This window comes from Triticum urartu, chromosome 5A, assembly GCF_056163025.1.
Source record: "Triticum urartu cultivar PI428250 chromosome 5A, HENAU_Tu73, whole genome shotgun sequence".
Taxonomy (NCBI): Eukaryota; Viridiplantae; Streptophyta; class Magnoliopsida; order Poales; family Poaceae; genus Triticum; species Triticum urartu.
Genome location: NC_141877.1, coordinates 147,112,932 through 147,185,020, shown reverse-complemented (window position 1 = coordinate 147,185,020; position 72,089 = coordinate 147,112,932). Strand labels below are relative to the sequence as shown.

At 47.1% G+C, this 72,089-nt stretch overlaps 2 protein-coding genes across 2 annotated transcripts; one reads left to right on the top strand and one right to left on the bottom strand.

The window, feature by feature from the left end:
* Window positions 1–22,081: 22,081 nt before the first annotated feature.
* LOC125508601 (uncharacterized) lies at window positions 22,082–23,823 on the top strand. The gene has a single exon (XM_048673356.2). The coding sequence runs from the start codon at window positions 22,122–22,124 to the stop codon at window positions 23,673–23,675; it is 1,554 nt and encodes a 517-aa protein (XP_048529313.1). The 5' UTR covers window positions 22,082–22,121; the 3' UTR covers window positions 23,676–23,823.
* Window positions 23,824–27,295: 3,472 nt separating this feature from the next.
* Window positions 27,296–28,074, bottom strand: LOC125555884 (histone H2AX). The gene is made up of 2 exons (XM_048718693.2): window positions 27,780–28,074; window positions 27,296–27,683 (listed from the first exon to the last, which is right to left on the bottom strand). Exons 1-2 carry the CDS (start codon window positions 27,969–27,971, stop codon window positions 27,462–27,464), a joined length of 414 nt encoding a protein of 137 aa, XP_048574650.1. The 5' UTR covers window positions 27,972–28,074; the 3' UTR covers window positions 27,296–27,461.
* Window positions 28,075–72,089: the final 44,015 nt, after the last annotated feature.

Sequence of the window (72,089 nt, the reverse complement as noted above, 5' to 3'; positions counted from 1 at the left end):
TTTTGGATTTTCCGGGTTTCGCTTGGACATTTTTATACATTAACTGAGTTTTTTAGGCATTTTATATGCATAATTCAAATTTGAACTACATGCACATGCTCCAGTGCAGAAAAATGGGTTGACATATGAAATGTGTGTCCTTGGGTGCATGCTTAGGTCCCATGCAAGAAATGGGAATGAATTTCAAACACCAGGGCACTGTTCATTGTCGGCAAAACATTGAGATACTTTGTTTTTAAATTCTAGTAAATCCAAAACTCGTCTGAATTCATGAAACTTGGCATGCTATCATGAAATGGCACCCGACATGTTGTGGTATTTTTCATTTCCATTTAGAGAGAAGGCGCACTCGAATAACAGCCAACAAAGGCATTTTGAAAAAAATAGCTGCCACTTTAATATCTCAAATGTTTGTATAATTTAAATCGTGTGTGTTATGTTAACCATTCATGTGACGCCATGTGTCTTGGTTTTAATGGCTATAGGAGGTGTCGTGTGGATAGCTGCTTGACTGAACGGGAGACGTGCGAGCGCAGTCCGGTGCACAAGCGGACCGAGAGGCGTGCAAGTTGTCCTCTAATGCGCAGGCTCATCGGGAAGCATGCGAGATGTACGCTACGCAGGCTCACTAGAAAGCGAGCCCTTTGACTTTCATGGCCGCCCGCCTTGCTCGCATCCTCTCCATTAATGGCGCCTGACCCGTTGTTTAATACGGTCGGTCTTACTGTTTGCCCCCCATTCCCCTGCCTCCCGCGGACCTCCACCAACGCCATGGTGCAAAAGGATCATCTACCACTAGTCTTCAAGTTTGGTGAAGTCGACTCGGAGCCGGAGAAGATAGAAAATAAGGAGGAATGGGGCCTCATGGACATAGCCCTGAATGAGCTGGCCGCGGCGGTTGTTGCCCCCGCGCCCGTCCCAGCTCCCATCCCCGTGCCCGTGCTAGCGACCATCCCCGTAGCATTGATGGGCTAGTCTCCGAGCACTATCGCAGAGCTGGAAGCCGCGGGCGTCAGCGAGGTCTTCGCGGACCGGCGCGAGCTCGTGTACATGCCAACGCCAACGCCCATGCCCGTGCGCGCCCCTCCACCCACCGCGGTGCTGGTCCCCGTGCGTTTGCCTGCACCCACCGTGTCCATGCCCGTGCGCGCGCCCCCCTCAGCGGCATGGGACGCTGTTGTCGACCACTATCTCGCAGCGCCGCCAGTTGCCGTCCTCCCGTGCCCCGCCCGTCGATCCCGCGACGACATGATGTTTGATTGCCAAGTGAAGAACATTCTATGCTGCCTTGAAGACTTCAACAATGGCGTCCCGGAGGACGACCACGACAACGCCGGCGCGGCACGCCGCCTCCACCGGCGCCGGAAATAGATTTGTTTTGGGGTTTAATATTGTATCTCGATCATATGAATATAAATTCATAGTCTGACTGAATGAAAGATATGGTTTGAACAAACTTGTGTTTTTCTCTCTTAATGTATAGACTTATCAAATAATTTTCTTTTGAAAAAATGTCAATGGTTTTTAAATATAAAACACTCGTCACAAACATTTTAGTTAGAAAACACGTATGCAAACTGACAGCTTCCCCAGGAAACCAAGGGAAAATGTGTCGAGCAGGATTTGTGCAGCTCTTGATCGCAAACATTTTAGATAGAACACCCGTATGCAAAGTGAGAGCTATGGTCTTCCCCCTTAAGTCAAGGGAAAATTTGCAGCGCGGGATTTGTGCATCTCTTTAAAGCAAACGGTTCAGATTTAATACGGTATGCAAAGCCAGACTTCGGCGCTAAGCCAAGAGAAAATGTGTCGAGCAGGATTTGTACATCCCTTCAACGCAAACGGTTATTTTGGATGACCTATGTGTAACCACCTATAGACAATTTGGTAAGATTTGGATCTGTCATATTGGGTATATTGCCATTTGTCAAACTAGAAAGATTGACATTTGTTGATCTAGTAACATTGCCATTTGTCAACCTTGTAACACTGCGATTTGTCTATGCAGCTAAAAATCACTAGCACTACCTAATTTTTGTAACTAAAATTCAGTAATGAAGCATAGATTTCATTCATTGATTAAGCGGTCATTCTTTATACAAATAGTTCAACTCGACAGCTGAACCGACCAAACTTTTCTCCAATTATTGCCAACCACATACTGAAATAGCTAGTTCAACTATATATATACTAGCTAATTTTAAGTACGTTGTACAGTTTCACCACATCCATAGTTAGATGAACTGAACAAAATAGCCCCTAAATACTACTACTACTACTACAGAGGGGCTTTGTACTACTTCTGGCAGCCTCTCCTCTACCAAGCATGCTCAGTAAGAGGCAGAGGAGGAGGAGCCTACCGATGAGCTGGACAACTGCAATACGGTGCCTGCCACCGCTGCACGTTCAGCGACGCTCACCTCGAACGCCCTCTGCCGCTCCAGACGACCCCTCTCGAAGTGGTGGTTCTCCTGGTAGATCTCCTGATTCCTCGCCTCTGCGGCGGCATGTGCTGCGGCCACGGCGGTGGTAAGGCTCTTTACATGCTCGACGAGGCGCTCCTCCTCCTCCCACAGGAACTCGGTGTAGCGCGCAAGGTCGCTGACGCATGTGCGGGCCTCCACCTCCGCCTCCCGCCTTCGGGCGGCGGTGATGGAGCGGGTGATGACCCCGGCGGTCAATGGTGGGCTGGCCGCCATGGTGGGCTGGCGGCCACGGTGGCCGGCGATGGGGTGGCGGCCACGACCACCACCTCCCGCCTTCGGGCCGAGGCGGCGAACCGGGTGATGACCATGGTGGCTGGCAGTGGGGTGGCGGCCACGACGGCCACCTCCCGCCTTCGGGTCGCGGCAGCGGAGCGGGCGATGGCCCTGGCTTTCGACGGTGGTGTTATGGCCACGGCGACAGATGGTGGGGTGGCGGCAACGGCAGCCGGCAACAGTTGCCGACAGGCAGGGGCGGTGGAGCGTGTGGTGGGTGTTCTGCGCACACCCAACAGGGACGCCACGCGCACTACACTACGCCGGGGACTGCACCGCCGCCGCGGTGTAGCCTCCCAACTGGAGATGTCCTCTGATAAGAGCGGAGTGGCTGAGCAACGACGACGGAATGATGCCATTGGTGATTGTGGGAGAAGCAGACGGGATAAGCTACAGGGAAGGAGGGAAAAATGCGACGCGGGACTTGCCGACCGTGAGGGTTTATATAGCAGGCCGGTAAGCATTGGGATTTTGGGGGATTTCACCAAGGAGGGCAGGAAGCTTGCGCGGGAACTTACAAGGTTGCACGGGAACGGGGTCACCGAGGATTCATTGGTGCCACTTCGAGCCATCGTTTGGCCAAAAAGAACGCCCCCGCATGCTGCGCAAGCTTGTGCTGTAAGCCGTCTGCGGCAGCGGGGTGACAAGACGTGTGAGAGGAGGACGAAAGGCCACGAACACATACGGTTAATAAAAAATGTTTGTGATTTAATTACCAACTATACCCCCATCCTGGTTTATAAGTAGGATTTAACTAATAAAACACGAATGCATGTCGCCAAAGATTATACCGTTGGATTCGTATTTGAATATAGTTTCCAATTATATAATTTTTATAACATGAATTAACATTGTGTTGGTTAAATTTAAGGGCAAAGTATGGCACAGAATATAAAGGGGACTAATAGACCAAGACGGAGGTAGTAGCACATGGCCGCTCTCTACGCAGCGACGCAACTGTCAGCCGGCTTGTAGGCGACCATTTCCTGCGTGTTCAACTGCTCTATGCATGTGGTTGCTTGCGGTTAAGGCAGCCGTGGTGTGCTCTGCTCGCGTCCCGCCGCACGCTCTCTGCTCTCGCATCCCTTCGGGCGCTCTGCCCTCGTCCCTCCACGCGTGTTGCCAGTGTTTGGGACCGGCGCACGATCACGCACGTTCGTGTGCATGCGGTTTGCTACTTCTTGAGTTTGCGTTGGTTTTTCCCTTAAAGAGGAAAGGATGATGCAGCAAAGTAGAGATAAGTATTTCCCTCGGTTAGAGAACCAAGGTATCAATCCAGTAGGAGACAACGCACAAATCACTTAACACCTGCACAAACAATAAAACAACTTGTGCCCAACGCGATAAAGGGTTGTCAATCCCTTCACGGTCACTTGCAAAATTGAGATCTGATAGAGATAGATGAAACTAAACAAACAATAAAGTAAATATTTTTGGTATTTTTGGTTTATAGATTGGAAAGTAAAGGATTGCAAAATAGTAGATCGGGAACTAATATTGTAGTTCGGAAACTTATATGATGGAAAATAGACCCGGGGCCATAGATTTCACTAGAGGCTTCTTCCAAGATAGCAAATAATATGGTGGGTGAACAAATTATTGTCGAACAATTGAGAGAAAAGTGCAAAGTTATGACGATATCTAAGGCAATGATTATGAAATATAGGCATCACGTCCGTGTCAACTATACCGAAAAGATTCTGCATCTACTACTATTACTCCACACATCGACCGACTCCTGCCTGCATCTAGAGTATTAAGTTCATGAAGAACGGAGTAACGCATTAAGTAAGATGACATAATGTAGAGGAATTAACTCAAGCAATATGATGAAAACCCCATCTTCTTATCCTCAATGGCAACAATAAAATGTGTGCCTTGCTGACCCTACTATCACTGGAAAAGGACACCGCAAGATTGAACCCAAAGCTGAGCACTTCTCCCATTGCAAGAAAAACCAATCTAGTTGGCCAAACCAAACCGATAGTTCAAAGAGAATTACAAAGATATCAAATCATGCATAAAAGAGTTCAGAGAAGATTCAAATAATATTCATAGATAAGCTGATCATAAATCCATAATTCATCGGATCTTGGCAAACACACTGCAAAAAAGTATTACATGGAATAGATCTCCAAGAAGATCGAGGAGAACATGGTATTGAGAATCAAAGAAAGAGAAGAAGCCATCTAGCTACTAGATATGGACCCGTAGGTCTGTGGTAAACTACTCACGCTTCATCGGAAGGGCAATAGAGTTGATGTAGAAGCCCTCTGTGATGGAATCCACCTCCGGCAGGATGCCGGAAAAGGCCCCTAGTTGGGATCTCAAGGGTATAGAAGGTTGCGGTGGTGTAAAAGTGTTTTCGTGGATGCCTCTAGTGGTTTGGGGATATTTGGGAATATATAGGTGAAAGAATTAGGTCAGGGCACTCACAGGGGGCCCACAAGGCAGGGGGCGCGCCCTACCCCCCTAGGGCGCCCTCCACCCATGTGGTCACCTCGTGGCTCCTTTGACTTGAACCCCAAGTCTCCTGGGTGTCTTCTGGTCCAAGAAAAACCATGGCGAAGGTTTTATTCTGTTTGGACTCCGTTTGGCATTCCTTTTCTATGAAGCTCAAAAACAAGGAAAAACAAAAGGTGGCATTGGGCTCTAGGTTAATATGTCAGTCCCAAAAATAATATAAAATAGCATATTAATGCATATAAAAAATCCAAAATAGATAATATAATAGCATGGAACAATCAAAAATTATAGATACGTTGGAGACGTACCACGGTTGCGCCGGGCGCGGCGCAACGATGCAATTACCCGCTGCAAAAACTGTCATGCGGACACGCCGAGAATCCAGGCCGCTCGCCCCCCATTTATTCTTGCAGCCATTTACCTTCATCTCTCACGCCACACGACACAATAAGCACACCCACGACGACACATATAGAGACGACATCCAGCGGTTTCAATGGTGCTCCCCATGGCTCCAATGGCTCCCAACGGCCGACAACGACAACGGCGGGCAGTTCACCACGCATCACGTATTGGACACACACGTCAGGGGGAAGGCCCTCTCAATGGTGTACACAAACAATCCGGTCTCGGTGGAGAGCTCCATCCAAACTATGGAGCAGTTGCTTGCCGAGGACAAGTACCAAGTGGTCGGCTTCGACCTCGAGTACACCATCGGTCGTGCTGGGCATGATTAGAAGGTTGCCGTCACCCAGTTGTGCGTGCGACATGACGTCCTCGTCTACCACTACCACCTGGCCACAAGGCCTAGCGAGCGTTTCTCCAGGTTTATCAATAGCTCCGACTACAGTTTCTCTATGGTGGACACCACCAACGATCTAAAAGCGCTCAAGGTTTCGGGCTTGAAATGCCAGAATCTTGTCAACATCCAGGACCACTACAAGGTCTGGGGCAGTGACAACAAGAAACAGAACTCCCTGGTTGACCTCACCTCGACCATCATCGACCCCTACTACATGAAGATGAAGGATGAGATCAAGAAGGACAAGAACACCCGGCACAGTATCTGGCATGAGAGACTGGATGAACAACACGTCAAGTACGCGGCCAAGGACGCGTACACAAGCTACGAGATGTACATGAGGATCGTTGACATGAGGGAGTGTCTTCTTCCTACCCCAGACAAGGGATCGAGTCACAGAGCAGTGGCGGGAGCGTCACAAGAAGTAGATGACTAGACGGTCGTTTCTCCTAGTTTAGAATGCATGCAATTGTTCATTAAGGTGTGTGCGAATGATCTGTGTAGTCACTTATGTAATTGGATGTTTATTTCAATTACATATTGTATACATGTTATTCTTCTGTAGACAGAGCAAATCACACGGCTTATTAGCAGCAATCGTCTGTGTTATTATTGGTCTTCGCACACAATTCTGATTACGGACCTGTTTTCCGTGTATCACACACATCTTGTTCAGTTAAACTGTTTCCATTGTGTTGCCTAATCACACACAGTTCATCCTATAGTGAACTATATGAAGTATATCGCACACACCCTCATCTGGCTGCCCGTTTCTGTTGTTCTGCATCATCGCAAACAGTTCTTCTGGATTAACCGTTTGCCACTCATCGCACATGCAACTCTAATATGAACCTTGTTTGATGTCGCCATCGCAAATGTTTTGCATCTTTTTTGACGGTTTTATTACATCACCGTTTGTGATTGATGCATCGCACACAGTTTCGTCGAAGGGTCTTTGATTCGACTGTCATGTTTGGACCATCCTGCAGTAATGGGGGCAAGTAGCAAATCATTCTCAGCAGGGGAAACCAACTGAGCCCCGCTCCAAATGGATGGAGCCAAGGCAGCACCGCGGCGTGGGCGGGCTGCAAAAAGCCCCTAATAGAATCCATCTACATGGGCCCGTAGCTCCACCAGTTCTTGAATAAGAGAACCCTCATCCCATAACAAGGGGATGGTACAGAGTCTACGACGGGCATTGGTGATAGCCTGAAAATATGCCATGTTGGTGTCCCCTAAGAGAACCCACCTCACGGATCCTCGACGACACCAAAATTCCTCTTCCCTACGGAAGATTTCCATAAGCTCATCTTTGAGGCTATACCGCAAGGCCCATTCGTCGGAAGCTAGCCCCACCGTATCCGCCTTCAAATCTAGAGCTTGGATCTGTGAAAGGAGCGACGCCTTTAGGACTTGAAGGTCATGGACAATATTGGCGCCCCATCCCTTCATAAATTGTTGGGCACGCTTATCCAAGAAGTGCCAGTCGTCAGTCGCCGACATGACACGATGGGGCTCTAAACACGCTGCCTCCCAGTGGGACTTAACCACCTGAATGAAACCAGGTTGGCAGAGCAAAAATGTTTTGAAGCAGAATCTGGGAGGGGGGCAGGGACGGTCGTCCGAAGAAGAGAGCAGCAAAGACACGTGGTACGAGCCAATTCGCGTGATGGCCTGGAGGTAAGCGAGAGGGAACCGTAGCTCCCAATCCGGGGACATGAAGACTCAGTCAAGTACTCCCTCCAGTCCTTTTTACTCTGCATATAAGAATTTTCTGAAGTCAAACTACTCAAAGTTTGACCATATTTACATAAAAAAATATTAACATTTACCATGCTAAAGTTATACAATACTATATGAAACTTTAAGTCATGATGCATAAACTAGTATTGATTTCACATTGTGAATGTTGGTATTTTTTCTATAAAGTTGGTCAAACTTTACGAGGCTTGACTTCAGACAAATCTTATATGCGAACTAAAAAGGACCGAAGGGAGTACACTCATGGTGGGATCTAACTGACAGTTCGTCCGGGTGAACCGGGCGCCAACTCTATCTAACTCTCGGAGGCCGAGGTCAGCGATGCAATCATTGAAACATTGCATGCCCGCCAGATCCAACCAAGCATTATTTTTATTAGTCGGGGCTCCGAGTCCATGAAAACTTATATTGTAATTTTATGTAATGGATAATATGGAAGTAATTAATTAGACTAGGATTAGTGGATGAGGCCCATCCCATTAAATTCAGGGAGAGAGAGAGATAATAAGGAAGTTCACATAGTGGCTTCGTAAGAGCTTGTGGATGGATCATTTTCGGTTCTAGCTATATATCCTTTTATTTTTTGATTTGAGGGAACATCATCATGCCTCACTTTATTGTTATCAAATATTTTATCAAGAAAAAATACTTCTTCTGTAAAGAAATATAAGAGTCTAGTTGTTACATCATCCACAAGTAAGAAAATAATAAAACTAGGGGCTTAACAGTCACTCGAGGTTCATCAACCCAAACATTGTGATTGTGACTAGCCTCCCTAGGTAAGCCATGAGCAACAGAATTAGCATCCCTATTACACGCAAAGAATTCAACTCTACTAAAAGTAGTAAGCTGAACACAGATATCCTCAAAGTATGGAGCAACTACTCTTGGTCCTTGTTGATAACTACATCCCGCGGCGGCAGAATCAGATTGCAAGAGCCACCGAGTGGTCCATGTGAGAGTTTTTCTTCGGATCCGGTGGTTGACTTCAGTAGGGAGATCGAATTATGGACAACGGCTTGACGCAGAGGAATGGTTGTGCAGCGGTGCTACTTCTTGAGCTTGCGTTCGTTTTTCCCTTGAAGAGGAAAGGGTGATGCAGCAAAGTAGAGATAAGTATTTCCCTCAGTTTGAGAACCAAGGTATCAATCCAGTAGGAGACAACGCAAAAATCACCTAATACCTGCACAAACAATCAAACAACTTGCACCCAACGCGATAAAGGGGTTGTCAATCCCTTCACGGTTACTTGCGAAAGTGAGATATGATATAGATAAATAAATGGTAAAGTAAATATTTTTGGTATTTTTGGTTTATAGATCAGAAAGTAAAAGATTGCAAAATGGTAGACCAGAAACTTATATGATGGAAAATAGACCCGGGGGTCATAGGTTTCACTGGAGGCTTCTCTCAAGATAGCAAATAATACGGTGGGTGAACAAATTACTGCCGAGCAATTGATAGAAAAGTGCAAAGTTATGACGATATCTAAGGCAATGATCATGAATATAGGCATCATGTCCGTGTCAAGTAGACCGAAACGATTCTGCATGTACTACTATTACTCCACACATCGACCGACTCATGTCTGCATCTAGAGTATTAAGTTCATGAAGAACAGAGTAACACATTAAGTAAGATGACATGATGTAGAGGAATTAACTCAAGCAATATGATGAAAACCCCATCTTTTTATCCTCGATGGCAACAATACAATACGTGCCTTGCTGCCCCTACTGTCATTGGGAAAGGACACTACAAGATTGAACCCAAAGCTAAGCACTTCTCCCATTGCAAGAAAAACCAATGCAGTTGGCCAAACCAAACCGATAGTTTGAAGAGAATTACAAAGATATCAAATCATGCATAAAAGAATTCAAAGGAGATTCAAATAATATTCATAGATAAGCTGATCATAAATCCACAATTCATCGATCTTGGCAAACACACCGCAAAAAAGTATTACATCGAATAGATCTCCAAGAACATCAAGGAGAACATAGTATTTAGAATCAAAGAGAGAGAAGAAGCCATCTAGCTGCTAGCTATATACCCGTAGCTCTGAGGTAAACTACTCACGCTTCATCGGAAGGGCAATAGAGTTGATGTAGAAGCCCTCCATGATCGAATCCCCCTCCGACAGGGAGCCAGAAAAGGTCCCTAGATGGGATCTCACGGGTACAAAAGGTTGCGGTGGTGGAAAAATGTTTCTGTGGATGCCTCTGGTGTTTGGGGATATTTGGGAATATATAGGCGAAAGAATTAGGTCAGGAGGTGCACGGGGGGCCACAAGTGTGGGGGCGCGCCCTACCCCCTGGGTGCGCCCTCCGTCCTTGTGGCCACCTCGTGGCTCCTCCGACTTCATCTCCAAGTCTCCTGGTTGTCTTCTGGTCCAAGAAAATGTTGGGAAACGTAGTAATTTCAAAATTTTCCTACGCACACGCAAGATCATGGTGATGCATAGCAACGAGGGGAGAGTGTGATCTATGTACCCTTGTAGACCAATAGCAGAAGCGTTAGCACAACGCGGTTGATGTAGTCGTACGTCTTCACGGCCCGACCGATCAAGCACGGAAACTACGGCACCTCCGAGTTTTAGCACACGTTCAGCTCGATGACGATCCCCGGACTCCGATCCAGCAAAGCGTCGGGGAAGAGTTCCGTCAGCACGACGGCGTGGTGACGGTCTTGATGTTCTACCGTCGCAGGGCTTCGCCTAAGCACCGCTACAATATTATCGAGGATTATGGTGGAAGGGGGCACCGCACACGGCTAAGAAAACGATCACGTGGATCAACTTGTGTGTCTAGGGGTGCCCCCTGCCCCCGTATATAAAGGAGCAAGGGGAGGATGCCGGCCGGCCCCTATTGGCGCGCCAGGAGGAGTCCTCCTAGTAGGAGTAGGACTCCTACTAGGAGGGGGAAGGAAGTGGGGAAGGAGAAGGAAAGGGGGGCGCCCCCCCCCTCTCCTAGTCCAATTCGGACCAGGGGAGGAGGCGCGCGTCCCACCCTTGCTGCCCCTCTCTCTCTCCACTAAGGCCCATATGGCCCATTACTTCTCCCGGTAGGGTTCCAGTAACCCTCCGGCTCTCCGGTTTTCTCCGAAATCACCCGGAACACTTTCGGTGTCCGAATATAGCCGTCCAATATATCAATCTTTATGTCTCGACCATTTCGAGACTCCTCGTTATGTCTGTGATCACATCCGGTACTCCGAACTAACTTCGGTACATCAAAACTCATAAACTCATAATATAACTATCATCGAAACCTTAAGCGTGCGGACCCTACAGGTTCGAGAACAATGTAGACATGACCGAGACATGTCTCCGGTCAATAACCAATAGAGGAACCTGGATGCTCATATTGGCTCCCACATATTCTACGAAGATCTTTATCGGTCAGACCGCATAACAACATACGTTGTTCCCTTTGTCATCGGTATGTTACTTGCCCGAGATTCGATCGTCGGTATCTCAATACCTAGTTCAATCTCGTTACCGGCAAGTCTCTTTACTCGTTTCGTAATACATCATCTCGCAACCAACTCATTAGTTGCAATGCTTGCAAGGCTTATGTGATGTGCATTACCGAGAGGGCCCAGAGATACCTCTCCGACAACCGGAGTGACAAATCCTAATCTCGAAATACGCCAACCCAACATTTACCTTTGGAGACACCTGTAGAGCTCCTTTATAATCACCCAGTTACGTTGTGATGTTTGGTAGCACACAAAGTGTTCCTCCAGCAAACGGGAGTTGCATAATCTCATAGTCATAGGAACATGTATAAGTCATGAAGAAAGCAATAGCAACATACTAAATGATCGGGTGCTAACTAATGGAATGGGTCATGTCAATCACATCATTCTTCTAATAACGTGATCCCATTGATCAAATGACAACACATGTCTATGGTTAGGAAACATAACCATCTTTGATTAACGAGCTAGTCAAGTAGAGGCATACTAGTGACGTTTAGTTTGTCTATGTATTCACACAAGTATTATGTTTATGGATAATACAATTCTAGCATGAATAATAAACATTTATCATGATATAAGGAAATAAAATAATAACATTATTATTGCCTCTAGGGCATATTTCCTTCACTCTCCTACTTGCACTAGAGTCAATAATCTAGATTACACTGTAATGATTCTAACACCCATGGAGCTTTGGTGCTGATCATGTTTTGCTCGTGGAAGAGGCTTAGTCAACAGGTCTGCTACATTCAGATCCGTATGTATCTTGCAAATCACTATGTCTCCCACCTGGACTAGATCCCGGATGGAATTGAAGCGTCTCTTGATGTGCTTGGTTCTCTTGTGAAATCTGGATTCCTTTGCCAAGGCAATTGCACCAGTATTGTCACAAAAGATTTTCATTGGACCCGATGCACTAGGTATGACACCTAGATCGGATATGAACTCCTTCATCCAGACTCCTTCGTTTGCTGCTTCCGAAGCAGCTATGTACTCCGCTTCACATGTAGATCCCGCCACAAGGTTTTGTTTAGAACTGCACCAACTGACAGCTCCACCGTTTAATGTAAACACGTATCCAGTTTGCGATTTAGAATCGTCCGGATCAGTGTCAAAGCTTGCATCAACGTAACCATTTACGATGAGCTCTTTGTCACCTCCATATATGAGAAACATATCCTTAGTCCTTTTCAGGTATTTCAGGATGTTCTTGACCGCTGTCCAGTGATCCACTCCTGGATTACTTTGGTACCTCCCTGCTAGACTTATAGCAAGACACACATTAGGTCTGGTACACAGCATTGCATACATGATAGAGCCTATGGCTAAAGCATAGGGAACATCTTTCATTTTCTCTCTATCTTCTGCATTGGTCGGGCATTGAGTCTTACTCAATTTCACACCTTGTAACACAGGCAAGAATCCTTTCTTTGCTTGATCTTTTTCAAAACTTTGTCAAGGTATGTGCTTTGTGAAAGTCCAATTAAGCGTCTTGATCTGTCTCTATAGATCTTAATGCCCAATATGTAAGCAGCTTCACCAAGGTCTTTCATTGAAGAACTCTTATTCAAGTATCCCTTTATGCTATCCAGAAATTCTATATCATTTCCGATTAGTAATATGTCATCTACATATAATATCAGAAATGTTACAGAGCTCCCACTCACTTTCTTGTAAATACAGGCTTCTCCAAAAGTCTGTACAAAACCAAATGCTTTGATCACACTATCAAAGCGTTTATTCCAACTCCGAGAGGCTTCCACCAGTCCATAAATGGATCGTTGGAGCTTGCACACTTTGTTAGCTCCCTTTGGATCGACAAAACCTTCCGGTTGCATCATATACAACTCTTCTTGCAGAAATCCATTCAGGAATGCAGTTTTGACATCCATATGCCAAATTTCATAATCATAAAATGCGGCAATTGCTAACATGATTCGGACAGACTTAAGCATCGCTACGGGTGAGAAGGTCTCATCGTAGTCAATCCCTTGAACTTGTCGAAAACCTTTTGCGACAAGTCGAGCTTTGTAGACAGTAACATTACCGTCAGCGTCAGTCTTCTTCTTAAAGATCCATTTATTCTCAATTGCTTGCTGATCATTGGGAAGTCAACCAAAGTCCATACTTTGTTCTCATACATGGATCCCATCTCAGATTTCATGGCTTCAAGCCATTTTGCGGAATCTAGGCTCATCATCGCTTCTCCATAGTTCGTAGGTTCATCATAATCTAGTAGCATGACTTCCAGAACAGGATTACCGTACCATTCTGGTGCGGATCTTACTCTGGTTGATCTACGAGGTTCAGTAGTATCTTGTTCTGAAGCTTCATGATCATCATCATTAGCTTCCTCACTAATTGGTGTAGGTGTCACAGAAACTGGTTTCTGTGATGTACTACTTTCCAATAAGGGAGCAGGTATAATTACCTCATCAAGTTCTACTTTCCTCCCACTCACTTCTTTCGAGAGAAACTCCTTCTCTAGAAAGTTTCCGAATTTAGCAACAAAGGTTTTGCCTTCGGATCTGTGATAGAAGGTGTATCCAATAGTTTCCTTTGGATATCCTATGAAGACACATTTCTCCGATTTGGGTTCGAGCTTATCAGGTTGAAGCTTTTTCACATAAGCATCGCAACCCCAAACTTTCAGAAATGACAACTTTGGTTTCTTGCCAAACCACAGTTCATAAGGCGTCGTCTCAACGGATTTTGATGGTGCCCTATTTAACGTGAATGCGGCCGTCTCTAGAGCATAACCCCAAAACAATAGCGGTAAATCAGTAAGAGACATCATAGATCGCACCATATCTAGTAAAGTACGATTACGACGTTCGGACACACCATTGCGCTGTGGTGTTCCGGGTGGCGTGAGTTGCAAAACTATTCCGCATTGTTTCAAATGTACACCAAACTCGTAACTCAAATATTCTCCTCCACGATCAGATCGTAGGAATTTTATTTTCTTGTTACGATGATTTTCAACTTCACTCTGAAATTCTTTGAACTTTTCAAATGTTTCAGACTTATGTTTCATTAAGTAGATATACCCATATCTGCTTAAGTCATCTGTGAAGGTGAGAAAATAACGATATCCGCCACGAGCCTCAACATTCATCGGACCACATACATCTGTATGTATGATTTCCAACAAATCTGTTGCTCTCTCCATAGTACCGGAGAACGGTGTTTTTGTCATCTTACCCATAAGGCACGGTTCGCAAGTACCAAGTGATTCATAATCAAGTGGTTCCAAAAGTCCATCAGTATGGAGTTTCTTCATGCGCTTTACACCGATATGACCCAAACGGCAGTGCCACAAATAAGTTGCACTATCATTATCAACTCTGCATCTTTTGGCTTCAACATTATGAATATGTGTGTCACTACTATCGAGATTCAATAAGAATAGACCACTCTTTAAGGGTGCATGACCATAAAAGATATTACTCATATAAATAGAACAACCATTATTCTCTGATTTAAATGAATAACCATTTCGCATCAAACAAGATCCAGATATAATGTTCATGCTTAACGCTGGCACCAAATAACAATTATTTAGGTCTAATACTAATCCCGAAGGTAGATGTAGAGGTAGCGTGCCGACCGCGATCACATCGACTTTGGAACCATTTCCCACGCGCATCGTCACCTCGTCCTTAGCCAATCTTCGCTTAATCCGTAGTCCCTGTTTCGAGTTGCAAATATTAGCAACAGAACCAGTATCAAATACCCAGGTGCTACTGCAAGCATTAGTAAGGTACACATCAATAACATGTATATCACATATACCTTTGTTCACCTTGCCATCCTTCTTATCCTCCAAATACTTGGGGCGGTTCCGCTTCTAGTGACCAGTCTGCTTGCAGTAGAAGCACTCAGTTTCAGGCTTAGGTCCAGGTTTGGGTTTCTTCTCTTGAGTAGCAACTTGCTTGCTGTTCTTTTTGAAGTTCCCCTTCTTCTTTCCTTTGCCCTTTTTCTTGAAACTAGTGGTCTTGTTGACCATCAACACTTGATGCTCCTTCTTGATCTCTACCTCCGCAGCTTTCAGCATTGCGAAGAGCTCGGGAATAGTCTTATTCATCCCTTGCATATTATAGTTCATCACGAAGCTCTTGTAGCTTGGTGGCAGTGATTGGAGAATTCTGTCAATGACGCAATCATCTGGAAGATTAACTCCCAATTGAATCAAGTGATTATTGTACCCAGACATTTTGAGTATATGCTCACTGACAGAACTGTTCTCCTCCATCTTGCAGCTATAGAACTTATTGGAGACTTCATATCTCTCAATCTGGGCATTTGCTTGAAATATTAACTTCAACTCCTGCAAATCTCATATGCTCCATGACGTTCAAAACGTCATTGAAGTCCCGATTCTAAGCCGTAAAGCATGGCACACTGAACTATCGAGTAGTCATCAGCTTTGCTCTGCCAGACGTTCATAACATCTGGTGTTGCTCCAGCAGCAGGCCTGGCACCCAGCGGTGCTTCCAGGATGTAATTCTTCTGTGCAGCAATGAGGATAATCCTCAAGTTACGGACCCAGTCCGTGTAATTGCTACCATCATCTTTCAACTTTGCTTTCTCAAGGAACGCATTAAAATTCAACGGAACAACAACACGGGCCATCTATCTACAATCAAACATAAACAAGCAAGATACTATCAGGTACTAAGTTCATGATAAATTTAGGTTCAATTAATCATATTATTAAAGAACTCCCACTTAGATAGACATCCCTCTAATCCTCTAAGTGATTACGTGATCCAAATCAACTAAACCATGTCCGATCATCACGTGAGATGGAGTAGTTTCATTGGTGAACATCATTATGTTGATCATATCTACTATATGATTCACGCTCGACCTTTCGGTCTCTGTGTTCCGAGGCCATATCTGTATATGCTTGGCTCGTCAAGTATAACCTGAGTATTCTGCGTGTGCAACTGTTTTGCACCCGTTGTATTTGAACGTAGAGCCTATCACACCCGATCATCACGTGGTGTCTCAGCACGAAGAACTTTCGCAACGGTGCATACTCAGGGAGAACACTTCTTGATAATTAGTGAGAGATCATATTATAATGCTACCGTCAATCAAAGCAAGAATGCATAAAAGATAAACATCACATGCAATCAATATAAGTGATATGATATGGCCATCATCTTCTTGTACTTGTGATCTCCATCTCCGAAGTACCGTCATGATCACCATCGTCACTGGCGCGACACCTTGATCACCATCGTAGCATCATTGTCGTCTCACCAATCTTATGCTTCCATGACTATAGCTACCGTTTAGTGATAAAGTAAAGCATTACAGCGCAGTTGCATTGCATACAATAAAGCGACAACCATATGGCTCCTGCCAGTTGCCGATAACTCGGTTACAAAACATGATCATCTCATACAATAAAATTTAGCATCATGTCTTGACCATATCACATCACAACATGCCCTACAAAAACAAGTTAGACGTCATCTACTTTGTTGGTGCAAGTTTTACATGGCTGCTACGGGCTTAAGCAAGAACCAATATTACCTACGCATCAAAACCACAACGATAGTTTGTCAAGTTGGTGCTGTTTTAACCTTCGCAAGGACCGGGCGTAGCCACACTCGGTTCAACTAAAGTTGGAGAAACTGACACCCGCTAGCCACCTTTGTGCAAAGCACGTCAGGAGAACCGGTCTCGCGTAAGCGTACACGTAATGTCGGTCCGGGCCGCTTCATCCAATAATACCGCCAAACCAAAGTATGACATGCTGGTAAGCAGTATGACTTATATCGTCCACAACTCACTTGTGTTCTACTCGTGCATATAACATCAACACATAAAACCTAGGCTCTGATACCACTGTCGGGAAACGTAGTAATTTCAAAATTTTCCTACGCACACGCAAGATCATGGTGATGCATAGCAACGAGGGGAGAGTGTGATCTATGTACCCTTGTAGACCGGCAGCGGAAGCGTTAGCACAACGCGGTTGATGTAGTCGTACATCTTCACGGCCCGACCGATCAAGCACCGAAACTACGGCACCTCCGAGTTTTAGCACACGTTCAGCTCGATGACGATCCCCGAACTCTGATCCAGCAAAGCGTCGGGGAAGAGTTCCATCAGCATGACAGCGTGGTGACGATCTTGATGTTCTACCGTCGCAGGGCTTCGCCTAAGCACCGCTACAATATTATCGAGGATTATGGTGGAAGGGGGCACCGCACACGGCTAAGAAAACGATCACGTGGATCAACTTGTGTGTCTAGGGGTGCCCCCTGCCCCCGTATATAAAGGAGCAAGGGGAGGAGGCCGGCCGGCCCCTATTGGCGCGCCAGGAGGATTCCTCCTCCTAGTAGGAGTAGGACTCCTACTAGGAGGGGGAAGGAAGTGGGGAAGGAGAAGGAAAGGGGGGCGCCGCCCCCCCTCTCCTAGTCCAATTCGGACCAGGGGGAGGAGGCGCGCGGCCCACCCTTGCTGCCCCTCTCTCTCTCCACTAAGGCCCATATGGCCCATTACTTCTCCCGGTAGGGTTCCGGTAACCCTCCGACTCTCCGGTTTTCTCCGAAATCACCCGGAACACTTTCGGTGTCCGAATATAGCCGTCCAATATATCAATCTTTATGTCTCAACCATTTCGAGACTCCTCGTTATGTCCGTGATCACATCCGGGACTCCGAACTAACTTAGGTACATCAAAACTCATAAACTCATAATATAACTGTCATCAAAACCTTAAGCGTGCGGACCCTATGGGTTCGAGAACAATGTAGACATGACCGAGACATGTCTCCGGTCAATAACCAATAGCGGAACCTGGATGCTCATATTGGCTCCCACATATTCTACGAAGATCTTTATCGGTCAGACCGCATAACAACATACGTTGTTCCCTTTGTCATCGGTATGTTACTTGCCCGAGATTCGATCGTCGGTATCTCAATACCTAGTTCAATCTCGTTACCGGCAAGTCTCTTTACTCGTTTTGTAATACATCATCTCGCAACCAACTCATTAGTTGCAATGCTTGCAAGGCTTATGTGATGTGCATTACCGAGAGGGCCCAGAGATACCTCTCCGACTATCGGAATGACAAATCCTAATCTCGAAATACGCCAACCCAACATTTACCTTTGGAGACACCTGTAGAGCTCCTTTATAATCACCCAGTTACGTTGTGACGTTTGGTAGCACACAAAGTGTTCCTCCGGCAAACGGGAGTTGCATAATCTCATAGTCATAGGAACATGTATAAGTCGTGAAGAAAGGAATAGCAACATACTAAACGATCGGGTGCTAAGCTAATGGAATGGGTCATGTCAATCACATCATTCTTCTAATAATGTGATCCCGTTGATCAAATGACAACACATGTCTATGGTTAGGAAACATAACCATCTTTGATTAACGAGCTAGTCAAGTAGAGGCATACTAGTGACGTTTAGTTTGTCTATGTATTCACACAAGTATTATGTTTCCGGATAATACAATTCTAGCATGAATAATAAACATTTATCATGATATAAGGAAATAAAATAATAATATTATTATTGCTTCTAGGGCATATTTCCTTCAGAAAAATCATCACGAAGGTTTCATTCCGTTTGGTATTCCTTTTCTGCGAAATTCCAAAATAGGGGAAAAACAGGAACTGACACTGGGCTCTAGGTTACTAGGTTAGTCCCAAAAATAATATAAAATAACATATAAATGCATATAAAACATCCAAAACAGATAATATAATAGCATGGAACAATAAAAAAATTATAAATACGTTGGAGACGTATCAAGCGGAGACAGATACAAATCGCGTGTAGCTGCTGGGATCATGCAAAAGAGGTGGCAACAACACATAAAGGATATCGATGGTGGTGCTACTCAAGCACCCGGTTTTGAGCTCTGGGGTGAAAACCTAGGTATTGCTCAAGTCGGATATACCTGGCAATGGTGATGTTTTTACATCATTACCTTGTTGAAGGCATTGCTTGGGTAAGCTCGGATTGATTCTTCAGAGTGAAAATCTAGATTCTGGCCTTGGATGGTTGGATCCAGTGACGATGGCGTTTGGGCGTCGCTTCAATTTTTGACTATAGGGCGCCGATTCTCCTGAAGGCAATGTTGTTAAAGAGCCTAGTAGTCCATGTGGTGTCATAAGATGGTTGGTGCGGTTATGGTCATTGTTTAGTTTGACAATCATGTAATTGATCGCTTCTTTTTCTTTCTCGCCTGTGCATAGCTTTGGTCTTATATGACTTTGCTATTTGCAAGTGTGTGTTTTTGCGTGTGTTAATATTGTTTGTGTCAATCTTAGCTATGCAGAGGGCAGATGTGTGCTCATTATGTTTGTATCCTCTTGATGCTTCATTTTGAGCGAATGAAATCCATCTTTTATCCAAAAATTCATAGTCTCAATGGCCTCAAGAAAAAAAATCAGACTCCCTAATAATTCTATCAAAATGCCTAGAGCATCTCCAACAGATGCGCTAAATAAGCCGCGCACTGGATAAAACGGCTATATAGCACGCGCGACCAAAAATAGCGCTTCAGCAGCCGCGCTATAATCCCGCGCGCGATAAACAAGATTCAGCGCGCTGGGGAAAACTGCAGCGCGCGCTTGGTATTTTGTGCACCAGCTCCAGCACACTGGGTAGTTTGTGCGCCAGCTCCAGCTCCAAGCGTCGGCTGGGCGCGCTCCAGATTTACCGTGCCTGATGAAGCGCTACAGCTGCGCGCTAAATTTTGCAGCGCCTGGAAAAGCAACCACCCTCCCGCGTGCACTAAAACACTATTTCAGCACTGCAATTTTTTTAGCGCGCTGCGCTACCGCGCGTCTGTTGGAGATGCTCTTATAACAACTCCAATGCAGGTACCCATTTCATGTGCCGCCGTCTGTTTTGGTCACCGTGGACAAAAGTGTTGGCCCAACGCGTCGACCCATTCCCGAAACGCGTCTGCCCGGACCCATTTGCGGCGGGAATGCGTCGGTGCGGACGCGAAGCGGACGCGCCGCGGGTCCTCTTGATGCCCGTCGCGTCCCCACCTGGCGGCCGCCCAACTACCGCGGTCATCTTTATTAATGATGATCGCCCACCGTGGGCCCACGCATCAGCGATGGCGGCCGGCCTTTTTTAATCCGAGCGTGCGTTGGGGGGCCGTCCTCATCCGCTTCCAAATGCCCTCGTCCCCATCTCGCCACCCACTGTGCTTCCCTGTCGGTGATAAACCCTAGCCACCGCCATGGGCTTCTTCTCCGGCAAGGGCAAGGCCCCCGCAGGCCCTTCCCGCGCGCTCTCCCCGCCTCCGCCAGCGTCTTCCCGCCGGCCTCGGCAGCGCATCAGCGTCCCAGTGCACCAGGCAAAGTGGCACTGGGAGCACCACGCCCCCCTCCCATATCCCGACATGACGTTGCCACACGACTGGCATTTGGATCCAGAGAGGATCCCAGTGTCAGCGGTGCCGCGGTCAGCAAGAGCGCACACAGAGGAGGTGCGGCGCCGACGGCAGTTGTTGATGCCGGGGCAGCGCCGCGACCCCGCCTACGCATTCAACTCTCCCGCTTGGGAGCAGTGGTTCGTGTTCCAGCATGAGGAGGCCAGGAGGCGCGGCGTTCACGACGTGCGGCATGGCTCCCCGCCGCCGGCCCTCATCGCACACGACGAGGACCTGAAGGCGGAGGCCGTCTACCAGGCGGCGCTGGTGGCAATCCTCCGTGAAAGCGAGAAGGAGGAGCGGTGCAAGGAGGAGGAGGAGAAGGAGGCGTACCAGGCACGCATGGCGAAGGCCATGGCGCTCTCCGCGGCCGGCGACTGCGTCATGTCGTTGTTGAGACCGCCGTCCACCGTCAAGGTCGAGCCGGCGCCGACCCCCATCGAGCGCTACTCATGAACCAGGGTGGTGCGTGAATGGGTCAGCGCACCACCTGTCTGGTTGGGGACGACGCCAGCGCAGGAGTGGACCTACCTCAATCAATGGCGGCAGTAAAGGCTGGCCGAGGAGCGCCGCAAGGGCGAGTACCTCGAGCAGCTGGAGCGCGACGCGAAGGAGGACCTTCTTGCCTGCGATGGACCAGCCTAGCCAACGACCGTACAGCCCGCGGCGGACGATGTCGCTAGAGCCTGGTCGACGGCGTTCTCTTGGACTGGCCCGGCGTCGACGCTCATCGACCTCACTGGCCCCGACCACGACGACGAGGATGCCTAGGACAACGCGCCTCCTTGTAGTTCTTACTTTTATTTGATGTTTTAGTTAATGTAAAAAAAATGGACTCATGGACTCTCGCCGGTCTTTGTGACCGGCATTAATGTTTAATTAATTTTTTTATTTTTCAAAATGTTTACGGTAATGGGTCTTTTGCGCGACCTTAAAAATGAGTCGGACCAGCGTTGAGTGTAAGCGACGACCCAAACACAAAAGCGATCATATATGTCTGTCAAACTGACTCAAACAGATAAAAAACAGACCGAATCTTCGTTGAACCGGAGCGCTGGAGTTGCTCTAGGGAAGCAATTTCGTTTTACAAAAATGATGTCCCGGGATTCGCTCGCACGGGCCACTCCTTCGCTCTGCGTCACAAACGTATTTTTCTGGCCTGCGATTCAATGCGCCGCAGCACGCGATAAGCCTACGGGATACGGCTCATCTAGGCCGTCCGTTCGTCTCCATTTCAAACCCTCTCGCCCACCCAACGGTCGTCTCGCAGCATCTCTCACCCACGGACCCACCATTACTTCTCTCGCAGGCATGTGGGCCAGCAAATGGTGGACCCACGGGTCAGCGAGACGCTCCCGCTGCATAAATCCGCACCGGGAACTGTCTCATTTCAGCCACACGCGAACCCTAGGATAGACATGGCCAAGAAAAAGTCCTCCTCCTCCGCCGCCGCCGCCGCCAACGGCAACGGCAACGACTCCGCCGCCGCTGCCAACGGCAGTGGCAACGGCAGCCACGCTGCCCCGGTGCTGGCGCCGGGGATGGAGGAGAAGCGGGACCCATCGCCGGTACGGGACCGGAAGGCGGAGCAGCTTAAGACGCTCAACTCCATGCTCCTCAAGGAGGCGGTCGAGCGGCGCGGCCAGGTGGCGGCGCTCACGGCGCGCCTCGAGGAGATCTCCGCCGATGGCGACGCGCTCGACGCTGCCGAGCGCGCAGTCGCGCAAGCCGCCCTCGCCGCGCCCCTCCGCGCCGCGGCCGACGAGGCATCCGCGCTCCGCGCACGCCTCGCCGCCGTCCAGGACTCCCTCCGGCTCGCGGAATCGAAGGCCGCGCTTGAGGCGGGCGCCAAGGACGATGCCACCGCGCGCCTTGAGGCGGTCGCTGGGGAGAAAGCACGGTTCCTGAAACTTCTCCAGGTCAAGGAGGCGGAGGTGGCGTCCATATCCAACAAGGTCGCGAGCCTGTCGGCCATGATGGCCGAGTTGGAGGGCAACAATTCCGAGCTATTGAGTCAGAATGGCGAACTCATAAAGCAATTGGAGGAGACAAAGGAGGCGGTTCGGGTGGTCTCCTGCCAGAAGGCAGAGGTGGAGAGAAGCTTCCAGGAATTCAAGAAAGAATCTGAGGCGTTCCGGGTGGAAATGGAGGGGAAGTTGAAGGTGAAGGTGGAGGAACTGAAGGTGCTGGGATCCAAGAAGGCGGAGATGGATGCAAGGGTGGCCTCTTTGGAAACAGAGCTCGCATTGTCTGTGACTAAGACAGGGGGGTTAGAGGCTGAAGTAATGGCAAAGAAGAGGGAGCTTGATTTGTTGAAGGGCAAAAGTGATAAGCTCCAATCAGAGGTTGCTGAAGCAGAGAGGAAACACAGCATGTCTGCAGAAGAGGTTGAGAGGCTCAGGATGGAATTGGGTGTGTTGGTGAAGGCAAAGGAGGTTGCTTCCAAGGCATTTGATGCTGAGAAGACTGAAATCATGAAGGAATTGGAGAGCCTCAAGAGGAAGGTGGAGGAAATCCAGGCTGACAAGGAGGCGGCCGAGGGGGTGACACGTGAGAAGGATGCTCAGACCGTTAAGTTGAGGGCTGAGTTGGAGGAGCTCCATGTTTCCATGTCACAGCTCCAAACATCATGTGATGAACTTGATACCAAGCATTCACGCCTGCAGAGCGAGAAGAATTCAGTTCAGAAAGCACTGGATGCTGAGAAGGCTGAAGCAGGGAAGCTGATGTCTAAAATCAAGGCACTGGAGAACTGCAATGGTAAAATGGACGGCGAGATTGGAGAGTTGAGGATTGCATTGAAGGAAAAGAATGGGAAGATCGAAGCCCTTACCAGTGAGGCTGAGGAGCTGCAGCTCACAGTGACTGAAGCGCAGAAGAAGAACAAGGGTGGTATCTGGGTGTGGGTGTATGCCGCCACCACCACCATGGTGGCCGCAATCTCCCTGATCTGTGCTGCCAGGGGCCATTGAAGGAGTGCACTTTTCTTTTTCTTTTTTCTATGTTGATCCTCTATTTGCATGTTAGTATGCCACTCGAAATGGTCAGGTTGCTATCTTAGCTGCATCACATATGATGAATCGGCTGGTACTATGGAATGAAATCAAATTTTTGCTTGCATTCTGGCAATATGTTTGTTCTTGTTGCTGTTGATGTTCATGTGTTTCGTCTTTGAAGTTCTGTACCATGATGATTGCTGGGTGTTTTGCTGTCAGGGCAAGCATTATGGGTATATGGGGATTTCCTGTTGGTGTTGTTTTCTCATATCGGCTTGCAAAATGGACCTTGAGCTGGTAGGATGTTATAGTTGTTACTTGGCCAGTACTGGGATGTGTTAGACTTCTTCCAGTGCTTGGTGATAACTAAACTGAGAGTTGTATTCTCTCATTTTTAATTTGCTACTTTTTGCATTGGCACTACCTTTGCATCATGAGCAAATATTCGTGCGTCCTGTCTGATAGCACTAGGACACAAGGGTTGCTTTCCAGTTTCCACAGAATATATGGTTGTATGGTGGTGATGATATATTGATAATATGTTTCCCATTGTAACAACTACTGGTTTCGTTGTCCTGTTTTTGCTCATGTATGTAGAGAAATGCAAAGGGCCTTTTCTGAACCACGTGAAAACACTATGAAGAGGACCAAAAGGGATCTCAACGTCACTTCAAAGTTGACAAAAGCACAAGGATGTCATGTGGGGCGCTGCGTACAGGCGCGGGTCGCGCGCCCAGGGGCAGCAGCCGACGGCCACAGCTGGCGAGGCATGATCGGGACAAGGAGTCCTGATCCTACGTTGGTTCCTAGAGTCCAGGAGTAGTTAGTTTCCTAGTTTGTTAGGAGTCCAGGAGTAGTTAGTTTCCTAGTTTGTTAGAAGCCCATAAGGCCTTTATATATCCTGTAATCTGCACCCTTGGACGCAGGCAATAAATCATTATCTCCTACCTCCTCCTCTACTCCTAATCTCTTCTCCTGCACCATTGAGCAGTTAGGCAAAAACCCTAGCGCTCCTATCAACCGAGACTACGAACTACGTAGTCGAGGTCCTGCTGTCTTGGGCACCGAGTGGGTGTATGCCGCCACCACCACCATGGTGGCCGCAATCTCCCTGATCTATGCTGCCAGGGGCCATTGAAGGAGTGCACTTTTCTTTTTCTTTTTTCTATGTTGATCCTCTATTTGCATGTTAGTATGCCACTCGAAATGGTCAGGTTGCTATCTTAGCTGCATCACATATGATGAATCGGCTGGTACTATGGAATGAAATCAAATTTTTGCTTGCATTCTGGCAATATGTTTGTTCTTGTTGCTGTTGATGTTCATGTGTTTCGTCTTTGAAGTTCTGTACCATGATGATTGCTGGGTGTTTTGCTGTCAGGGCAAGCATTATGGGTATATGGGGATTTCCTGTTGGTGTTGTTTTCTCATATCGGCTTGCAAAATGGACCTTGAGCTGGTAGGATGTTATAGTTGTTACTTGGCCAGTACTGGGATGTGTTAGACTTCTTCCAGTGCTTGGTGATAACTAAACTGAGAGTTGTATTCTCTCATTTTTAATTTGCTACTTTTTGCATTGGCACTACCTTTGCATCATGAGCAAATATTCGTGCGTCCTGTCTGATAGCACTAGGACACAAGGGTTGCTTTCCAGTTTCCACAGAATATATGGTTGTATGGTGGTGATGATATATTGATAATATGTTTCCCATTGTAACAACTACTGGTTTCGTTGTCCTGTTTTTGCTCATGTATGTAGAGAAATGCAAAGGGCCTTTTCTGAACCACGTGAAAACACTATGAAGAGGACCAAAAGGGATCTCAACGTCACTTCAAAGTTGACAAAAGCACAAGGAATTGTCTCTCTTTGAAGTGTTACATAGCACCAAGTTGTACGGCATCTTCCTGGGATACGTTGAGGTAAAAGCTTTGGGTGTATTGCTTGAGTGTTGGTCATTCATATAGGTTAGAAGATAATTTAAGTTCCTGTCAAGAGAAAGATAATTCAAGCGAAGAAAACAGGGTCGTAATAGACATTAGTGTAATACCAGAATACAGAGGCACAGAACTACGCTTTGTCTTAAGGTTTAGGGTTTTCGTGATAATTTACGCACTGCACTTGATTCAACCGGCTCCCTCCTCTGTACTCAGAATAAACAAAGACTATATCTTGAGATGAAAATTATTCTGTGCTTGCTATATTGCTAAAAATGATTGGTCAGATGGGTAACAGTGTACAGCTTGTTTGTTCTGTGCTCTATATTGCTAAAATTATTCTATGCATAACTGCTACCCCCTCCCTTCCAAAATACTTGACTTTTATTTGTCCAAAAATGGATGTACCTATATACTAAAACATGTCTAGATATATCTATATTTTGACAAAAGAAAGGCATGTATTGTGGAACGGAGGGAGTACATTGTAGAGGATTTCTGGTCTGGGTTGTGTTGGCATCCTGGAGCCTCGAACCACTGAGGAGGATTACTGAACAATTTACGCTGAGAATGGTGCAAATTGAACTTACAATCATATTCTCATGAAACATTCAGGAAGTTTTGCAAGCCTTTTTGTGTGTGTGTGTGTGGAGGGGAAGAAGCTTACAAACTTGCTTGAAAGAAATAGTACCGTCGCACTTCCGAATCTTGCCATGACTGAAGATATGCAGGTGTTTCAGTGCTAAAAAGGATTCTAAGCCTTATATTCAATCTACAAAAGGGCACTCACACATCATCATGAATTGCTGTTGGGGTAAGCACCAAATAGCTGAACTGAACAATCACATTTGCCAACAAGAACAAACTTGGGCATTCGCTTAACAGAAGAACGCCCACGGGCCAGAAAGTAATCCACAGGATCACAACAGTCCAGCGCCATTCATTAATCAGACTAAACAGAACTAGCACCTCCGTTTCATGCAGATTAACAAGACTTTTTCACATTGACAAATCACAGGGAGTAATAACGAGAACTAGATTGCTACTATTCCATTCCAATCGGATTCATCGTCGATACACCAAACAAAACATTCACCCAGAACTAATCCAACAACCTAAAGCATCGTCATGGTAGAAAAACAGTACATAGCTACCTTGCAATTATGAATTCAATGTGCTAGTTGAAACAACTTCCACTTTGAAAATGGTATCATGGGACGAACAGGATGATGTGCTCACTATATTGCTAAAATGATTGGTAACATCTTACTGTTTCTTTTATCCTTGTTAGTCTGCAAGATTCTACGCTTGACTGCTACTCCCTCCGTTCCAAATTACTCGTTATGGTTTTAGTTCAAATTACTAAAACCACAACGAGTAATTTGGAACAGAGGGAGTACATTGTACAGGATTTCTGGAGGGGTTATCTTGGCGGAGCTGTCTTGGCATCCTGGAAGTTTATCCTGAAACTGCTGAGAAATAGTACCATCGCACCTTTTCTGAATCTTGACGAATTAGGCATGACTGAAGACATAAAGACTGCCAGAAAATACTCTCTGGAACAGCATTCAGACTCAAACTGTAAAAACATGTTTTCACCATTCATTCCGCATCATAGACATCAATAAGATGTTTTCACGTTGACATATCACGATGAATAATAACAAGAACCAGATTGCTAGTATTCCATTCCAACCAGATTCATCATCGATACACCAACCAACACATTGACCCAGAACTAATCTAACAACCTAAAGCATCGCCATACTAGAACACGAACAGAGTCCTCAAATCTTCTGTGATGATGCTAGTTTGATCTGCGAGGCTCTAGAACTCCTGGGACGCGGAGCCAATGTCGCCCTTGCCCTTGCCGACCTTCTTGGGGAGCAGCGTGGTGTGGATGTTGGGCAGCACACCACCGGCGGCGATGGTGACCGCGCCCAGAAGCCGGCTCAGCTCCTCATCGTTGCGGACCGCCAGCTGGATGTGGCGCGGCACGATCCGGGTCTTCTTGTTGTCGCGCGCAGCATTGCCGGCGAGCTCCAGGACCTGAAGAGAAGAAAACCAAGAATCGAATACCCGTGAGGGGACAGAAGAGGAGAATGCCTATGGGTAACGAAACGCGGAGAGGGTTGATGCGGTTACCTCAGCGGCGAGGTACTCGAGGACGGCGGAGAGGTAGACAGGGGCGCCGGCACCGACGCGCTGGGCGTACTTGCCGATCTTGAGGTACCTGGCGATGCGGCCGACGGGGAACTGGAGGCCGGCCTTGGAAGACCGCGAGACGGTCTTGGACACCGCCTTGCCCTTGCCCCTCCCGCTGCCGGCAGAACTCATCTTCTCGTCGCTACGAAGGGTGGACGCGCGGATACGGTGGTTGCCGGAGAGATGGCCGGAGTCGGACAGATTGTTGAGGGATGAATGTGGAGATGGTGTACCCGCGGGGGCGGTGGTGTGATTATATAGAAGGAGGAGGCGGTGCGTGATTGGTGGGGAGGGTTAGGCCGTGGATCGGTGACGTGGAGGGGCACGATGCCGTCGGATGGAGGACGAGGAGGGGAAATTTTGGGGGATTGGCGCGGATCAGGAGTTTGGAGGGAGGCGGAAAATTTTGGAATGGAAAGTGATTAGAGGGGGGGAGAGCACGGGAACTCTCTCGGTTTGGGGTGTTTCGTCCAAGATGGGCCCATGCGTCAATGGCTTGTGGACTTACTTTCTCCGGTCTTTTTTACTTTGCATATAAAAATTATCTGAAGTCAAACTTAGTAAAGTTTGACCATATTTATATAAAAAAATATCAACATCTATAATGATAAAGTTATACAATATGAAAATTTAAGTTATTGCGCATCTACTGATATTGATTTCACATTGTGAATGTTTGTCTTCTTTTCTGTAAAGTTGGTCAAACTTTACGAGGCTTGACTTCAGACAAATCTTATATGCGAACTAAAAAAACCGGAGGGAGTACTGTCGTACCTGGACCATGTGACACGTGGCTAACTGCTTGTTTGGCTCATGCCATTGGGTTGGAATTCACGGATTTCATTTTACAATTCCAACCCAGCTTGTTTGGCTGTCGCGCAAGGGTAGCAATAGGCACATATTGATCGGCGTCCGATCCGGGCAGATGCGAGTCTCGTGGGCCGTCAGATTTGGCCAAAAAGTTTGCCCCACCGCCCTTTTCCTCTGCCTCTTGCGCGCATTGACAATCAGTTCACGCACATGCCTCCGCGCTTGCCGACCGCCCGCGCTCGACGTCTCTCTCGCCACTAAGGAAGACACAAAGTTGGCCGCAAAAACACCTCCTTGTCAAAAATGGGCATATTATACCTACTGACTTTTTTATCCTTGATATGCCCGAAGATGAAAAATTATCAACTACTCTTGGTAGGCCATTATTGAACACCACAGGTCCAGCATTGGATTGTGCAGAAGGGAAAGTAACCTTCAGAATTTGCGATGAATAAATAGTGAGGTATTTCCCGAAGAAGCCCAAAATGAAAGAGAAATATATTTTTGCACCTAAAAATGTATGTGCGGTAAGTAGAGAGAATCGCAGGCCACTGGAGACCTGAAATGATACTAAGGTATGAGGTTATGCTTAGCAACCTAAATACCAACACTTAATGGGAGGCAACCCATTATTTTGTCTTTTTCTTTTTGCTTTGATATTTTGCTCTCATAAATAACTTGATGAATAACTCTCGAAAAAGATTGTTTTTGACTTTGTGTTGTAGGAGAAAATCGAGGAAAGAAGACACTAGAAAAAGGCTAAGGAGAAAAGAAAACGGGGAGAAAGACGGCGTATCATGCGAACATCTGCGGTCGTTCAGGCGATCGCATGAATAAAGGAGGACACATCAAACAACGGTCGGAGCTATCAGCGGTGTTCCATGTGACCGCTCACACTTGTATGCGGTCGTATGGAGCCGTCGTCGAAAATCGCCAACGACATTCAGCACAGGAGATAGTGTTTCGTGCGATGGCTTGCGCCTGCATGAGCGGTTGTATAAAGCTTTAACCAAAATGCGCAAAAAGAAAATAGAGCAAACAACGGTCTTTCATACGGATGCACGAGTTCGTGTGACTGTTTGTACAAAATCCTACCTCGAATGGTTTTCAGCTCTGATGTGATTGACGGTGTTTCAAACGAGCGCTCGCCTCCGTATGAGCGCTCGCATCCGTATGAGGAGGATTCAGAGGCAGATGACCATTCCTATTTTCCCTGCGAGGTGTATGCTCAAACTTGGCAGGGTTATATTATTCATATCATGCATATGTTGTGTTGCAATGCTTAGTTTTTACATCATATACACGATATTGAATGCCATCTCCTTAGTTGACACATCATATATGTGATTGCCCTCTGCTCACTTGCTTAGTATATAAATAATATATTTGAATTATATCATGCCATGATGTTTACATAGACAGCATGTATCTGAATTATGGCATGTCAAACCCATTTTCTAAAGACATAATATAGTTATATCACCTCATCATGTTTGCATGGGCATCATATTTTGAATTATATCATGCCATCATGTTTCCAACGGCATGTTTGTGAATTGTGGCATGCCAACCACTTTAATAGACACATCATATAGTTATATCATGTCATCCTGTTTATATAGTATCATATTTTGAAGTATGTCATTCTATCATATTTAGTTAGCCATCATATATGTGAAATTGTGTCATCTATCATGTTTAATTAGCCATCATATATGTGAAATTATGACATGCTATCCTATTTGGTTAAACAACATAAATGTGAATTATTTCATGCTCTGTTTTCTTCGCTATTGTCCATTGCACCTCTATGTCTTACAATGTATGTACATTTAATTTCTTTTCTTGTTTATCAGCCATTTGAATTGGAGGGGGTGATGGCAGTATCTATGGGAGTAAAAACATAGTCTTCAGAAAAGATCGTGCTACCCGTCGATGTAGATAGAACCACGATTTTAGTTACCCAAGAACCAGCCCCACCACACATAACCCAGACTCACGCATATTGTACCCCTAACCAGTTGGACAAAGAAGCAGCTACACCCTTTCTAACTCCAACCCCAGCAGATAGTAACCTAGTTCTAGTTGACACAACACCGTCTCCACCATAGAGCACCCAAACACGAGCAGTTAGTAAGGCAACTACAGTGCCCAAAGTACGAGGACCACCACTCCAAACCCCAAGTCAACGCTTAAAGCAGAAGAAGAATTATTCCCAGGTCAGGTTCTGTAGCTATGGTTAATACCCCTTTGCTCTTGCATCACTGTATTTACTCATACCAGCTAATTTCAAATTTGAAGGATGCAATTGAAACTCCAATGGCATCACATGTATGTTTTAAACATGTTTCTTTAACGTGTTTGCTGTTGTAACTTGCTCTATGTTGATTTTAGTTTCAATTGAATAAACAGTTATGTTCTCATGCCATGCACATTACAAGTGTTGTTATTGCTGTGTAGTTTCCCACATTTATATTTTGCCTATGCTGCTTTGTCTTAAATAGATATGATTTGAACTATCTCTATCTTGATTTGGCAAAATAAACTAGAATGATATAGACCATACAGTGACCATACTACATAGATATATGTTTGTTTCATGTTATTATCATGTCCACCTTACTACTAAACTGGTTTACCAAAATAAGTTTCATATACAATATGGTAAAGTTGTGATCTGTCTGCTTGTTTCTTTTTTAGAATGCAGACAAAATATTGGAGAAAAGTACCCCGTTATGCAATGGTAAAGGAAGTAATGCGGATAAGGTTCGAGATAGTGAGACATGCCTCTTGGTCTCCAAGAAAGCTGATAAAAACTATATTGAAGACACTGATACAATCCCAAAGTCATGTCTTGATGTAGTGTTCGAGTTACTGGCCACTATTGCTGGCACCAGCTCTTTGAACTCGCTGCCTGAATCAGTTCGGCTTCTTGAGTCTCAACTTCAAGTTGAAAGACATCGATCAGATGTGTTGAGACAGGAAGCCGAAGGATTGAGGAAGTCCCTGCAAAATTCAGATGCATACTTTTTGGTGCAACAGCAAGCTGTAACACCCTCGATGCGACTATAGCTCCCACGTGTCGAGGCATGACTTAGAGACATAATCGCATTGAAGGCATATGTCGCAAGTTAGGCAATCTTCACAACATCCCATGTAATAAAAATAATAAAGGGGAGAATAACATAGTTGGCTTACACTCGCCACGTCAATCAAGTACACAAATAACATTACATCATCCATACACTCATGGCCCGACTATGGCGCCAAAATAAAAGATGACCCAACATGCGACACGGTCCCGATCACCCCCAACTAGGCACCACTACTGATCATCAGGAAAGGAAACATAGTAACGTTGAGAGTCCTCGTCGAACTCCCACTTGAGCTCAAACGCTTCTCCTGGAGCGGAATCATCAGGCCCTGCATCTGGTATAATAGTAATCTGTGAGCCACAGGGACTCAGCAATCTCGCACCCTCGCGATCAAGACTATTTAAGATTATAGGTAAGGCAAGGTAAATATATATATGGAGCTGCAGCAAGCGACTAGCAGGTATGGTGCCTATCCTGTTCGCAAAAGAGAGCGAGAAGAGGAGGCAAAGCGCGAGCGAGAAACTAAAGAACAACCTGCGCAAACATTACTCCAACACCGTGTCCACTTCCCGGACTCCGCCGAGAAGAGGCCATCACGGTAACACACTCAGTTGATTCATTTTAATTAAGTTAAGGTTCAAGTTGTCTACAACCAGACATTAACAAATTCCCATCTGCTCATAACCGCGGGCACGGCTTTCAAAAGTTCAAATCCCCGCAATACTTCTGTTGATACGGCTGACGGAACGGAGAAGGAGGAAGCCAATACTTCTGCTGCTTGGCCACTTGAGTAGAGGAAGAAGGAGTAACATCTCTGACTTGCTTCTTGGAAGCATCACACCTCAACTGAGCAGCCTCTTGCTTCAATGCCATGTTGTAGAACTCATCGTATCTCAAGGGCTCGAAGAGGACAAGAGCGAGCTGAATTTCTTCTTTGAGACCACCCCTGAACTGATATATCATGCTCTTCTCACCAGGGACGTCCTGCTTGGCAAAGCGGGCGAGCTTCTGGAACAACTTGTTGTAGTCATAGACAGACAAAGAGCCTTGCTTCAGGTTGCGGAATTCCTCACGCTTGCTTTCAACCACGCTCTGAGGGATATGATGAGCTCGGAAATCTTGACAAAATTCATACCAAGTGATAACACGTCCACCTCTGGAATCCTTGTACTGCTGGAACCATTCTGCAACTTGATCTTTGAGTTGGAAGGAAGCGAACTTGACAAAGTCCTCAGGCCTGACGTTACTACACTCGAAATGCTTGCACAGATCCACAAGCCAATCGTCAGCATCGGTTGCCTCAACACAATTGCTGAAAGTCTTTGGCCCGTTAGCGAGGAACTGGTTGAGTGTAGCAAAGTGATTTTGATTGTTGCCTTGATTCCCTTGATTGCCTTGATTGCGCTCTTGAAGAATTTGCATGATCAACTGTGTATTTGCATTGGTTGCGGCCATCACAGCTTGCCATGCCTCCGGAGGAGGTGGAGGTGGTGGTGGATTAGGATTCGGAGTCGTGCGCGTTGGAGGAGCCATCCTAAAGAGGTTGACATCCATCGGCACATTGATAGACAAATATTGAAGCTGAATCCAACGGAATGAAAATTGCAACATATAGTCTTCACATCCGAACAAAATGAACGAATGCATTCCTCTTGAAATGGTCACATATCCATAAATTGAGAAGCCACGTAGAATTAAGGTAGAGAAATAAATCAACAAGGTACGGATCAAGAACGAATAATCGGTAAGAAATCCCAATCTCAAACCAATATCCGTGGAAGAAGAACTAGAGCTACTAGAATTCCCACCTATGAAACTCCCGAACCTTTCCGGTTATGCAATCAAGTGTTGGGGATACAGGGGAAGCATAATATCTCAACCAAACTAGCAAATGCTACATCCAGCTGTATCCATCCTTCAACACATAACCAAGAAACCTTCGGAAACCATCTACCTCAACCTTCGAAAAGCATCCGTTATACAAGTTATGGCGATACTCCCGAACTCCCGCCCCAGTACTGGGTGGCGTCGAGGTTATCTCACCAACGAACTGCATAAAGGAGATTTTCGATGTCGGCATACTAAACTCAGGTATTCCAGAACTGCAACGATAAAATTATGATGACAACACCTCAGAGCTCAACTCCCCAGGACACTTCCACTAAACCCCTGACAGGAGGCACCAAGACAATGTTCTCATCATAAAACCATCGGAACGATTCCAAGATACCCGCGTGATCCTAAAATTTTTTTAGTGAAATTTGAGAAGAGAAGAGTCAAAACTCTACGTCAAGATGCCTTACCAGAGCGATGAGGAAACTGGGAAGTAAAAAAGAATTCCTAAACTCTCCGATATATAATTCCTAAATGACTCAAAACATTTTTCTAGACATAACTCGGCCGCTAATAACGATCAAGCAATGGGGCTCCTAAGGTCGGGGAAGGCTCTGATTACCAACTTGTAACACCCTCGATGCGACTATAGCTCCCACGTGTCGAGGCACGACTTAGAGACATAATCGCATTGAAGGCATATGTCGCAAGTTAGGCAATCTTCACAATATCCCATGTAATATAAATAATAAAGGGGAGAATAACATAGTTGGCTTACACTCGCCACTTCAATCAAGTACTCAAATAACATTACATCATCCATACACTCATGGCCCGACTACGGCGCCAAAATAAAAGATGACCCAACATGCGACACGGTCCCGATCACCCCCAACTGGGCACCACCACTGATCATTAGGAAAGGAAACATAGTAACATTGAGAGTCCTCGTCGAACTCCCACTTGAGCTCAAACGCTTCTCCTGGAGCGGAATCATCAGGCCCTGCATCTGGTATAATAGTAATCTGTGAGCCACAGGGACTCAGCAATCTCGCACCCTCGCGATCAAGACTATTTAAGCTTATAGGTAAGGCAAGGTAAATATATATATAGAGCTGCAGCAAGCGACTAGCAGGTATGGTGGCTATCCTGTTCGCAAAAGAGAGCGAGAAGAGGAGGCAAAGCGCGAGCGAGAAACTAAAGAACAACCTGCGCAAACATTACTCCAACACCGTGTCCACTTCCCGGACTCCGCCGAGAAGAGGCCATCACGGTAACTCACACAGTTGATTCATTTTAATTAAGTTAAGGTTTAAGTTATCTACAACCGGACATTAACAAATTCCCATCTGCCCATAACCGCGGGCACGGCTTTAGAAAGTTCAAATCCCCGCAAGGGAGTCCCAACTTAGCCCATGACAAGCTCTCATGGTCAACGAAGGAATAGACCTTCTCCCGAGACGTTCCGATCAGACTCGGTATCTCGGTTCTTCAAGACACTTCGACAGGTTAAAACAAGACCAGCAACACCGCCCGAATGTGCCGACAAATCCCGATAGGAGCTGCACATATCTCTTTCTCAGGGCACACTCAGATAGGTCAAGCTATGAGTAAAACCAACCCTCGAGTTTCCCCGAGGTGGCCCCGCAGGCTGCCTGGTTCGGACCAACACTCAGAGGAGCATTGGCCCGGGGGGGGGGGGGTTTAAATAAGATAACCCTCGGGCTCCGGAAACCCAAGGGAAAAAGAGGCTAGGTGGCAAATGGTAAAACCAAGGTTGGGCATTGCTGGAAAAGCTTTAATCAAGGCGAACTATCAAGGGGTTCCCATTATAACCCAACCGCGTAAGGAACGCAAAATCCGGGAACATAACACCGATATGACGGAAACTAGGGCGGCAAGAGTGGAACAAAACACTAGGCGAGAGGCCGAGCCTTCCACCCTTTACCAAGTGTATAGATGCATTAAGATAACAAGATAATATAATGGTATCCCAACAAGTAAATAAATGTTCCAACAAGGAACAGCCTCCAATCTTCACCTGCAACTAGCAACGCTATAAGAGGGGCTGAGCAAAGCGGTAACATAGCCAATCAACGGTTTGCTAGGACATGGTGGGTTAGAGGTTTGACATGGCAATTTGGGAGGCTTGAAAGCAAGTGGTAGGCATCATAGCATTGGCATAGCAAAAGAGCGAGCAAACTAGCATAGCAAAGATAGTAGTGATTTCGAGGGTATGATCATCTTGCCTGCACAGTTGTCAGAGTTGACTGGATCCTCGAAAGCAAACTCAACGGGCTCCTCGTTAGAGAACTCATCTCCCGGCTCTACCCAAACAAGACAAACAAGCAACAAGGATACAATCAACCACGTGCAAGGATCAAGCAATATGATGCAAAGATGATATGCTATGCGGGATGCATATGCAAGATTTGACAAGGAAAGCAAGAACCTGGCCTCAACTTGGAAATCCAAGTGTGCCACTGGAAAGACGAGATGAAATCGCTTGAAAACGATATAAAGAACGCCGGAATCGGAATTACGGTTTGGAAATGGCAAGCGATTCAACTATGACACCGGTCTGCGATTTACAGCAAGTAGCCATCTAAATGCAATGAGATGAACATGCTACAACACCCAAACATGACAACAAAATACATGGCAGGGATGCATTCAGGATGCTTAACAAAAGTCTAGCACTGAGCTACGGCCAAATCATCCATTAACAGATTCAAACAAGCATGGCAAAAATGCATATGAAAAACAGATCTCAGACTTAGTGAAATTAACACTTGTCTGGAATTTCAGATCAGGTAGCTCTCTTCGGAGCAACAAAACCACATGCTACAGGAACCGAACAATGCAAAGTAAAGCAAGGCATGGAGCTACTCAAATAGCTTAACAAAAGTCCCTTAGTGACCTTGAGCCAAAAGGGATCAGAAAATACAATTGCAAGCATGTGAACATAGAAAAAACATAATCAGTTTTCAGACTTAGTGAAACTGGAGCATGCTGAAAACAGATATCAAGTAGGCATGTTTACGAGCTCGATGCACTCACTACAGAGCAAGTCATGATAAGCTAAGAATACATCCATTAATAACACACAAAATGCAAGCTAGACATGGCAATAACAATAGCATAGCATGCACGGATCAACTACAACATCATCGGCAAAATTGCAAACAAGTTGACAATCTGCCCAGATTCACAAAGTAGCAAAAGTAGAGCTTGATTGACTCAAGCTAGGGTTCTCCATAATTACAAACAAAGACATGGATGGATAGAGCACTACAAGATTAACAAAAAATCCTTACTGATCATCCTCAAAAGAGGCACGGATCACTAGGAAACAACATGAACATATGGCCATATGAGATAAACAACTCAAGGACTTAGTGGAAATGATAAGTCCCTGAAATCAGAATTACTAAGTGCACCACTTTGCAAGCTTGTGCCAGTCACCACACACATCACAAAAATACATGGGTTGCACCTCTGGAAAGATGACAAAACCTTTAACAAAACATATGTAGAGCACAGGGGCATAGCATGCACACAAAAATCATGGCAAAAATGACAAAAAGCTAAATGGAGCAGCAGATCTGACAATTATCTCAAGTAGCCCTCTTCTAACAGCATTTCAGGCATCAAGATGAACTTAAATGAAAATGATGCAATGGAATGAAATGATGTACTCTCTGAGATGAACATTTTGATATGCTATATGCATGAATCGGAGCTACGGATGCAAAGTTACGAGGCCATGAACATGAGCATATGGATCTGAAAAATTGGGGACTTAGACGAATTTTTCATCCTCCGGATCTAGGGTTTCGGTGGCACGCGGCTCGAGGCGACTCCAGCGAGCACTGTAGCGATTCCGGCGAGGCGATGGCGGCCGGGGTCGACGAGGGAGGGCCGGAGGGCGGCGAGGACGCGGCGGCCGGGGGCGGCGAGCGGTGCCGCGGGGGCGTCGGGGCGGCGCGGCGACCCGGGAGGAGAGGCGGCGTTCGCCGGCGTCGGGGAGGCACGTCGGTCGGCGAGGGCGCGTGGTGGCGGCGGCGATGGCGCGCGGTGGGGGCGGGAGCAGCGCGGGCGGCGGAGACGATGGGCCGAGCGACCCATCTGCAATTATTTTTAATAATTAAAAGTCCATTTGCTAATTATTAAGGTTTTTTGGAGCCCATATTCTTTTTGTTAGCATTACAACCCATATTGTGGCCACGGTTAAAAAATTATACAAAATTTTGCATATTTCGGTGCGGTCCGAACTGTTTTTAATCCCGAAATTTCGACTCACATTCAAACTGATTTTAAAAATAAATGTATATCAATATAAAATCCAACAAATTCTCCACGCACAAAAATTAATGTAATTTAAAATCTCGAAATGAAAAAAAGATATTTGAAACTAATTGCCGGTTTGATGTGTTTTAAAAATGTACAGCCCATTTCTCATTACTGATGGGCCATTTTCTCGGCCAGCCGAATGAAAGCTCTCCTCGTCTTGAAAGATTTGCAGCCCAACAGGCCTGAAAAAGCGACTTACTTGGCAAATCACAAAAAACTAGGCTGTGGCCGTGGACCCAGCTGTCAGCCTCTCCACGTACAGTACTCTTTCGATGGAATGTCGTTGACCATGGTGACCACGCCGCGCCGAGAGCACCAAGGCGGTGGGCGACGACGAGGCCTAGGAAGGGGACGACGCGGAGCCGGGGAAGACGCGGCAGTGGATGTGTAACGCCCCGAGACCGATGCGCCAGGTGTCTTCCTGTTATTCGCCGACGTTGCCATGTCATTTGCTTGCGTGTTGCATCTTTTCATGTCATCATGTGCATTGCATCATCATGTTTTCAAAACTTGCATCTGTCCGGGTTCCCCCAGTTCTGTCTGTTGTCCGTTCTGAGCCCAACCACACTTGCACGCGCCCGCGACATGTCCAAAATAGTATTTTATAAGTGGCCGGGAAATGTTCTCGGAATGGGTTGAAAGTTGGCGTGCGGTCTTATTTTAGTGTAGGAAGACCGCCTGTCAAATTTCATCGCGTTCGGAGTCCGTTTGATAGCCCAACCTTTAACTATAGCGGCAATATAGCCGGTCTAATGTCGGACGTTTTCGGTCTCCGGAAACAGTCGCCAGGCCTCTCTCTCCTCTTCTCTCAGCTCAAGATTGTCTACTCAGTCCACTACCTATCGCCAGGTCCTACCTAACCTCTCTCGTCAGCCCGCGTCCCTCCTCGCGCGTGCGTCCGAAAAGTTGTCCCGGACCTGACCCGAGCAGTCGTCACCGTTGTGTCCGGATCATCCCCAAACATCTACAAAACGTCTCCGTTTTGTCAATTGGGCTTCCTAACATATTTATTCGCGACCGTCCGATTACGATCGTAGGGTTGAGATATCCCCTAACCTAAATTCATCTGATATAAATATCAGTCTAACCCTAGTCCTAGCCCGTCCAATCCTCCTAGCGCCGCCACCCACTGATTTCTCCTACTGGTCTCCCCCTTCCTCGGGATCTGTCTGATCCTTCCACCCATCCCTCCTCTGCATCGCGCCCCAAGTGCCCGAACCTCCATGGCGCTCGCGCCCCATCTCGCTCCAAGGTAAGGAACTCCCCCGCGCGTCTCCTTCCTCGCGCCCGTCCAGCAGGCCCCCGTGTCGCCGCCTCGCTGCCGCCTCCCCGTCTCCGACGAGCGCCACCCTCTGCTTCCTCTACGACGACCAGGAGTCCGCTACATCTCCAGGAGGCCGCCTCATCGCCGGGGACGCCAAGCGCCGCCCTCCTTCCTCTTCTACGCCGGCGCCGTCCATCCTCGTCGCCCCGCTACATCGCCTGCTTCCTTGTCAAGGCCATGGATGCCTGCAGCCGCCGCCGTCCTGCTGCCATTCAGCTCCGGATCAGGCTGACCTCACCCTGTTCTGCTGCCTCCCCGTCGTCTTCCTCGAGCAGGAGCTCATGCCCGAGCCCCTCCACTCCTTCTTCCAGTGGGGCCCCATACCTCGTCCTCGCCACCACGCCGGAGCAAGACAACAGGTCCCTGTCGCTCCGTTCGGAGTTCACCGGAACCAGGAGCTCGACCTCGAGCCTCTCAACGTGCGTCCGGCACCCCTGCTTCCTCCCACGTCACCCCTGCCTCGTTGCCTGCTTGCCTCTGTGCCCCTCCATGGGACCCAAGCATCGCCGCCGTGCGCTGCATGCCACTGAAGCTCTCGCTGCCATCATGCACAACCTCTGGCCCCTCTTGTCGTTGTCAAGACCCTCCAAATCAGGGAGTACCATGGCCGCCACCGAGACACTTGGAGTCACCAAGATCGGCAAGTACCACGACTTCGAACGACCACCGCTCCGAACGCCAAGTACCAGGACGTTGAGGACCCGCCAAGTTCATCTACGAACCGTGTACGACTACACACCCGGAGTGCGTTGAGTACCTCTACGGAAGACCCGAACGTCTACGAACCGTGTACGATGACCGTTGCCAAGGACCGTCGAGTGAACGTCTACCCACGCCGTGTTTTTTTGACCAAGTTCGATGACGATCTTCGAAGAACCCGGATTCACCAAGTTCCACTACCGTCGCCTTCGGAAACCTCGGATGCGTCAAGTACCTCTTTAAAACGAACGTGTACCACTACCGGCGAGGACCAATAGTACCACTACTTCTTCTACCATCGCCGAATGACTACTTCCTCTACTTCCCTCGATGAACTCGAACCGTCCCGTTTGCACGCTTTGAAGGTATAACCGCCGAGACGACCTTCCGAGAATGAATGCAAGTTGTATGAGATGCTCATGTTCAAACCGTGTCCGAATTGTTGATGCACGTTGCCCCTCTTTTGCCTTGTTACCGTCGTCTCGTGGGACACCCGGAATCCGGGAGCGCCCCACCATCTTTTGCACGCATCTGCACACTTCTCCTTTGCATCGGTATCTCAATCGAGTTACCGGAACCGGAACGTTGCCGTGGCACCGTTTTCGTTATCGTCGATGTGGCACCCCTTTTGTTTCCGCCACGATGACAAATGCTTCATAATATGCTCATGCCAACATTTTCATAAAACTTGCATAAACTTGTACATGTCATGCGCATCATGATAATATCACCAAGAATGTTTAAAATTATTGTTTGCTTTAAATTAGTAATGCACATGGGGATTTTTTTGGACTTGCTGCTTGTTGTTCCGGCCTCATTTAAACTTGCCTAGATAGGTAGTTTTGTTTTGCTTCACCCCTTGCCATGCTCAACAACATTGAACATTGTTGAGTACATAAACGAGATCGAACTAAATAACTTGTTGTGGTGTTTCATCAATATGCAACTCGTTGCATATTGATCTCCACTTAATTTGTAGAATTGCTTGTGCACTTTGCCATGTCATGCTTCATTAAACCGGACATGCATCATACTTGTTGTGCATCATGCCATGTTGTTGTAGTGGTTGTTTACTATGTTGTTTGCTCCTTTCCGGGTTGCCTTTCCCGTGAGCTACGGTTCCATTCCGGAGTTGTGAGGATCCGTTCGACTACGTCCGTTTGTCTTCTTCATGGACTCGTTCTTCTTCCTTGCAGGATTTCAGGCAAGATGACCATACCCTCGAAATCACTTCTATCTTTGCTTGCTAGTTTCTTGCTCTTTTGCTATGCCTATGCTACGATACCTACCACTTGCTTATCATGCCTCCCATATTGTTAAGCCAAGCCTCTAACCACCTTGTCCTAGCAAACCGTTGTTTGGCTATGTTACCGCTTGCTCAGCCGCTCTTATAGCGTTGTTAGTTGTAGGTGAAGATGAAGTTTGTTCCTTGTTGAAACATGGATATGTTGTTCCTTGTTGGAACATGTTTATATGTGGGGATATCACAATATCTCTTATTTAATTAATGCATCTATATACTTGGTAAAGGTTGGAATGCTCGGCCTTATGCCTGGTGTTTTGTTCCACTCTTGTTGCCCTAGTTTCCGTCATATCGGTGTTATGTTCCTGGATTTTGCATTCCTTACGCGGTTGGGTTATAATGGGAACCCCTTGACAGTTCGCCTAGAATAAAACTACTCCAGCAATGCCCAACATTGGTTTTACAATTCGCCACCTAGCCTTTTTCCCTTGGGAGTCGCACATCCCGAGGGTCATGTTATTTTACCCCCCGGGTCAGTGCTTGTCTAAGTGTTGGTCCAAACTAGAGCCCCTTGCAGCGCCACCTCGGGGAAACTCGAGGGCTGGTTTTAGTTGTACGGATTGCTTATCCGGTGTGCCCTGAGAACAAGATATGTGCAGCTCCTATCGGGATGTCGGCGCATCAGGCGGTCTGCTGGACTTGTTTTACCATTGTCGAGGATGTCTTGTAACCGGGATGCCGAGTGTGATCAGATTGTCTTGGGAGAAGGAATATCCTTCGTTGACCGTGAGAGCTTGTGATGGGCTAAGTTGGGAAACCCCTGCGGGGTTTTGAACTTTCGAAAGCCGTGCCCGCGGTTATGGGAAGATGGGAATTTGTTAATGCCCGGTTGTAGAAAACCTGAAGTTGATCTTAATTAAAATACATCAACCGCGTGTGTAACCATGATGGTCTCTTCTCGGCGGAGTCCGGGAAGTGAACACGGTGTTGGAGTTATGTTTGACGTAGGTTGTTCTAGGATCACTTCTTGATCATAGTTCATCGACCGTGCTTTGCCTTCTCTTCTCGCTCTCATTTGCGTATGTTAGCCACCATATATGCTAGTCGCTTGCTGCAGCTCCACCTCATACCTTTTCCCTACCTATAAGCTTAAATAGTCTTGATCGCGAGGGTGTGAGATTGCTGAGTCCCCGTGACTGATACTTCCAAAACCAGCTTGCAGGTGCCTATGATATCGTGCAAGTGATGCAACCGAGCTCAAGGAGGAGCTCGATGAAGACCTTGTTCGTTGTGTTGTTTCGTTTCAGTTGATCAGTAGTGGAGCCCAGTTGGGGTCGATCGGGGATCTGTGTAGCATTTGGGGTAGTATTCTTTTATTTTGGTTCCATAGTCGGACCCTGTTTGTATCTGGATGATGTAATGCTTTATTCATGTATTGTGTGAAGTGGCGATTGTAAGCCAACTATGTATCTCTTTCCCTTATGTATTACATGGGTTGTGTGAAGATTACCTCACTTGCGACATTGCTTTCAATGCGGTTATGCCTCCAAGTCGTGCTTCGACACGTGGGAGATATAGCCGCATCGAGGGCATTACAAGTTGGTAATCGGAGCCTTCCCCGACTTAGGAGCCCCCTGCTTGATCAAATCGCTGGCGTTGTTGAATCTAGAAAAATGTTTTGAGTCTTATAGGATTATATATATCGGAGAGTAGGATTCTTTTTACTCCTCAGTCCCTTCGTCGCTCTGGTGAGGCCTTCTGACATAGAGTTTTGACTCTTCTCTTCTCAAACTTCACTAAAAAAAATTAGGATCACGCGGGTATCTTGGAATCGTTCCGATGGTTTTGTGACGAGAACATTGTTCTTGGTGCCTCCTGACATTTAGGGGTTGTGGCAGTGTCCCGGGGAGTTGAGCTCCGAGGTGTTGTCGTCACAATTTTATCGTTGCAATTCTGGAATACCTGAGTTTCGCCGACATCGAAAATCTCTGTTATGCAGTTGTTGGTGAGATAACCTCGACGCCACCCAGTACTGGGGCGGGAGTTCGGGAGTATTACCATAACTCGTATAACAGATGCTTTTTGAAGGTTGAGGTAAATGATTTCCGAAGGTTTCTTGGTTATGTGTTGAAGGATGGATACAGTTGGACGTAGGTTTTGCTAGTTTTGGGTGAGATATTATGCTTCCCCTGTATCCCCAACACCTGATTGCATAACCGGAAAGTTCCGGGAGTTTATAAGTGGGAATTCAAGTAGCTCTTTGGATATCTTTCCGACAGATGTATGATATGAAATTGGGGTTCGACGTCTAGTGGTCCGCCTATTCACGGTTGGTTTTTAAAGTGGTCTCGTTGTGTCTTAAAGAGTCCTGGGCTATGCTGACTCGGGGACGCTTCGTATGTCATGTGCACTGCCTTGTACATGATGGTGTTGTACGATCTAGCCCGTGTAGGCCCCACCATGAAAACTTCGGACGAAATCTCTATCATATGTTTGTTCCGGCTTATTCTGCAAGCCAATCCTTTGTTTTGTTTTTGAGTTGTGGTATTCGAGTTGCTTCGAAGTCAAATGTTGATTCCTTACCCTCCCGAAGGGGTGTTCTCATATTCTTATGTGATACTAATCCTTCTCGATCATCGAGTTTGTCATGTCAATTCTATTCAACCGGTGTGATTCTCTTCAAGATGATCCTATCATTTCAACATCCGCAAGATCAACTCAAGTCTTCTCAATGTTGTTTGTTTCATCCGTCTCCAAGTTGCCTTTGTTTTCCCCGCCCACCCACCCCTTTTTTCTTCAAGGACTCATATATATTAATAAAGTATCCATTTTATTCATGTGAAGACTCTTCATTCTTGTCTTTGAATGTTCTTATCCGGTGATGCTCATGAAGATTCTAACGGAGCCTCAAGTTCATCATTCTTCATTCTTTTCATCTATGGTGGATTCAAGTCAAGCTTTGTTGATCATATTCTTTCCTTGTTTCAATGCTTTCTCATGCCGGTGTACCTCTTAATCATTCCCCGCTTGCTATTCAATTGTTCCGGAGTGCTGAAGATATCTCGAGGTTGTTATCTCATTCTAGCCATTTAATTCAACCGATGCATTCTCTCTTTGAAATCATTCTACGGTGTTTCTTTTGAGTGGGCCCTAACCCACAGGTCTTTTCCCAGGATCTTACCTGACTCTCCTATTTTTCCCGGAGCTATCCTAAATTTGTTTCAAAGTTTGACGTAAGAATGAGTTATCATCAGTCAAATGCCTTTCTCCAAGATCTTTCAGTTTCTTTTCATCGTTGGTTCAACCTCTTTGTTTTTTGGGATTCTCCCGGAGTGCCTCAATAATTCTTGATGGTGTTTCTCGTCGTCATTCTCAGATTCGAAGACCGAATAAGAATTTTTTCCTCCATATCTTGCTCCATTCTCTTCAAGATTCATGGTGCTAGCTTCGTGCCATTCTCTCATAATCATTTTCTACCGTGAGAATTCTTTTCATCCATCCGGAGTATTTCAAGAGTCTTTCAGTTTGATTCTTCGGAGCTCATCATCTCAGAATTTTTCATTCCAGCTTTCAGCTCTCGTTTCCTCCAAATCTTACTGGTGCTTCATTCAAGTATTCTCTAATCAACTCGTGATCTCTTCGTTCTCATGTATCTACATCCTAACAAGCATCGTCGTTCATTTGCAAATTCTTCCCAGTGTTTCGTTATCTTTTATTCGTTCATTTTCAATCCTTACGGTGGTTCGTTTAAGATTTCTCTCCCTTCTCTATCATAGCAATTCATTCATTGTTTCGATTCCACCGGTGCTTCGTTGAAGACCTTCTCAAGTTTGCGCTATATCTATCTTAACCCTTTTTACGAGAATAAGTAGTATGCAAAATCTGTTGCTTGTCATCAATTTAAATTGGTGAAGGATACGCATAACATAATTCTTATTCTTGCTTCATCCAAATGATGGATTCGTTCCTCCGGAGTTTGTTCACAATGACTAATTCTCATTGTCAATTGTTCATCTTCTCTTTTCCCGGAGTTCCAACCTCTTTCAATTATATCACCATGGAGATTCATCTAAATCATTACAAGGTTTCACCTTGTGTTTTCAACTTCTCTTTTTTCTCGTTATCCTTTTGTTACTGGAGTTCTTCATGGAGGTTCTACATGGTGGTTCATCAAGGATTTCTTTCATTCTTCAATTGTCCTCAAGTTTTCCCTCGAAATTAAGATCCGCCAAGCTATACTCTCAAATAAACATGGTGTTCAACACATGTCTTGTTTTCAGGAGTTTTTATCTTTCTTCATCTTGCTATCCGGAGTGCATTTCTTTCTACCGTATCATTGGAGGTGGTATTATGTCATTCTTGATAATTTGAGTTCATGTTTCATGATTCACATGTTGTTAAGAATGGGGTATTTTAGATCCATCAATCTCTTCATTGGAGTTATCTTGTGTCACGGTTCACCTAAAGCCATCCCTAAGGATTGTTGCTATTTATGGTGTTCATATATGATCCAAGTTCTTCATCTATCCTCCCGGTGAAATAAGTTTCTCGTCTCCTTGTTTATGTCAATTCAATATGTTGTTTCCGCTAGTGGCAAAATTTCACCTCAGTTTTGAGATGTTCTCAATAAGCCCACTTAAAGCTTTTCCTTTCGTTGTTGTTAATACAACAACTCCGTTCTATCATTTGTTGTAAGCGTGCTCTCTCAATACCTTGTTTGTACCTCCGTTCATGCCATTCCTTTCTTTCTTTTCCTCCGGAGGCATTGTGATGTTGCTCTCTTCAACCCATCTTCTTGTTTTGTCAGGATTGTGTTCTTTTCTTGGTTTATCCATTTAACCGGAGTGTTGTGTCCTTTTGCTCAAGCTCTTTCATTTTATCAAATCTTTCATCTCTTTTCAACCGAAGTGCTACCCGAATCGGTTCTTTCTTTTCCTCTTTCCTAACGGAGTGCTTTCAATTTTGTTCACCTCCGTTGCTTTCTTTCTTTTCAATTTTCTCAACCTAGCAAGGATCTTTGGTTTCACTCGTTTGTCAAAGAAGCAACTTAGTTTTACCTCTTCTCTTTCTCTTCCGTTTTCCCTCCGGTGCCATTCTAGATCTCGGGACGAGATCCTCTCGTAGTGGTGGAGTGTTGTAACGCCTCGAGACCGATGCGCCAGGTGTCTTCCAGTTATTCGCCGATGTTGCCATGTCATTTGCTTGCGTGTTGCATCTTGTCATGTCATCATGTGCATTGCATCATCATGTTTTCAAAACTTGCATCTGTCCGGGTTCCCCCCAGTTCCGTCCGTTGTCCGTTCTGAGCCCAACCACACTTGCACGCGCCCGCGGCATGTCCGAAATAGTATTTTATAAGTAGCCAGGAAATGTCTCTCGGAATGGGTTGAAAGTTGGCGTGCGGTCTTATTTTAGTGTAGGAAGACTGCCTGTCAAATTTTATCGCCTTCGGAGTCCATTTGATAGCCCAACCGTTAACTATAGCGGCAATATAGCCGGTCTAACGTCGGACGTTTTCGGTCTCCGGAAACAGTCGCCAGGCCTCTCTCTTCGTGGCCGTCTACTCAGTCCACTACCTACCGCCAGGTCCTACCTAACCTCTCTCGTCAGCCCGCGGCCCTCCTCGCGCGCGCGTCCGAAAAGTTGTCCGGACCCGACCCGAGCAGTCGTCACCGTTGTGTCCGGATCATCCCCAAACATCTACAAAACGTCTCCGTTTTGTTAATTGGGCTTCCTAACATATTTATTCGCGACCGTGCGATTACGATCGTAGGGATGAGATATCCCCTAACCTAAATTCATCTGATATAAATATCAGTCTAACCCTAGCCCTAGCCCGTCCAATCCTCCTAGCGCCGCCACCCACTGATTTCTCCTACTGGTCTCCCCCTTCCTCGGGATCTGTCTGATCCTTCCACCCATCCCTCCTCTGCACTGCGCCCCAAGTGCCCGAACCTCCATGGCGCTCGCGCCCCATCTCGCTCCAGGGTAAGGAACTCCCCTGCGCGTCTCCTTCCTCGTGCCCGTCCAGCAGGCCCCCGTGTCGCCGCCTCGTTGCCGCCTCCCCGTCTCCGACGAGAGCCACCCTCTGCTTCCTCTACGGCGACCAGGAGTCCGCTGCATCGCCAGGAGGCCGCCGCATCGCCGGGGACGCCAAGCGCCGCCCTCCTTCCTCTTCTACGCCGGCGCCGTCCATCCTCGTCGCCCTGCTGCATCGCCTGCTTCCTCGTCAAGGCCATGGATGCCTGCAGCCGCCGCCGTCCTACTGCCATTCAGCTCCGAATCAGGCTGACCTCACCCTGCTCTACTGCCTCCCCGCCATCTTCCTCGAGCAGGAGCTCATGCCCGAGCCCCTCCACTCCTTCTTCTAGCGGGCCCCCGTACCTCGTCCTCGCCACCACGCCGGAGCAAGCCAACAGGTCCCTGTCGCTCCGTTCGGAGTTCGCGGGAACCAGGAGCTCGACCTCGAGCCTCTCCACGCGCGTCCGGCACCCCTGCTTCCTCCCACGTCGCCCCTGCCTCGTTGCCTGCTTGCCTCTGTGCCCCTCCATGGGACCCAAGCATCACCGCCGTGCGCTGCATGCCACTGAAGCTCTCACTGCCATCGTGCACAACCTTTGGCCCCTCTTGTCGTTGTCAAGACCCTCCAAATCAGGGAGTACCATGGCCGCCACCGAGACACTTGGATTCACCAAGATCGGCAAGTACCACGACTTATGGCACACGAACGACCACCGCTCTGAACGCCAAGTACCAGGACGTTGAGGACCCGCCAAGTTCATCTACGAACCGTGTACGACTACACACCCGGAGTGCGTTGAGTACCTCTACGGAAGACCCGAACGTCTACGAACCGTGTACGATGACCGTTGCCAAGGACCGTCGAGTGAACGTCTACCCACGCCGTGTTTTTTTGACCAAGTTCGATGACGATCTTCGAAGAACCCGGATTCACCAAGTTCCACTACCGTCGCCTTCGGAAACCTCGGATGCGTCAAGTACCTCTTTAAAATGAACGTGTACCACTACCAGCGAGGACCAATTGTACCACTACTTCTTCTACCATCACCGAATGACTGCTTCCCCTACTTTCTTCGACGAACTCAAACCGTCCCGTTTGCACGCTTTGAAGGTATAACCGCCGAGACGACCTTCCGAGAATGAATGCAAGTTGTATGAGATGCTCATGTTCGAACCGTGTCCGAATTGTCGATGCACGTTGCCCCTCTTTAGCCTTGTTACCATCATCTGGTGGGACACCCGAAATCCGGGAGCGCCCCACCATCTTTTGCACGCATCTGCACACTTCTCCTTTGCATCGGTATCTTGAATCGAGTTACCGGAACCGGAACGTTGCCGCGGCACCATTTTCGTTATCGTCGACGTGGCACCCCTTTATGTTTCCGCCACGATGACAAATGCTTCATAATATGCTCATGCCAACATTTTCATAAAACTTGCATAAACTTGTACATGTCATCCGCATCATGATAATATCACCAAGAATGTTTAAAATTGTTGTTTGCTTTAAATTACTAATGCACATGGGGATTTTTCCGGACTTGTTGCTTGTTGTTCCAGCCTCATTTAAACTTGCCTAGATAGGTAGTTTTGTTTTGCTTCACCCCTTGCCATGCTAAACAACATTGAATATTGTTGAGTACATAAACAAGATCAAACTAAATAACTTGTTGTGGTGTTTCGTCAATATGCAACTCGTTGCATATTGATCTCCACTTAATTTTTAGAATTTCTTGTGCACTTTGCCATGCCATGCTTCATTAAACCGGACATGCATCATACTTGTTGTGCATCATGCCATGTTGTTGTAGTGGTTGTTTACTATGTTGTTTGCTCCTTTCCGGGTTGCCTTTCTCGTGAGCTTCGGTTCTGTTCCGGAGTTGTGAGGATCCATTCGACTACGTCCGTTTCTCTTCTTCATGGACTCGTTCTTCTTCCTTGCGGGATTTCAGGCAAGATGACCATACCCTCGAAATCACTTCTATCTTTGCTTGCTAGTTGCTCGCTCTTTTGCTATGCCTATGCTACGATACCTACCACTTGCTTATCATGGCTCCCATATTGTTAACCCAAGCCTCTAACCACCTTGTCCTAGCAAACCGTTGTTTGGCTATGTTACCGCTTGCTCAGCCCCTCTTATAGCGTTGTTAGTTGCAGGTGAAGATGAAGTTTGTTCCTTGTTGGAACATGTTTATATGTGGGGATATCACATTATCTCTTATTTAATTAATGCATCTATATACTTGGTAAAGGGTGGAAGGCTCGGCCTTATGCCTGGTGTTTTGTTCCACTCTTGCCGCCCTTGTTTCCATCATATCGGTGTTATGTTCCCGGATTTTGCGTTCCTTACGCGGTTGGGTTATAATGGGAACCCCTTGACAGTTCGCCTTGAATAAAACTCCTCCAGCAATGCCCAACATTGGTTTTACCATTTGCCACCTAGCCTTTTTCCCTTGGGAGTCGTGCATCCCGAGGGTCATCTTATTTCCCCCCCGGGTCAGTGCTTGTCTAAGTGTTGGTCCAAACTTGAGCCCCTTGTAGCGCCGCCTCGGGGAAACTCGAGGGCTGGTTTTAGTTGTACTGATTGCTTATCCGGTGTGCCCTGAGAACGAGATATGTGCATCTCCTATCGGGATGTCGGCGCATTGGCGGTCTTGCGGGACTTGTTTTACCATTGTCGAGGATGTCTTGTAACCGGGATGCCGAGTCTGATCGGATTATCTTGGGAGAAGGAATATCCTTCGTTGACGGTGAGAGCTTGTGATGGGCTAAGTTGGGACACCCCTGTAGGGTTTTGAACTTTCGAAAGCCGTGCCCGCGGTTATGGGCATATGGGAATTTGTTAATGTCCGGTTGTAGAAAATCTGAAGTTGATCTTAATTAAAATGCATCAACCGCATGTGTAACCGTGATGGTTTCTTCTCGGCGGAGTCTGGGAAGTGAACACGGTGTTGGAGTGTTAGCCACCATATATGCTTGTCGCTTGCTGCAGCTCCACCTCATACCTTTTCCCTACCTATAAGCTTAAATAGTCTTGATCACGAGGGTGTGAGATTGCTGAGTCCCCGTGACTCACAGATACTTCCAAAACCAGCTTGCAGGTGCCTATGATATCGTGCAGGTGACGCAACCGAGCTCAAGGAGGAGCTCGATGAAGACCTTGTTCGTTGTGTTGTTTTGTTTCAGTTGATCAGTAGTGGAGACCAGTTGGGGTCGATCGAGGATCTGTGTAGCATTTGGGGTAGTCTTCTTTTATTTTGGTTCCGTAGTCGGACCCTGTTTGTATCTGGATGATGTAATGCTTTATTCATGTATTGTGTGAAGTGGCGATTGTAAGCCAACTATGTATCTCTTTCCCTTATGTATTACATGGGTTGTGTGAAGATTACCTCACTTGCGACATTGCTTTCAATGCGGTTATGCCTCTAAGTCGTGCTTCGACACGTGGGAGATATAGCCGCATCGAGGGCGGTACAGGATGCCCACGCGGAGAGGAGTACGAGGGTTCACTGGTTCGGCCGCGGTGTGAGGCTGCCGTCGCCGTAGGGCCTGGCCAACGGAGGGAGTAGGGTGGGCCGGGGAAGCCTGCGCGGCATCACAGTGGGCCACAAGAGGAGGGAGCAGGCAGTCCCGCCGGCGCTAGTTTAGGCGTCTGGAGCAGGAATATCAGAGATTGAAGAAGCACGTCGGCCGTTGGATGGACATCCAACAGTCACTGCTCCTAGAATCGTGTGTTCACTGACAAAGCCTTGCGTAAACAAGTCAGCCTCAAAATCTGTGGCGTGTACAACCCATTTGCTATTATTTTTATAATTTTTACTCATTTTCTAATTCATATGGAATTTATTGCAGCCCGTTTTCCATTTTTAGAATTGCTGGCCATTTTCTGGTCAGTACCAGGGTCAAAAAGTTAACTAAATATGTGGGAAATTTTGAAAAAATTCGCAAATTTTTGCTGGGGAAGAAATATTCTTAATTCAAAAATTAATAGCCATACTAAAACAAATTTAAAAATAATTTACTACTATGTCATGTTAAATCCAATAAAATATGTATAAGATATCAGTGAAGAACAAAAACAAAAAAGAAACTTATATCCCATTTGCTATAATTTTTTTGGAATTTTCAACCCCTTTTGATATTACTTTTAACAGACATTGACCATACTCTTAAGCCAGGCCGGAATGCATGCCTCCTCGTCTTGAAAGATTTGCAGCCCAGTAATTCGGAGAAAACAAATAGGCCTAGCTTGGGTATTCTTCAAAAAGAAATACTGGGCTACCTATTTTCCCAAAGAACTGGTGCATGAGCATTTAGCTTTATTTATTTATTTACTTATTTATGTTTAGGGGACCATGAGCATGTACCTGGGGCAGATTCATGTGAGAGCCTCCCTTCCAGTTAATTATGGGCTTCTCTATTGGGCCTTCATCAGTGGGCTACATGTTATCAACAAGTGGAAAATGTGTTCCGTATGAAAAATAGTATGCGCTACGTACGGTACGGGGCACTAAAGGATCGAACCGTGCAACGACTTCCAAAACATTGTGTTTGTCGTTCTAACAACACATTTATTCAACCAACAGATGAAATATACTACTGATTGTACATTGAAAACAGCAGCAGCAACAACCAGGGCTGGGGGTGCAACAGAAGCAGTAAGCAGGCCAGAAGAGTGAAGACCTCCACGAGCATCCACGAGAATCCAGCTGCCGCGATCGTCGACGAGCACCATCCAAGACGTGTTCATGCCGACCCAGTACATACCGTTAATGTAGTTGAGACTGATGGGGATCGGATCGCAGTCAAGGGGGTTGATGCTCGCCACCCTACGATCTTTATGCTGTGTGACACGCCGTTTCTGAAGATCAGGCGGCATCAGCAAGCAAGGAGCTGGCTTAAAAAGCTCCGGCCTGAGGGCTTTGAGTAAACGGTACAGCCCCGACGAGCACGCGGCGAGCGACATGGTACTGAGATTGTCCACACGCGAAACAATGAGCTTGATTACCTCTATGGGGAGCGAATTCCAGCCACTCTTTCGGCGGACGCTGCTCGGTTCTGCCATTGTTAGTGCTTGGGTTTCGGACGAGGGGGGAGGCGCCTTAGCGGGGATGGAAGATTGGACGAGATTATGTGCGGACAAAGATGGGGAAGCGAATATGTGTTGCGGGAAGTGGACAGGTGATGATGACTACATCACGCCGCTTGACTTACGAGACACATACCAGCAGCGTAGGGTCATGTCGATGCCAGACGACTTGCTTGAGTGATCACAGTACTGGTACTCCCTACAGTGATATGCCCTAACTTGCTTGAGTAGAGTAGTAGAGTAGGACTCTGCTCTACTACTAGCACAGGAGGAATAGTATATTATAATCTAAAATAGTTACAAACTTCAATGCCCGAGCGTGGAACGACTATGAACCGTGCTCAAAGACCGTGTCTACGTGGTGTTTGGACATGGGTGACAACCTCAACGCCAACGGTGCTGCTCCCGTTGCACCATATGTGTTTCTGTCCTTCCTGTTCGAAATCGTGGTAGAATTCATGATTTATTTTGTGCTTATTCGGATTAAATCTCGTAGTAACTTGCTCATATATTCAACTGGCACGACGTCCCCTACAGCCACTCCCGTTTCATGGACGGCCTTGTCGATGCCTCCAAGGAGCCCTTCGTCCATTGCTATGAGTGCCCGATGCCATTTTGTGGCTCGCCAGCGGACATGGTGCATCACCTCACGGATGCGTGCAGTGGTCACTGCTGGCCCATGGCGGAGAACATCAAGTACAAGACGTGCTACCCGTTCACCATGCCGGAGTCGCTGGAAGATCAGGAGGACGACAGCGTCTTCCTCTTGACCGTGGGCACCGGCGAGGCCCGCGCAGGCCACCGCCCTGTCTCTCTAATGTGCGTCAGGGGCGACGCCGCTAACGCTGACACTGACACGAGGCCGATGTACGGGTGCGTGGTCAGTGTTACTACCCCTCCGGGTCACGTGGGCGGCGACACTGGCCTCATCGAACGGACTTGGACTTTGGGGAGCTGGGACTATCCCGCCAATGTGGACTTGGAAAACCCATGGCATCCTTTACCCACCGACGCGGTGCACGAGGACTCCAAGGAGGTTCACCTGGACATACGCATTATCAAGTTAAATGTTGATCATTAGTCTTCGCTCAATGTAATCCGCTGTCTAAGCATGTGGAGACTTCCATGCAGGATCTTGCTCTATTGGAGTATCGTGCATGAATAAAAGTGTATCCATTTATGGTTTAGTCTAGAATCTTCCATGTATGAATTTTTACTACAGTACTGGTGAAAGACTTACGATGAACCATTTCTTACATCTCCTCTACCTGCTTGCAAGTCATCCTGATTTAATCCCTCCGTCTAGGTGTATAAGGGCATGGTTAATATTACTTAATAGTATAGCCAACTGTTGACTATAAGAAAGTGCCATGTCATCTGTAGCCAACATGTATAACAATCGTGGCGCGGCAGTGGGCGGCGCTGCACGGGAGTCTCACCTCTCACCCCGCTCGCGGCGCGACAGTAAAGTCGTCATATCACAAAACCCAACCACTCCTAGTAATAAGTGGCCCGGTAAAATAAACGGACAAGCAACCATCACATCCCTCCGTCTTTTTTGCATTTCATCTCTCTGCATTTACTTTCTCTGGTTCATCTCGCACACTCGATCCCTAGCTACTACTCCTAGGGCCAGTTCTTTTAGCGGCTTCCCCAGCTTTTCCCACAAGACTAGTCACAGTGGAGAGTAACAATAAGACACCTCACTCATTTATTTGGGCTTCTAAACTACTACTCCGTCCTGGTTTATTCCTCACCATTGTAATTTGTGCTAAATTTTGACCAAATATTTAACTGGTTTATTCCTCACCATTGTAATCCCTCCGTCTAGGTGTGTAAGTCATCTTATGAAAACCAAATAATCCCAAAACACCTAGGTGCGGTGCATTAACTTCTACCTCGTTTCTTGTTTCTTGACATATCAACCAATAAGAGATAAAGAGTGTGCATGCTTTTAATGACTTGAGATATCAAACACGACATGCAGTGGTTAGTTCATTGCATGCAATACTATTAATTAGCAAATAAACATTAACATTTCTCATTTTCTCCTCCTCCTTGGTCACGGTGCACAGCCTAAGATGACTTACTCACCTAGACGGATGGAGTAGTGCATGTGACATGCACTAACATTTCATTAGTTAAATTTATGATCAAAATTTGACACAGATTACAATGGGGACAAATAAACCAGGACGGAGGTAGTAGTTATGGGATTACTAATCTAGAAGCCTAAAAGAACTGGCCCCTGGTACTCCTACTAGTAGTAGTACTCAAGTTGGAATTCCAATTGCACGACACAACTTGTTAGGCAAAAAATTCGATACAGGGTGTAGGAAGCGGTTTGGGAATTTTCATGCCTTTCCATCCAGTGAGATACTCCGTACAAAGTACGACAGAGAAATAACCACAGAGAAGGAAGCTAAAAGTAAACAATCAAACGAACATTTTTGCATTTATTTGCATTGAATCGTTTCACAAGCTTGACTAGTGCTGTTTTTCTACTTTTACAAAAACCACATCGTAATGTTAAAACGTGCATTTGCACGTACATAAGTAATAGTAGTACTCCCTCTGTCTAGGTGTATAAGTCTTCTCTCCTTCTTGGTCACGGTGCACAACCAAATATGACTTATTGACCTGGACGGAGGGAGTAGCACAGTCTACAAGCATATATTGAGAGAGACGTGTAGTGCGATAGTATATAGTAAAGTTTGTGTTATATGCACATACTTGCAAAATGCGTACGAATACACAAGGTTTCCAAACTTTCCCTTTCACATACTTAATTAAGGACGCTAAAAATTCCTGAACGTTCGGGATTTATCATTTGCGCCCCAAAACTAATGAGATCGCCTTACGAAACAAAAATTATACTCCTCCTAAAAGCCACGACGCTCGCAGGAGCGCTTGCGGCGCGCCATGAGTGCCCTGGTGCGCGGCCGTTTCCCAGCGCGCCGACACAACGCCTCTTCCTCAGCCTCGCAACTCGCGAGGTGCTGATTGGCGGCTTGCCGGCGGGCGAGCGCGATCTCACCGGTGTGGTGATCCGGCGCCAACAGGTACTCCTCCTCGCTAGAAGCGTGCACCCGGTCCACGTACCGCCAAGCGTAGATGAGGCGCTTGGGCCCGACTGCACTCAGGGCGTCGGCACGGGCGTCCTCCGCCACCCTCACGGCCCTCGCACGAGCCTTCTGCCAAAGAGACAATTGCCTGACTCTCTCGGACACGACATAGGCCTCCCAGGCAGCTTGTTCCGTGGTGCGCTTCTCTTCCTCGGACTTCTTCTCCACCTCTATTTTGGCGCGCTCTGCTGGAGGCAAAGCCTCCCACAAGGCGACATACATTTATTTCCAAAGCTCCTCAAGGCTGGGGGGCTCGGCGGGCGGCGCAGCGTTCTCCTCATAGCGGGGAGCCGACGCGTCCTCCGGCGTGCGTGCTGGCGAGATTGGGAATGCCGACGCGTCCACCTCGACGCGTCGCGGCGAGTAGCGGAACGCCGACGCGTCCACCTCGACGCGTCGCGGCGAGTAGAGGAACGCCGACGCGTCCTCCTCGACTAGTGGCGGCGAGGAACGGAACGGCGACGCGTCGTGTCGCGGCGAGGAGCGGAACACCGATGCGTCCTCCTCGACTAGTGGCGGCGAGGAACGGAACGGCGACGCGTCGCGTAGCGGCGAGGAGCGGAACACCGAGGCGTCCTCCTCGACTAGTGGCGGCGAGGAACGGAACGGTGATGCGTGACCGTCCACGCGGTGCAGCGAGGGGCTCCTAGGGCTTGGGAGGGGCGATACCATGGTGGTTGAGGGAGTCCTGGATTAGGGGGTCTCCGGACAGCCGGACTATATCCTTTGGCCGTACTGTTGGACTATGAAGATACGAGATTGAAGACTTCGTCCCGTGTCTGGATGGGACTCTACTTGGCGTGGAAGGCAAGCTAGGCAATACGGATATGTATATCTCCTCCTTTGTAACCGACCTTGTGTAACCCTAGCCCTCTCCGGTGTCTATATAAACCAGAGGGTTTTAGTCCGTAGGACAACATACAATCATACCATAGGCTAGCTTTTAGGGTTTAGCCTCTCTGATCTCGTGGTAGATCAACTCTTGTACTATTCATATTATCAAGAATAAACCAAGCAGGACGTAGGGTTTTACCTCCATCAAGAGGGCCCGAACCTGGGTAAAACATCGTGTCCCCTGCCTCCTGTTACCATCCGCCTTAGACGCACAGTTCGGGACCCCCTACCCAAGATCCGCCGGTTTTGACACTGACATTGGTGCTTTCATTGAGAGTTCCTCTGTGTCGTCATCATTAGGCTTGATGGCTCCTTCAATCATCGATAGTGATGCAGTTCAGGGTGAGACTTTTCTCCCCGGACAGATCTTTGTATTCGGCGGCTTCGCACTGCGGGCCAACTCGCTTGGCCATCTGGAGCAGATCGAAAGTTACGCCCCTGGCCACTAGGTCAGGTTTGGAAGCTTAAATTACATGGTCGATATCCGCGGAGACGATCTTCGACGGATTCGAGCCCCTGCTGAGTGCGCACACAGTCACGACGAGCATGATCTAGCTCTACCATCGGACAGTGTTCAGGAGATCGCACCGGCAACCGCTCTGACCCTCAATTCGGAGCCAATTGCACCATCCATGGACGGGTGGATAGACCCCGCCACGGAGGCCGTATCCTCAGCGGCGATCGAGCCGAGTATCGACCTTACCCTTCACAAGAGCCGTGATGCCAAGCTGCCGGATCCTTCCCCGGCCACGGACTCCGAACCGCCTACGCCCGTGCCTATCGAATCCGACTGGGCACCGATCATGGAGTTTACCTCCGCGGATATCTTTCAGCACTCGCCCTTCGGCGACATACTGAACTCATTAAGGTCTCTCTCCTTGTTAGGAGAGTTCTGGCCGAACTATGTCCGTCAGGATTGGGATGCGGATGACGAAGAAATTTGGCGCCCACCCACCACCCACTTAGTAGCCACTGTCGACGATTTGACCGACATGCTCGACTTCGACTCCAAAGACATCGACGTCATGGACGATGATGCAGGAGACGAACAGGAACCACTGCCCACAAGGCACTAGATGCCCACTTCATCATATGATGTATACATGGTGGACACACCCAAAGAAAATGACGTCGAAGAATGGAAGGACGCAGAAGGATTGTTCCCTCGAGAAGCAGTCAAGGCGGTGGCGTAAACGCCGCTCCAAATCCCGCCTTGGCAGAAACAACAGTCATATAGACCCAGCGATAGAGCAGGGTGAACCATCGCCCGACCATGGCAACACGGAGAATCAAACCAAACAACCCGACTCAGTCGAAGATAACAGTCCGGATAACATTACACCGGACAGGAACCCGGAGCAACTGAATACCCATAAAAGGCTTGTCGCCACCGCGAGGAGTCTGAAAAAGTAGAAGCAAAGGCCCAGGGCTACACAAGACACACTCAGAATCAGATGGAGCGAAGTACTCAACACTACAACGAAGTACGGCGGTAATCGCCACACCAAGAGCTACCCGAAGCGAAAGTTGCTACCTGAATTCGATGAGGAGGCCTTAGATCCCCCGCAATTAAAAAACAAAACGGCCATCCGGTCGGATAGACGGCCTCGTGGCCAACATAGAACGACAAACAACACCGCACATAAGCCAGTACGCGATCCGCGTGAGGGCTCGCATCAAAAGGACGGCGCAACCAGATCCATCTACGGACCACGCAAGGGCGCTCCAGTATGCAATGCAACACCACAAACATCCCAACACCACAGTACGCCCAAATACAGGGGTGCCGCACCCCCCCTATGTTTCACCGATGAGGTGCTGGACCACGAATTTCCAGAGGGATTCAAACCCGTAAACATAGAGGCGTACGGCAGAACGACAGACCCTGGGGTCTGGATTGAGGACTATATCCTCCATATCCATATAGCTCGAGGAGATGATCTCCACGCCATCAAGTACTTACCCCTCAAGCTCAAAGGTCCAGCTCGGCACTGGCTTAAAAGCCTCCCCAAAAACTCCATTGGAAGCTGGGAAGAGCTCGAAGACGCCTTTCGGGCAAATTTTCAAGGGACCTATGTCCGACCACCAGATGCAGACGATTTAAGTCATATAACTCAACAGCCTGGAGAGTCAGCCCGAAAGCTTTGGAACAGGTTCCTCACTAAAAAGAACCAAATAGTCGACTGTCCGGACGCCGAAGCCTTAGCGGCTTTCAAGCACAGCGTTCGAGACGAATGGCTCGCCAGACACCTCGGCCAAGAAAAGCCGAGAACAATGGCAGCCTTAAAAAGCCTCATGACCCGCTTTTGCGCGGGCGAGGACAGCTGGTTAGCCCGATGCAGCACCAGCGATCCAAGTACATCCGAAGTCAGGGACGGAAATGGGAAATCACGACGCAGCAAAAACAAGCGCCGGAATAAAGAAGACAGCCCGAAGAGCACGACGGTAAACGCCGGATTCAGAAGCTCTCGGCCAGGTTAGTAGAAGCTGCCCTCCAAAGGCAACAAAGACGAACTGTCCAGCCTAAACTAGATTCTGGATAAAATATGTCAGATCCTCAACACCCCTGATAAGCCTGCAAATCATACCCATAGAGAATGTTGGGTTTTCAAGCAGTTCGGCAAGCTCAACGCCGAACATAAGGGGCAGGATACACCAAGAGAAGACGAGGACGAACCTCGCAAGCAAAGCACTGGGGAATAGAAGAAATTCCCACCAGAAGTCAAAACAGTCAACGCGTTACACGTGATAAAGGGGAGAAACAAAGCGGCACTCCTAGAGACACGTGCCCCAGGGCCTATCACCGCGGAGTTCTGCCACTGGTCGTCCCAACCGATCACTTTTGACCATCGGGATTACTCGGCAAGTATCCGGCGTGCAGGATGGGCTGCCTTGGTATTAGACCCAATAATTGACGGATACCACTTCACACGATTCCTGATGGACGGCGGCAGCAGTTTAAACCTGATATATCAGGACACAGTCCGCAACAAGGGGATAGACCCGGCAAAAATTAGCCATAGAAATACTACCTTTAAAGGAGTAACGCCAGGCCTAGAAGCCCATTGCATGGGCTCCCTGCTACTAGAGGTTATATTCGGCTTTCCCGATAACTTCCGCAGCGAAAAGTTAACCTTCCACATTGCTCCGTTCCAAAATGGCTATCAAGCACTACTCGGACGCGAAGCTTTCGCTCGCTTTAAGGCAATACCGCATTACGCTTCTCTCATGCTTAAGATGCCCGGTCCACGCGGCATCATTACAGTAAATGGAAATATTGAGCGCTCATTGCACGCGGAAGACCGTGCGGCTGCCTTGGCAATTAGGCTCAACTTTACTCATCTTGAACTGTACATGGTTTCTTTAGTATAACCTACCTTTTTGCACGACAACTTTTCAACTAAGTTCCTCTCTTTTTCAGATGACCATCGTGCTACACCCGTCCAGGATACGGCACAACAGAGACATAGGCGCAGACGTGCAACAGGGACCCGTTCCAAGGATTCTTTTTAGATTAAGACCCTGCGTAAACCTTTTTTACTGTCTCTTGTTGATACACATCCCTCGGATTCTCAGTACAATTGAGAAGGATGCTGACGTCTTGGCATGTGGCCACGTCAAAATAATGCACGTACCTGGACACCAGGGGCTTATTACAAAGGGCACTGTTTAGGCCTGGATTACACCATGAAGACCGAATACCTTAGGGAGTGTTCGGCGTCGCGAGTTTGGCCTTACATGCATCAGCTCCGAATCATGTCTTTGGTCAAATGTTGGGTTTTCCCGACTCCTGTGTTTTGCTGCCTTGCGTTCCACTCTATCGGCTAAGGCGGCACCAGGAGAACTACTGCGATTGTGCCCTAGTTCATCCGGACGAGCACCTTAGTAGAGAAAGCCGAAAACTAACTGTCATGATATAGCATGAGACTGGTCAACCACTCAATGACCTATCGGAATCTTCGGGATTCCTCCGCCTTAATGAAGGGCCGTTTCCCGGCCAGGCATGTACGCACCCTGAATTCAGATGAGTGCGGAGCCACCAGGGGCTATATAGTAGCCCCACTGTCAAACTCCTCTGGCTAAGTGAAAGTGTTAAAGCATTATAGTTCGGTTGCCTAGTTCGCTGCGCTATCACCTCCTTAATGGACCAAGACGTTGGATCAAGTGTGAACACGCCTCTTCTGCGAACACCCCCGCATTATATGCGTGGGGGCTGAAGCCGACGACTGCAATCTTTCGGGTTATATACATATATACATAAACGGCCGCATAGGAGGCATCATAGTACTTTCGGGCAAAAGTATAAATACATCCTTGATAAACTTAATAAAACATTGTTTTTACAATGGGAATACATGTCACTCAAACATAATATTCTTCGAGCACTGGGCCTCTATCGAACGAGCGCCTTCAAGAACTTATTCAAAATAGTGCTCGGCAGCCACTCGGCCTATGGCCGAACCCTGCGCCACAACAGTGGTGGCATCCATCTCCGCCCAATATGTTTTGACACGGGCAAGGGCCATCCGCGAGCCTTCTATGCACGCCGACCTCTTCATCGCATTAATGCGCGGCACCGCACCAAGGAACCGTTGCACCAAACTAAAATAGTTGTTCGGCTTTGGCCTTTCCGGCCACAGATGATCCACAACAGACCTCATGGCGAGTCCGGACAATCTATTCAGCTCGGCCCATTCGGCAAGCCGATCAATCAATGGCAGCGGACGCTCTGGAACGTTAAATTCTGACCAGAATAGCTTGTCCACTTCACGATCTGTTTGTTCTCGAAGTATTCGGCCGCATCGATAGCACTCGCCGCCAAGTCCAGATATGCGTCCGCTGAACTCCACAACCAGTCCAGAGGGGCATACTGAGGATCTCCAAACTTCCTCCGCAGCATAAAGGGCTTCCCAGCCGCGATATCCCCGGCTTGACGCAGCTCCTCCTTCTTCGCTCTCATTGCAGAGCGGGTGTCTTTGGTCGCCATCGTGGCCTTTTCCAGGTCCGTCGCCTTCGCCCAGTTTTCTTCTTCAAGAAGCTGGCAACGGTCGGCAGTATCTTTTAACTTTACAGCCATCTTGGCCATCTTCTCTTTTCTCTCGCAATGCGCGGCCTTTTCGGCTCTTAACTCTTCGGCCGCCTTTAAAGCGGCCGCATTGCTACTCCTTGCTTGTTCCTTGGCTCGGGCAAGCTCCGCCCGAAGGGTCTCCACAGTGGTAGCTCCATCTGCAGTCACACCATATTAAAGATACTGGCATTATGTTGCTCTTACTATGTGACATTCACCAGAAAAAATCACCTACCCTGTGCCTCGTCAAGCCGCTTGTTAACAAGCACGATGTCGGCATCTGCCGCATCCAGTTGCCGCTTTAGTCCAGGAAATCCATCAGTCCGGCTAGCCACCGGAGCTTCAACCACCTGCACATAAAGGCGGCTTGGTTATTACCTAGGACTACGATCCCCTGTTTGCCGCCGTTTTCGACGGCAACCAGAGTCTCAGGGGCTACTATCTATACAGGGCACACCTAAAAATGTGCGGTACTGTCAAAAACGTACATCTTTTCACGTACCTCAAAACCCGTCAGTAGACTCATAAAGGCTTCATGCAACCCGCTCTCGGCAGACGAAATCCTTTCAATCACCATAGCCATCAACGTATGGTGCTCTTCTGAGATAATCGCTCGCTCTAGCAGATCCCTCAGTACGTTCGACCGCATACCAGATGGTGCCGGACTCTTTGATTGCTCTCTTCAAGAGTCGGATACTGGGGACTTCGCGTGGCCATAGGATTACCTTCTGGCCTTGCCGGATCAGGAGAAACCCTCCGCAACGACACCTCAGGGTCGCTCGCCTCGTGAGGCGGTGTGGCAGGGGGAGGCGTTTCGCTCTCCATCATCTCTGGAAGAAGATCCCCTGAAGACGAGCTCTGCTGAGAAGGGCTAAGATCCGAACTGCAAGATAAATGCTTCGTTTATTCTCCTCAAAAGTAAGGTAGGATATCTTCACTATTAAGTACCTTTTTAATTACTTACAGCTCGGTAGAGGGCTGATCCTCGCGCAGACATTGTGCGGAAAGAATACCCTCCGAGGCAGGACCCCCTGGCGGAGATTTCTTCTCCCGTTTGGAAACCTTAGTTTCCGGATCTTCAGAGGTAGTCCTCTTCCTTCCTCGGGGAGAGGGAATGTCAGATTCTTCCCCTTGGTTATCCTCCCTCGCGGAGGCGCTCATTCCCTCGATTGGAATTGGTAGCGATGGAGTCCCGCTTTCGCCCTCTTTATTCCCCCCTTCATCTTCCTTTGAAGGCACTAGACAAGGTGCTGGCTCGAGCATCTTTTCCAGCACCGGATTGTCCAAGCCCTCAGGAAGGGGGGCCGAACACCTGATCATTTCACCTTTGTTATCCAGTCCTAGTCAAAGAGCGATTCTTCAGAATGATGTCATGACGAATAAAAGGACAATATGTTCGGCTATGGGATTACTTACTTGGGCAGCGGGGCAGTTGCAACTCAGGCCCACGTCTTCGGTAGTATCCGGACACTCTATTTGGGGTCCGAAGAACGATTTGTACATCTCCTCCCGTGTTATGCCGAGGAAATTCTGAATAGTGCGCGGTCCTGTCGGGTTGAATTCCCACATGCGGAGGGGCCGGCGTTTGCAAGGCTGGACTCGACGAACCAGCATGACTTGCATTACCATAACCAGACTGAAATCTCCCTTGAAGAGATCTTGGATACGGCTCTGCAGTATTGGCACGTCCTTAGCTGGACCCCAGCTCAGCCCCCTGCTGATCCATGACATCAGTTGTGGTGGAGGGCCCGAGCGAAAGGTGGGGGCAGCTACCCACTTGGCACTTCTGGGAGCTGTGACGTAAAACCACTCCCGTTGCCATAATCCGGACACCTCTGGAAAGGAACCCTTTGGCCATGGAGCGCCAACGATCTTCCTTATTAATGCGCCCCCGCACGCTGCGTGCTGCCCCTCGACCATCTTCGGCTTCACATGAAAGGTCTTGAGCCACAGGCCGAAGTGAGGGGTAATGCGGAGGAAGGCCTCACATACGACAATAAATGTCGAGATGTGAAGAAGGGAATCCGGGGCCAGATCGTGAAAGTCTAGCCCATAATAGAACATAAGACCCCTAACAAAGGGATCTAGAGCGAGGCCTAGTCATCGGAGGAAGTGGGATACAAACACGACGCTCTCGTTGGGTTCGGGAGTAGGGACGACCTGCCCTCGGGCAGGTAGCCGATGCGAAATTTCGACGGTCAGATATCTGGCCTCCCTCAACTTCTTGATGTCCTCCTCCGTGATGGAGGAAGGCATCCGCTGGCCTTGAAGGATGGATCCGGACATGATTGAAGGTCCGAAGTACCTGACCTGGGCTTTGGGTGTTAGAACTCGAGGCGGGGGAAGGATTCGATTGAGCACGGGAGGGAAAAAAGAAAAAGCCATGTCCCTTTATAAAGGGGGTGAATATCACGCGTCCTCTTTGTGGCTGTTCTAGACTTACCTAAGATCTAGGAGTCATGCCAACATGCACGGTTGGGTTACCCACGTTCGTATTGATGAGAATCCCGTGATAAGAGGAACACGACCTCTGCTTTGGCAAGACGTGTCAAGAAACCGCCTCGCGTTATGTGCGGGGCTGGTTAGAGGAAAACAGTTCAAATAATTACCGGGCCGTGGCGTGATGTCATGCTGCCAAAACATGTGAGCAGATTAGATTTGTGGAAATATTATTCTCTCTATGGTGGTATGTGGAACTTATTTTGCAGGGTCAGACACTGTCATTGTATTCAAACTCTTCCGTGGTGTATTCGGAGGAGGAACCCGCCTTGCAATGCCGAAGACAACACTGCGTGCCGGACTCATCGTCACTGAAGCCTGGTTCAGGGGCTACTGAGGGAGTACTAGATTAGGGGGTATCTGGACAGCTGGACTATATCCTTTGGCCGGACTGTTGGACTATGAAGATACGAGATTGAAGACTTCGTGTCGTGTTCGGATGGGACTCTACTTGGCATGGAAGGCAAGCTAGGCAATACGGATATGTATATCTCCTCCTTTGTAACCGACCTTGTGTAACCCTAGCCCTCTCCGGTGTCTATATAAACCGGAGGGTTTTAGTCCGTAGGACAACATACAATCATACCATAGGCTAGCTTTTAGGGTTTAGCCTCTCTGATCTCGTGGTAGATCAACTCTTGTACTACTCATATTATCAAGAATAAATCAAGCAGGACGTAGGGTTTTACCTCCATCAAGAGGCCCCGAACCTGGGTAAAACATCGTGTCCCCTGCCTCCTGTTACCATCCGCCTTAGACGCACAGTTCGGGACCCCCTACCCGAGATCCGCCGGTTTTGACACCAACAGTGGTCGATGTGAGAGGGAGGGGGAGGAGATAGCGATGAACGTGAACGTGAGGGGGAGGAGATAGCGATGTCGTGGGAGGCGCAGTATTTATAGCGAGCAATGGCACACCTACGTAAGATATGGACTGGGCTGCACTGACTTAACTACAGGTCCAGTTGCGTCACTGACATGTGGGCGAGACCCTTGTTGGGCCCATATGTCAGTGACCCAATGCACCTACAGTTAAGTAACAGCTACGTGGGCATATTTGTTGGAGTAAATTACGGGGGAGCGAAGGGGTGGAAATATTGCTGGTCACAACGGATTGGACGAGCATGGGGGGAGGAGAGTCATGCATGCAGATTAAATTAACCCCGCTAAAAACAATATTTTAAACGTGGCTACTCGATCTGTGGCAACTGGCGAGCCACCACGCTCCAAGTCGTTCACCTGTGGTCCCGACCATCAACTCCTACGGATCAAATTATCACGCGAGCTGACTATTCATACAAAGGTGCTCCACCACGTACCCAGTACCCGCGAATGCAGCAATCATGCACCTAGGGTTTTAGGGTTTATTTGTTAACGTCGCCTTTACGTAACAGTCATGTGTGCGAGACAGTGAGAGGCCGACTGCGTGCGTGCGCCTCTTCTCTTCGTATATGTACTCCACCGTTTGTCTGGTGTCCAAAAAATTATAATAACTACTAGCAATGTGCCAATGCGTTGCCACACGATCAAAGTAGATTAATACATATTCACCGATTTGATAGAAAAAAGTCTAGTTTTGAAATACGTATATCACTAAAAATATGTTATGTTTCACTCAAAATATATTCCTTTGGCGGTTTTGATGAGATAAGGGAGGAATGTTGTTGGTTTCAAGATTCGAGAAGTGGTATATGTCTAATTTCTACTCTTACTAGCAAGATGCCCGTGCGTTGCACTGAACATCAAGATCTTGTGGGAGAAAAGGATGAATGAGGGAAGGCCTTATCTGCAAATGTGGTGAAGAGTGCGGGTAAATTGCCATATTTTCCTTCCTATCCATCAGATATAAATTGGACGACCTACATTGCAGGATGGCAAGCCCACCATCATCACCAACTCTATTTTTTATCCCTACTCTTATAAAAAGCATTGTCGGTGATGATCGTGTGCCTTCCATCCCGCAATATAGGCCGTCTAATCTATATCTGACGGATAGGAAGGAAACTATGGCAATTTTGCAAATATATACCCACACCCCTCTCCACATTTGCAAATAAGGCCTTCCCTCGTTCATCCTTTTCCCCCACAAGATAAACTACTCATACAAATGCATCTTGATGTTCCGTGCAACGCATGGGAATCTTGCTAGTTGTTGCAAAAAGCCCATGTGTGTGTGAGAGAGAGGGAGAGTGGAGGAGGACGGAGTGCATGTGTGACAAAGACACAAGGAGTGTGTGTGCGATAGGTATCAGCTTAAAATGAGGCAATAGTGTGTGTGTGCACGATCGAGAGGGTGTGTCTCAAGAAGGGAAGAAAAATCTACATAGATACAAGGAGCGGGAGAGAGACATGTATGCGATGGTGGAAGCACGAGTGTGCAGGTGTATAAACCTATCTAGAGGCTAGCTAGTCGATAAATGTTTGTGAAAGAAATACGAGTCGGGGTGCAAAGGCGAGAGTTTTGTGTGTGTGAGAGAGAGACGGTAGTCAGGAAGGGGAGTGGAAGCAGGAGTTGTGTGTGTGTCTGTGAGAGAGAGAGGAGACGGTAGTCGGGGTTGTCTGATCGGTAAACAAATGAATAATGTCAGTCTGGGATGGAGACGAAAAGGAGACCGCAACAAATGTTGTGTCTACAGGAGAGAGAGAGTAAGTTTAGTGGTATGAGTCATATGTAGAGACATATAGGATGTGTGAGAGAATCCCATAGAGAGAAAGACAAAGTGAAAGACGAGTGGAGACTGTGTGTGTGGCGGTGAAAAATAAAACTTAGGTACCGAGTGATACCAGAGAATAGTAGAGACGTGAGAGATAATAAAAACCGTGTAATTTATAATGGTAGGGAGAGTGTGACACTTCTCAAGGGAGACGTCGAGAGACCATGTTTGCGAGGATAGGAGAAACATGAAGTGAGCGTGAGGGTGAGCTGGAGAAAAGAGAGTGATAGCTACCTGAAGGAGCATGCATGCGAGAGAGATGGGCGTGAAAGGAGTGAACAGAAAAGGGATTCAAATATTTGAATTCGAGATGATGATACATGTAATCCATACTCGAACCAAAATTGATCTATCAAACATGCATACTCATATGAATTCACGCACATCTATGTTATTTAATATGTAGATATTACTGATCCATACATTTTAGTAGAACATAATTTGGTTAAAAAATTTCGAATTCAACCTTAAGATTTCGAGATCGTTGTATTTGTAAATCATATTATACATATAAAGGAGCAGAATTCTTTGTTGTGCTTTTGAAAGTATATATAAAAAATGATGTATATAGAATGTAATTCCAATTGAAAATGGATCCCGCCCGAAAAAAATAGAATACAAATGGGATTCGAATTGAGTTGGCACGGTAAACGTGCACTCTGCAAAATTTGAACGAAGCGGAGAAAGTCGCAGTAACCGCCCGAAACCAAAATCTGCGAGATGGAAATCACTACCGCCTATCCCTGCCACGCAAAGCCTATCTGCTGGATTTCTATAGGTTTCGATAGGGGTAGGTTTGTAATTTCATCCAAACGTGACGTAACCGCCTCTCACCCGGATTCATACATGGTGGGCACCAAAACACAGTGTGTCCTCGGTCGAAATCGACTCCCTCCCCGATTCATATTCATACACGGTGGGCGCCAAAAACAAACTCTCGTCGACAAATATTTGGTGTATGCGAGATTACCGTCCTATCCCCAATCGACTAATGTTGTTGTGATGTAGTAGAAATTTGAAACAGGGGCTAAGTTTGTAAATTTCCTCGCATTTGAGACAAGCGCGCCCTGAATACATGGTTCCCCCCTTCCTCTCTACCTCCCTTTTCCCCATTCGTACTCCGTGGGCGCCAAAACACCCTCTCCACCCCACCCTCCTCCGTCCGCCACCCCATCCACCGCCGTCCTCCTCCACCATGCCAGAGCTGATACCCCGACGCCGCCGTCCATTACAAGAGATCGACCTCTCTCATCCATGGCTTCGGACCGGGATCCTTGCATCCCGTCCTTTCGCTTCATCTCCGCCGTCATCCAGCTTGCTGGCGCCGCTCCTATGACTGTCTCGTCCACCGCGCCCCGCCGCCACCGTCTACCCTCCTAGATCTGCTTCCACGCCGCCGACAGCCATCGCTACCGCAGCACTGTCAAATTCTTAGCAAATGCGTACACGGCGCCGCACCAGAGGTGGTACTCTTTCGTATCTGCTCAACTTATTTATCGCACCAAGAAAATAGATCGCCACTGCTTTACTCTGATTTCTTGTCTTGGTTGCGAAGTTGCCTTTGTCCGGTTTGCACCTTCAGATCCGCCATGGCATGCTCAACACTATACTCCCAATGCTTATGGTTTCCCCTTTTATATTCCACACTAGTTAAATCACAGTAGACTAAATTTCAAAATTGGGTCAGTCGATTTTTCAGAGCTCGCCGGAGTTCGCCGGTGCGATCAAAGGGGCTTGGGTGGTTGTGGGGCCTCGTCGAACAAAGAAAACTCGACGCGGGTGGGGGTTGGGGCGGGGGTGGGGGTGGGGGTGGCGGAGGAACATAGGCGGTGGGGGCCGGTGGTCCGGCCGGCGGCCCGTGCGGTGTTTTGTATGGGAAGAATCAGAGACGAGGAAGAAGAAGGGTTAGGAGACGTAGGATCTTCATCCAACCGTCTGAAATGGTCGAGAGACAGCTGGGAGTTGCATTCTTAATGCGCTCTGGTTCATCATGTGTGGGCTCTGTGCAACCAACATTTTATTATCCCAAATCTACTTGCTCTTCTTTACCATGTTCCTCTTCCGTTGTTCTTTAATATGTACTCTCTCCGCTCCTAAATACAAGTCTTTGTATAGATTCCACCATGGACTACATATGGAGCAAAATGAGTGAATCTACACTCTAAAATTTATCTGGATACATCTGTATGTGATCCATAGTGGAAATCTCTACCAAGACTTATATTTTGGAACGGAGGGAGTATGATAGTAGTACAGTATGTTCCTTGTACTGAAGATGAGCAAGGACATTTGCAGTGTAGAGGTCTATACGGTCGGTTGTGATGGACACTTTGAGCCTCTTTGATTCGTAGGATCTTGTAAACATAGGAATAGGATTTGTAGTGGCCTGCCCACTTGAATCCTATAAGAATAGCAAGGAAATGCGGGGAGCTGTGTCGCCTTTGAGAGTTACACTGATATTAACAGTACCGCACCTTCACTTGAAGAGAGCTGGTATCCAAAGCCTTTCTAGCCGTACCGGCAATACTAGCACATATATTCCAGCAAGTTCCACTTTGCTGATTTTACTCTGATGCTTAAGGTTTTCCTGTTATATCTACACTATGATCTGTGTAGTTGCTTTGTGTCGCACTAGCAGCAGTCCACTCTTGAAGCTAAACACTACAATGACTTACAAAATTGGCACCAAGGCATTGAGTGCCATTCTGGATGCAATGAAACTCATACGCTCCCCACCTGTTGATTCTTGTTCAGAATATGATCCTAATGACTATTATAACCTCGAGGAGTCAAAGGCAGATGGCCTGTCCTGTTCACCCATCAAGGTGCCTGTTCTAATTTGGCAATATTTTATTGATTGCGGGTATCTTGCATATGCTGTCTTTTATTTCTTCTACTTTGTTGCACCGCCATCTGCTTAGTTTACTCATCATATATGTCGAGATGCCATGCCCATCCACTATCAATACATATTCCATCTGTCATCATACCATGTTTTTCCACTCAAATGCTATTCTTATGCATCAGACATCAAAAAGGAAGAGGGTGATTGCCGAACCTGAAGGAGCACCAGCAAAGTCCTTGAAAAATGTGGTGGTGCCGAAGAAATCAGACAGCACCCCACTTATATTGGCTGTACAACCAGTGACACAAAATGTAGGACCGACTCCAGCAAACTGTACCCATACTTCACTCGCCACACCACTAGCCCCACCACATAGGACCTGCACTCCAGCAAAAGGTATACCGATTTCATTTGCCATAGCACCAGCTGTACCATAGAAAAATCCCACTCCAGCAAAAAGTACAGCAAGTCCACCGGCCGAAGACCTATCCCAACTGTAGAGACGGCCAATTCCTGCAGATTGGAACCCCATTCCATTTATTCCCAGTTTAAAAGACAATGCTTTCAATGTTGTTAGGGACTACGTGCATATATTCCCATCATGGGAAGATTATTGTGAAGACAAACACCATTTTCACATCTTCCTGTCCAACTTACGTGTAAGTGCTATTATTCATGGTTATTATTTTCTTGTTTTCTGCTGATTGAACACATCAATGATTTACATTACATTGTTGTAACTAGGCGAGGGTCAATATGGATAGTCATGACGAGCAAAGCTTGCTTGTGCTTTTCAAGGAAGCATTGCAGCAGTATCGGTGTTACCTGAGGAAATCACACTTTGATGGCAAGTCTATAAATGAATTACCGGTGAAGTCTCCTGTGCTAAATTTAGAAGACATTGAATGGAAAAACCTTGTTATGCACTGGTCTCGTTCCCAAGATGAGGTACTGTCTATGAAATCACATGACAATTTGAACTTCTACTTTTCCGCATGTGCCTTACGGATCTTTTTTGCAGGAAATCTGCTCGAAGAAGAATTACGGTTTGACAAGAACGACAGGATATCGCAAATATGCTGCCCGCTGCTTTGCTCTTGTTAGTACCTGTTGTCCTGTATCACTGTACTTGCATACATACCTGGTTCATTATGTGACAGCAGTATGCATGATAGCTTGCTTATCAATTGTTCGCTCCAAATTATCTGATCTGTATGAATGGTTACATTAGTGTAGAATATATCCAATGCCAATGTTTTTTTAGCTCTGCATTGTTCTTGTAAGTACATGCTGTCCTTTATCAGTGTACTTATAATGGCAGGTAGTTGTTCATGTACCATCACTCTGCAGCTTATTTTCCTTTGCCCTCCATTTTCTACACATCAGATCTATATTTACTCTTACCATAAGGTTGGTACTGAAGAGGTTTAGCTGGGCATTGCTCTTGGTTGTACCTTTTGCCTGTATCTCTACACTTACATTTATAGCTACTTGGTTATGTAGCATCACTCTTCATCTTATCTTAAATATTCTCCATTTTTTCGTATATTATCACATCTATATTTACTCTTAACAAAATGTAGAATAAAGGCAATGCTTTTGAAGAAGATTCTGTGGTAAACTTCTTGAATTGCCCCCTCCCCATCAGCATGGACAAGGCCTTTATAGAGCCTGTCTTCACCAATAATGTAAGTTTGTCCATCTCAAGCCTTCAAACTTTATTGTATATATTTGGTTAGGCATGACTGCAACAGCTGTTTATTTTTGGTGTTTGCATCAAATTGCTTGTTTAAAGTTTATCATGTAGTTCATAAACAAAAGTTTGTCCTTTCTCAATTTAAGTTTTCAGTTGTACAACCAAGTTCCTTCTTCATACCATGTAAATTAAACTATACAAAGCAAGTGATCTTCTTTTGCACTGCATGTATGCTTCTGTTCTTCATCCGTAATCCAGCGGTGTGGTGAACCTACCCACTACAGCACAATGTCATGTTCTGCAATGTCTTAACTATGAACAATGTCATATCATTCTACTATTATTTAAACCGTCTCTTTATTTGCCAATCTGAAATGGTATAAATTGACAGCACACTAACCATTGATACTTATGAGTTCTTGATCTGTAATCCAGTGGTGTCGTGAAGCTGCCAACTCCTTCACAATGTCATTTCCTGCCATGTCTTGACCTGAACAATACCATATTGTGTTAATGCAATTTTAAACTGTGTCACTTTATTCGTCAGTAAGAAATGTGATGAATTGTCAACACTGATACTTTTATGTGCAAAACCTGTCATCTATCTACTTGTTTATCTTTCAGAGTGAGGAAGATATAAGTGTTGAACAAGCGCAGTCTCATCATCTTGCTCAGCTACTTGCGCTGCAGCTCCCCGGCAGGGCTAACCTTTCTTGAACTCTATTGAAGTGCTGTCGGTTTTGTATATTATTTTGTCTGCGTGTTTATTTGCACTGGTGGCGATCTTTGATGCCCAGTGTATGTAATCTGCTGTCTGCTTGTGCTTTATTATCATAGTGGCGAACTTTGATGCCCAGTGGATGTAACATGTTGTAATTTCTTTATTGTATAGTCTAGGTTTTTTCTTATTCACGATGTTGCAGTTATTTTACTGTATATATAT

What these genes read in the sequence shown, in the direction of transcription:
- LOC125508601 (XM_048673356.2), top strand. Translation starts at nt 22,122, where the DNA reads ATGGCCAAGAAAAAGTCCTCCTCCTCCGCCGCCGCCGCCGCCAACGGC.
- LOC125555884 (XM_048718693.2), bottom strand. Translation starts at nt 27,971, where the DNA reads ATGAGTTCTGCCGGCAGCGGGAGGGGCAAGGGCAAGGCGGTGTCCAAG. An exon ending in TCGAGTACCTCGCCGCTGAG is followed by an intron (nt 27,684 to 27,779) that starts GTAACCGCATCA and finishes TCTTCTCTTCAG; the next exon opens with GTCCTGGAGCTCGCCGGCAA.